The sequence below is a fragment of the Lycorma delicatula genome, chromosome 6, assembly GCF_047948215.1.
Source record: "Lycorma delicatula isolate Av1 chromosome 6, ASM4794821v1, whole genome shotgun sequence".
NCBI lineage: Eukaryota > Metazoa > Arthropoda > Insecta > Hemiptera > Fulgoridae > Lycorma > Lycorma delicatula.
Window position 1 is genome coordinate 81,313,661 of NC_134460.1, and position 51,110 is coordinate 81,364,770.

Here is a 51,110-nt window from a genome sequence, read left to right on the forward strand (position 1 = left end):
ATCACAAGGCTGTACATTAAAATAATTTTAATAGGTTTTATTGCAAATGTTGATGAAGAAAAGAATTTTATGATTTGGAGTTTTTCATAAATTACAATACATAAAAAGATTAAAACATAATAATTTAATTTTAACACGTTTCTTTTTTAAAAATCATATAAATACTAAGAATTATGGCACGTAACAAATGCAAATGATGTTTTTTTGTTGTTTTGCATTTTAAGCAACATTAGAAAATTATTATTTAACATTATTAAATTATTATTTATCAGATCACTGATAAATATGAACATCTTAAATTGAAATTGCATTCAATATTGATTCACTTTTAATTCATGGAATTTATTTAATTAAATATGGCTTTGGTTATTGGTGGTTCATCCAACATTTCCATCCCTTATTTTCCAGGAATCCTCATGTGAGTGTTATTTTATTTATACTGTGCAATCAAAACATATTTTGTATGGGACTACGTTACTGTAAATTACTAAGCTTAAATAGCAGAACAATTTAGAGTTATATTGACCTGGTTCTAAAAATAATGATTCATTGCTAGTTGTATTTGTTAAAACTATAAATTTCTTAATGATGAAATTTCATGACTGAACAATTATATATATTCATACTTTAAATGGTGTATAATATTTTTCATTTAAGATATTTTACTTACTCTGGAGAAGAATTATGTTGATATCTGAAATCTTGAAAATTATAGGGGCCAGATGTCTGGCCATTATATGTTAATAATGATTCCAGAAATGCTGGATTTAGTAGTCTTAACAAACTGTAACATGAATTAAAATTACATAAGCAATTTAATTTTTTACATTGAAATTGAAGAAAACTGAACTTATAAACAATCTATTTGTACTGGAATTTAAGATTTAGTGTAAAAGCATTTGTGAATTGCCACAATCAATGTTAAATGTACGTTTTAATGTAATATTTTTATTCATTTTGTTTCTCCCGTGATAATAATTATTAATTTTTTACATAAAGCTATAGAATCATGCTTTTTATACAAAATTTACTTTCTGTCTTTCCAGATGTAAGATTTGTAAAATGATTATTTTCTACTTCCACAAAAATTTAGTGTTAAATGACTAGAAGTTAATGCAATATTTATATGTAAAAACAATTTAAACTTATATACATTACTGGTAAACATAGATTACCTCTAATTCTGTAATACTACTGTCTAGGCAATTCTACTGAAGATGTTACTAATTACGTCTGAAAATCCTTTTGAAGATTTAGTGTTCAGAACATGATTTTTTTAAAAATATTTAATAACTCTAGGTACTATTTCAATGATGTTCTGTTATGAACCAGCTTTTATCAATGTCTATTGTTTTACGTTGTTTGCCATTCTTCTATTTCTTTTGAAACACACATATTTAAGTTAATATCATATCAATATTTTTTAATTAGGTATGCAGTACACCAGTTAGTATTTCAAATAGATAATTATATTAAGTAGGCTTTTTTATAATTTAATTAAAACTTTAAATATTGTGAATATCACAATGCTAGGAAGATGTGTTTTGTTTTTGGTTTACATTATTTACTTATATATTAGTATCATGCTGCAGTAACTATGGGTATCGCAAAAGACTGGCATAGAATCTACAATATAGCAGTAAAAATAATTACTTACAAATTTATTTGTGAAGGTTGAAGTGGATAGGATCTCACTATTGTTACAGCCAGTGTAGAGAGTAGAACTAGCAAGCATTTTGTATGCAGCATAATTCTACAGTAATTAATAACTTAGTAATTGTTATTGACTTACATGAGTTTAAGGTATTACATGTGCAACTGTATTTATATATGCTGGCCAATATCCTTTGTTTAGGTATCACGTATCATAATTTTTAATTTATTATCTTATTTTAATAAATTATCTTTATGTTGCTTTGAGTTTAATGCAAAATAGTTATAAATATTCATGCCTACTGTCAACTTTTATCTTAAATAATTAATAAACTGACTTGCATTTACTTTTAATTAAATATATTATTTAATCAGTATGATTAAATAATTTATTCAGTATGACATGATTTAATTACTGAAATTAAAATCCCTTAGTTCATTATTAAAAAATATCAAAGGTAATGCTTTGATTAGGAAACATCATTTATATTTTATTTCATTAATATTACATTTTTTAAGCATGCAATATTATTTTTTTTTTTATTTAGTCATTTGATCGGTATTGATGCAGCTCTTCAAGATTCCCTATCTAGTGCTAGTCGTTTCATTTCGGTATACCCCCTACATCCTACATCCCTAACAATTTGTTTTACATATTCCAAATGTTGTCTGCCTACACAATTTTTTCCTTCTACCTGTCCCTGCAATATTAAAGCGACTATTCCAGGATGCCTTAAAATGTGACCTATAATTCTGTCTCTTCTTTTAGCTATATTTTTCCAAATGCTTCTTTCTTCATCTATTTACCGCAACACCTCTTCATTTGTCACTTTATCCACCCATCTGATTTTTTAACATTTTCCTATATTATCATTTCAAAAGCTTCTCATATTTCTTCTCAGATACTCCGATCGTCCAAGTTTCACTCTCATATAAAGCGACTCCGAATATATACTTTCAAAATCTTTTACTGACATTTAAATTAATTTTTGATGTAAACAAATTATATTTCTGACTGAAGGCTCGTTTCGCCTGTGCTATTCAGCATTTTATATCGCCCCTGCTTTGTCGATCTTTAGTAATTGTACTTCCCAAATAACAAAATTCTTCTACCTCTGGAATCTTTTCTCCTCCTATTTTCACATTCAGTGGTCCATCTTTGTTATTTCTACTACATTTCATTACTTTTGTTTTGTTTTTGTTTATTTTCATGCTGTAGTTCTTGCGTAGGACTTCATCCATGTCATTCATTGTTTCTTCTAAATCCTTTTTACTCTGAGCTAGAATTACTATATCAGCAAATCATAGCATCTTTATCTTTTCACCTTGTACTATTACTCCGAATTTAAATTGCTCTTTAACATCATTAACTGCTAGTTCTATGTAATGATTAAAAAGTAACTTGGATAGGGATCATCCTTGTCAGACTCCCTTTCTCATTACGATTTCTTTCTTATATTCTTCAATTATTACTGTTGCTGTTTGATTCCTGTAAATGTTAGCAATTGTTCTTCTATCTCTGTATTTGAACCCTAATTCTTTTAAAAATGCTGAACATTTTATTCCAGTCTACGTTATTGAATGCCTTTTGTAGGTCTATAAACGCCAAGTATGTTGGTTTGTTTTTCTTTAATCTTCCTTCTACTATTAATCAGTGGCCTAAAAATGCTTCTCTAGTCACTATACTTTTCCTGAAACCAAATTGGTCTTCTCCTAACACTTCTTCCACTCTCCTCTCAATTCTTTTGTGTAGAATTCTACTTAAGAGTTTTTAATGCATGACTAGTTAAACTAATTGTTCTGTATTCTTCACATTTATCGCCTCCTACTTTCTTTGGTATCATGACTATAACACCTTTTTGAAGTCTGACGGAACTTCCCCTTTTTCATAAATAATACACACCAGTTTGTATAACCTATCAATCGCTTCTTCACCTGTACTGCACAGTAATTTTACTGGTATTTCGTCTATTCCAGGAGCCTTTCTGCCATTCAAATCTTTTAGTGCTCTCTTAAATTCTGATCTCAGTATTGTTTCTCCTGTTTCATCCTCTTCAACTTCCTCTAAAACACCATTTTCTAATTCATTTCCTCCGTATAACTCTTCAATGTATTCCATCCACCTATCGACTGTACCTGTCGTATTATAAATCGGTATGACATTTTTGTTTAACACATTATTGGATTTTAATTTATGTACCCCAAAATTTTTCTTTAACTTTCCTGTATGCTCCGTCTATTTTACCTATGTTCATTTCTCTTTCTACTTCTGAACACTTTTCTTTAATCCACTCTTCTTTCGCTAGTTTTCACTTTCTGTTTATAGTATTTCTTAATTGTAGATAGTTCCTTTTACTTTCTTCATCACTAGCATTCTTATATTTTCTACATTCATCCATCAGCTGCAATATATCGTCTGAAACAAAAGGTTTTATACCAGTTTTCTTTATTCCGCCTAAGTTCGCTTCTGCTGATTTAAGAATTACCTTTTTAACATTCTTCCATTCTTCTTCTTCGTCGGTGGTGCAATGATTACCTTTGAGATCCCTCTTGCGATGAGGGAAGAAGTGGAAGTCGCATGAAGCAGAATTCGGCAAGTATGGCAGATGTGAAATAGGCTCAAATTTCAGCGTGTGGAGAGCCATCAGAAAGTTTGTGCGGTACCCATCATACACAGATTTTACAGTAACCCAATTATTCGATAATATGGCCTGCTCATTCTTTAGATACATCTAACTGAAAAGCAATGCATTGCTGGGCGATTCACTCGTTACTTTGAAGCAAATCGTCTACCTCCTTTCCATGTTTCTTGTCAGTCACAGAAACTGATCGTCTGCTGTGAGGTGCTTCCTCAATTGTCACTTTACTTGCTTCATATTCGTGAAATTTCAATGCCTACCTATTCACAGTACTCCTGTCAACAGTTTCACTAGTGTAAACCGCTTTTAAATGATGAAAAGTATTCGTAGGATTCACATTTCCTGTTGTTAAAAATTTGATCATTGCGCGTTATTTTAACCTTGTTGACATAATGGTCATACTCAACTCCATTTTAACTGCTACTGAAAAAAGACCGGTAAATGGATTTCAATGCATTGTTGCAGGTTTGTAGAGTGGGATTTTTAGCTATCATGTACTGCCATGCCCAAGTCGATAGTACCTTTTGTCTCTGTGTAGCACACTGGTGTGCAAAATTTCCCAGCTGAGCCTCGTACATGTTACACAGTAGGTGATTAACACAGTAGACTGTCTTTTTAAATGGTGATCACTTTTCTAAAAATTCTTCAATATTCTTCTGAAAAAAAGATAATTTCCCTCTAGAAATATTTTTAAAATGTTTTTTAAGAACCTAAGAAATCTATGACCATCTTTTTTTTATAGAAACATTTTTAGTAAACGTATAATATTGTGAGTAATGAATGAGTGCTTTGTAGATATATGCTTGTATATATTTTTGAATACATTATTGCAGTACTGCTATGAATATGGGTAGACTAAACCTGTAATTTATAGCTATAAAAAATGAAGTTAGATTTTGCAGTGTTCATTGTGTACCATAATATCTGTTCATATAGAGTTACCAGTGCATGCTGAGCTCAATCTCTTAGTGAAAGTAATGGAAAAAGTTCATGTATACGTGGGTCTAGAAATGCTTTGATAGTGAGTTAGGCTAGTGAAAGATATTGCCATAATTCTTGGGCAGAGTGAAATAAAACCATACTGAAATTCTAGCAACACAATTTAAGAGGTAAACTTGATAGTATCTTATGTTTTTTGACCTGCCAGATTGAATAAAACAGGTTCCAGAACTATATCGCCATTAGTATTCATAATATCTGATGTAAAACAGAAAAATGTTTTGTTTAAAATCACATTTTTTTATATTTGTAATGCAGAAACTTTGTGTTAAGTGACTATTAAGTTAGCAAAACTTTGCTAAATTACTAATAATTGCATAAAATCTATTATTCAAATTGTAAAGAATTTAATTTTGAGAAAATTGATGTAAAATAGCCCAATAAAAAACAATTTGAAGACAAGAAATTTGATTTTATTATTAACATTTACTGTATGAAAATAATGGGATTAAATTTACAAAGCATGTTTACTTTTCTACAAATTGCAATGGTACAAAAATATAATAAAGAAAATAATAAAATAAAAAACTATAGTACTATGTTATTCTGTTTCATGTGCGTAATCAGTAAGAACAAGATCCTTCTGTTCATTTGCATTATTGCAACTGGTTGAATATGAACGCAGTTGTACAGTTTAGTTTTATCTACAGACGAGGCTGAATTTACTGGGATGGCATCAATAACCTTCGCACCAAATACACATGAGCAGAAGTCAATTCATATATGACAGCAGAATGTAATTAACAACACCGATTAATTTAGTAACTATATTAGTTAATGAAGTTAAGTACTATACATAGAACAGTATATTTATATACAAAGGCTAATATCATTGTACGTTTAAGCACCCGTCTTTTGTAATTTTTATAGTGTTCGATGCGGGTTTGGTGGTCGTAACCACACTTTAACATCTGTGGTGACTTACTAAGCGTTCCTGGATACTCTGTTTTCAGATGCTCCAGATTGTAAAGCAGAAGTCGGCGTTAGGATGGGTGAGACACCATCCCCTGGCATGCGGGCTATGGGAACCCGTAGATATAGACCGAGTGGTTTCTTGAGTTGCATTGAGAAAAGCACCGGGTATTGACCAACTAGACCCGAATTGGTTTTCGCCAATGACTGTCTCCTGTTAGTTCGTGGTAATTCACGACTGCAACTAGAAGACCGAGCGCAGGCGGCTTTATCAACCACATAGGGCTGGATGGATATTCAAAATTTAAGGATTTCAGTGCCGAAGACGAAGTTTATGTTTCTCAACGGTGCAGACAAATTATCATACAGTCATAACCCCTCTATTAAGTAATCCGCACTCCGCATTAGATTCTGGCAGTCTCTGACCGTCAATCGAAGACTCATTTGTGTGTGTTAATACAATTCTATTATTGTTCAGTCAAAATTTACACTTCATACAGTTAACATGTCCAGTAAGTAAATTACACATATTCTTTAACAACGTAACATAGACATTAAATTAAATCTGAAATATGTTAATATATATTGACCATTATAACTTACAAAAATATACTCCTTAAATATAACTGAACAGTGCATTTTATTTACCATGAAATATGAATTGGTAAAATTAATACACAATAAATACACCCAACAACCAAGGTATGGCACCAAGGCGGTTCTAATTTGACAATATGTAAGAAAGAGATACTTTCACAGCTGTACAGTACAACAAAGATTAAATAATGTACATTAGATAATAATATCAAAGCTGTATTACAATGAAAAAACTATTTACAGTATATAATAAAATATAATATGTTAGAAAGTAATATTAATATAAGAATTAAAATTAAGATATTACTTCGTTAAATCTCTTTTCTGAATAAGAGATCTCCAGGGCTAAACCTACATATTTTAGATGTATCTTTCATTGCCTATTCGGTGCAATTTTACGACCAAAATAACATAATTGTAACTTTTCTTGTACTTCTTTCTATCATATTTCATTAAATTTATATTATCTTTGTTTATTTTCAATTTAAATTTCTCTCTAAGCAATGAATCCGTATGTATGATTTACTAGTTTCAGTTCATTCACAATTTCAATTAAATTATCTTTGTCTAAGAATTAATACATTTTTTATTGAAATATACCAGTTGCCAAAATCTTTCAGCAGTTCTTTTATTTTTTCTTCCATTTATAATAAATTAAAATAGTTAATGGAAAAAATGAGGATACATCCTCATCTCATATGTTTGACAGGTTAATGTCCACCATCCAATAAGTAAAACTTCTTGTAGGGGTTATCATAATTAAAATTGAAATCTGTAAATATTCATCTTAAGTTGAAAACTGGGTGAGACACATGTAAGGTTTCTCTTGAAAATACTTGTGACATTATTCTGATTAACCATATTCGTGACAGTTACAAGAAGTAAATCATAGTTAGAAGTGTCAGAGCACCTTGTCATATATACTAACCCTTATGACCCTTATAACCTGTATTTGACCCTTCGTTGTTCAAATGTATAAATACTTATTTAGTATGCATTAAATATATAAATGTGGGTTCATCCTTCCTGCATCTTGTTAGTTCAATCTTTGAAAATATTAATCTCTGGGGTTACTCCTAGGCAACCATGTCAGCAGTTAATAGAACTGAATAATAATGTCACATCCAATCATTTATTGAGCTACTTATATGTCTGAACTTTGGTTGATGGTTGAATGTTTTTCATGATATCCGGGAATCGTCAGTATCTGCCTGACTTCTCTTTCACCAACAAAGCCAAAAAATTGAACCTCTAGAAAGAGTTTCTTTGAGAAAGTTAAAACAGATCATGGCTCTAAACTAACTAAAATATTTATTTCTACTCTTACCAGTGATCTTATTAGAACATTTGCAAGCTTTTCTCTTAAACATTCTAGAAAATAGGTTTCAAATCCCATGTATTTAAATGACGTTTTCATTAAATTTATATTATCGTTGTTTATTTTCAATTTACATTTCTGTATCGGCAATGAGTTTTACACATAATTAATTTCTTATGCCAATTAAAAGTCGGTTATACCTAATAACATCATTACATAATTTTTTACTGTTCTAATAGTAATTTTGTCTTTTTTTAAAATCTTTTTTTTATTGTAATGTGTATAGATCAAACACCATACTTAATTAAAGATGTTTGCTGCAGCAGATGATTGCTTATTTATCAATAAATGTGATCAATAACTCGATCATATAGTTCAATTCCTATTGATTTAAAAAATTTTTCTTCTTTAGAGTTTTCAATATATGTTATTTAACTTTTCTTTGCAAGTTGGTGTTAAGAAACAAAGGAACCATGTTGGAGATCTATAAGAATCATATAATTAAAAATTTATTGTCTTTTGATAATAAATCATGGTTGCATATTACTTTGTGTTTAGAAAATAATAAGTAAATATATTCATTTATATTTTGTTTGGGTCTACTGAATTATAATTTAAAAATTGTGAAATATATTTAATCTAAGTATTATGCTCACTCAACATTGTTTTATTGACACTAATGATCTAGAAAATTATGTAGTTTATAAAATATTAAACTTTTTTCAGGTGATATAGTTTTTCTCAGTATAAAAAAAGTTATTTTAAACTTTATATTTAATGCCAATGACTATAATGGTCATTAGCCAGTAATAAATGTTAAGGGAAAGCACCCATCATTAATTAACAAAGAGTTCTGTGAAAATTGGTATCTGTTAAATGTTTCTTGTGAAATTTTTATTTTTTTCTAACAGAAGGGCCTTGAGAGTTCAATTTAAAAAAAAAACAAAAAAAAAAAAACAGATTAGAGAAGAAATAAGAGCTATTGGTCTGTTATTATTTTGTAAAAGTGGTTATTTGGTTGTATTTTATTTAAATTTTTTTTTCTCATTGCAGTTAATTTCTCATATATTATTTGTTACTGTTTTATTTATTCAAAGTAATTTACAGTTTCTATATTTGAATATTGATTACATATGTAAAATATAAAGGTATAAGGAAAAAAGTACTCAAAAACGTGTTATATTCAACTTTATTGTTTATTTTATGGTATTTGAATTTTAAATTATTATTGAGTTATCTCAGTGACATGTCTAAATCAGTAGACACTACTATTTTTTATTGATGATTATCTAAAAAAAAGTAAAAAAAAAACAAATAAGTGAAACATATTAGGCAAATACTTCAAAAATTAAGTAAAAATTTTAAAAAGTTTTCATTTGAATTACATATTGTTAAGGTAGAAACAATTATTGTGAATGAATAAGCGTTAACAGATAAAATTATTTAAACCTTAAATAATCTTGTGTCTATTTTTATTTCTGCATAATCATGTGTAAACTGTAATAGCTAGTTCTTTTTAATAATTCATTCTAGTTGTCTTTAAAAGCAACTACCGTTTTTATCCTTGTGCTAATTAACTGTTGAATGTTTATAATTTTAGGTGAGGGTTCAATTTGTTTTTGAGTTGACAGGTTTGTTTTTTTTTTACTTGAACTGGTCAGTCTTTTTAATGATGACTACGATGAAAAATTGTATATAGTTTTAACCTTACAATACATAAATGCAGTGAAAAACACATCATTAAAAAACCTTCAGAAGAAAATGCACCAAAACCAGATTCGTATCGATAGCCACAGTCAGTAGGCAAAGCTGTAAAAAAGGTGATATGGTCATTACTACACAGTCCTGGGAAAAAGTTAGCAGTAATAAGAAAGCTTTTATGTGATACACCTGAAGTCAAAAAAGATCGTATGAGGAGAAAAGTGCTCAACAAAGACAGACTTACCTGAATGAAACAACTCAACAAACAGTAATTCAGTTTTATTGTTGTAATGATTTGAGCGAAAACTGTATTCTAATGAAAGCTCATATGATGGAGAGTCTAATGCACTTGACACATACAAATTAGAACTCAATGAGTTTGGTCTGGTTGAATCTGCGGGTAAGAGGTCAAAAAATATACTTTGTTGGCCAAATTGAGGGTAAAGAAACTAATGATTATCAAATAAATTTCTTACACAAGAAAAGAGATTCTTGAATTTTCTTCTTTCTACAACAGGACAGCAGTCTTGTGTCTGCAAGTTATATTGTTATGAAGCTACCTGAGTTATCATTAGCAGGTGGCACATTAAGGGCTGCTTCCACCATAAACATTCTGTATGGATTTGTCACAGTATAGTGTGGATTGATGTTTCTGTAATTTTTTTACTAGATCTATGTTATATTTCCTAAAAATAAGTATAATTACACCTAATTAGTGGTTTTTATTGATTTAATGAAACATATTAATAAATAACTCAGCAACTCCTGAAAATAACAAACATTGTTGTTAAAAATTGGACAGTGTCACACCCGGACAGAAAAGAACCTCTTTTATTTACAAAAAGCGACATTAGTTATTATTCTTGCCATCGAACATAATCACTATAGAATGATTTTTCACATTATTACCAGTTATCAGATTAAAGTCTATCAAATTAAATAAGGACAATTTAAAAGGAATAATTTTAAAAAAATAAGTGACTGCTATATTTATACTATTGACATGTGATGCTCTTCAAAGTTGTGAATATTGCTAAGTAATGTTATTTAATTCTAAAGAGAACAAATCCTTGTGAAAATGTCACACCAGTGACAGTGGATTCACCCTAATTTGGTTAAGTTCCCTAATATGCTGTTTTTCTATATTTATGCAAAACTTAGCCTTCTTATAACTATTATTATTTTTTTAAACCATTTTGATACGTTCTTAAAAATCTATTATTTTTTTCTGTTTAACTATTAATTTTATTTTGTAATAGACAACAAAGTTTTCTGATTTTTTGTGTTTGTATTTTTGTCTTTTCTCTAATAATCTAATTAATGATTTCTACATTACAAACCATTCTTAAGTCCATATTCAGTTTTGTTTTTTAAATCTTTTGTTTTCTATCATTATTATCAATCTTTTTATTTCCATTTTTAACCTATTCTTATCTTCTAAGAATATAATTTTAATAATTATTTTGTTAATAATTCTGTTAATTTTAGTAATAATTTAACTTACTTTATTTTATAACATACTCTGTAGAACCTCATGCATTAGCCATCATCTGATCCACTACCAACGCCACCCGCCTCCGCCACCACTACCACCACCACCACTACCACTACCACTACCACCACCACCACTACCACTACCACTACCACCACCACTTCCACCACCACTTCCACCGCCCCTACCACCACCACTGCTACCACCTTTTTCTCCACCTCTTCCATTTAAATAATTCCAAGAATTACTATTACCACCTGGGGCACCAGGAGTAACCTGGCCAAAACTGTTACCAGGAGCACCTGGGCCAAAACTGTTACCAGGAGCACCCGGGCCAAAACTGTTACCAGGAGCACCCTGGCCAAAACTCTTACCAGGAGTATCCTGGCCAAAACTGTTACCAGGAGCACCTGGGCCAAAACTGTTACCAGGAGCACCCGGGCCAAAACTGTTACCAGGAGCACCCTGGCCAAAACTCTTACCAGAAATATCCTGGCCAAAACTGTTACCAGGAGCACCCTGGCCAAAATTGTTACCAGGAGCACTACCATCACTGCCACCACCGCCACTACCACTGCCACCACCACTTCCACCACCACTGCCATGACCATTTTCTCCACCTCTTCCAGTACTATATCCATTTAAGTAATTCCAAGAATTACTATTACCACCTGGGGCACCAGGAGCACCCGGGCCAAAACTGTTACCAGGAGCACCCTGGCCATAATTGTTACCAGGAGCACCTCCGTTTAAATTTGTTGCTCCTAAACCACCAGTACCGCCTCCTGGATGTCTGCCATTACCACCATTACCGCCATTATTACTAATTGTGTTAGTTCTGATAGGGTTGGTATAATACATCCGTCTGGAAAAAATTAATTCATTACCATTTATTTATTTATTTTATTAAAGCATTTTTAAAATTACAAAAGTAATATTGCACATTGTAAAATAATATACATTACACTAAAATACCAAAGCATCTTTACATTTATAAAATTTTATAAAACAAAGAAGATTACAGTTTCAAGTAGAAACTTATTTTCCAGTATTCTATTTATTTATGCTGTTACGTACAAAAGAATAGTTTTAATTTTAATATAATTAGATAATTTATTATAGTATTTAAGTCCTATCTAAATATTTTTTTAGCTATGATAATAATATAATGAATATCATGTCCCTGATGTGTGTGAAGTGAATGGTTTCTCGTAATTATATTGAGAGAAAAATATTTTTTCTCTTTGTAAGAATTTTACTGGTAGTTGTTACCAAGTATCGGCAATATATGAATGTGTATATTACTGTCTGGCTATGGTGTGTTTAATTTGGTAGCAGTAATTTGATTTAGAAGAAAGTATTGTTTATCATTTCGTTTAACAAGTTTGGCTTCTAACAACTCGCATCAAAATTAAAAAGAATCATATAACTCTGTATGATTTATGTACTTGTATGGTTACTGTCATTTTAGCTGGGTTTTACAACCTGATTAGTGTTATTTATCAAGAATATTTTTTGGCATAGAAACTCATCAATTAATTATGTTTTAAGTAGGATTTCCCTATAAATTGTTCATTTAGATCTTTAATCATATGAATTGCTGACGATTACTTAGCTGTGCAATATTGCTACCTAATTATTACAATTAGAATTTAGTTTACTTATCTATTTCATGTCATTAAGCAGAAATGTAACCAAGTTATAACATTTCATGTTGCTAAAAGTCATAAAATAGTTATAATTTTGCAAACTAGTAGGACTATTATAAGTGATGGCATTTAATTTCCTAATGGTGCTTATTGGAAACAACTTACTTTTAATAACAATAAATAATCTTTGCCCTCTATAAACAATCAGAAATTCTAGTCCTTATACATGCAGCATTCTCTATGGTCTATTATATATTCAATATTGATTGTTACTTCTAGTATAACAGTCCAATTAGATGAGAATTTATTTCAATGAAGTGTACATTATGAGTAAAAACAGATTATTAAATTTTAAATATTAAATTATTAAATATTTGATAAGATTATTAAATTTAGACAGAATATTAAATTCTTAGTAATTTACATAACTCTATATTTTAATTTATAATTAAGAAGAATAATGTGAATTACAGCTATTTTTAACTTGACTATGTACTTATACTTGAATAATTTATTATTTGAAGAGTAAATATTGCTGCTGTAAAATATTTTATGATGAATGATTCAAATTTATGATTAATCTTAAATGTTTATTAAATGAAAATATGTAGATGTGCAGTAGTTCTAACTGCGAATTTGTGTTGGCAGTGCTGTTAGTTCAGTAGAGGTGATAGTATATCATGACTGAACATTATTGGTGGCAGGCCAGATGCCAGTCTAGCAATTCAACTTTACTCTGCATATCAATCGAGCTTTCTGAACTTTTGTGAGTAGTACTTAGATTTGAGAAAAAAAATTCTTTTACGTGATAATTTATTCCTATCTTAAAAATCTTTTGTCTATTTATTTCTATAAATTATAATTTTGTTATTGTTACTAATAACGATATCATATTTTAGTATGATATTACTAATATTAAATATTCAATAAAATAACTATTTCAGACATTTTATGACCATAAGAAGGAACATAATTACTGTATTATCAATCGTTATGTTTGTGCAATGACTGCACAAACATAACATAACTAAAATTCAGCAACATGCTGTCTGCAGTCGTTGCTGTTATGTTTAGACATAAGTTTGGCAAACAATTGCAGTCCATACCTCTATCAAATGATACTGTGGCTCGTCAAATCGGCGATATAACTCAAGATGTACAGTATCAGCTTTTCAGGAGGTTGCATAACAAATTGTTTTCAATTCAGCATGATGAGTACCTCATTCAATTACAACAAACAGATGGCAATAAAGATACTCATTTCATTGCCTATGTCTGATCTTATGATGGTATGTCAGCAGTAGAAGAACTACTTTTCTGCAAATCAATAAAACTCAAACTAACAGCACTCACATTATGTGCTATCTTCAATGAATTATAAATGAAGCAAACATAGAGTGGAAAAATTACGTCAGAATATGCTCCGGTGGTGCTCTTTGGATGATTCCAAAGTAAACAAGCACTTGTGAAACAAAAATCTCCACAGTGAGTCAGTACATGTTGCATGATTCACAGAGAAGCTCTGGCTTACAGAGAAATGAGTGCTAGTCTGAATATTGTGCGGTTGTAACTGTAGTAAATTATATAAAAATTAGACCCTTAAAATCAACAATCTTTTCTGCACTTCGTAAAGACATGGGTGCAGTATATTCAGCGTTACTATTTTGTTGCTATGCAAGATGCCTATCATTTGAGAAATTTTTGCAACGTGTTTATGAATTAATTAATTATAAATTAATGAAAGTGCTATTTTTCTAGAAGAGGAAAACCGACCAGAAATCAAGACGTTCGAGATGGTTTACTTGTGATGGAATTGAGCTACTTGGTGAAGTAGCTCAATTCTAAATTCGAGAAATAAAATACCTTTAATCTTCAACTCCAAGGAGCAAATACACATATGTTGGATACAAGTGATAAAATTAATGCATTTTGTAGAAAATTCGAATTGTGGAGGAGAACGTTAAAGCAAAAAACCTAGAAATATTTGCAAATGTGGATGAATGTATTAAAATGTACAAGGCTGAAAAACAACATGTGAAAGTTGTTTTTGTAATTATTGAAAATCATTTAGCCATGCTGGCAAAGAACTTTAAAAAGTATTTTCTTACTGATGACAACTTGGTGGCAAGTTGAGTGGGTTAGGGATCCATTTCAAAATATTCCTGAAGGGCTCTATACTGCCAGAGAAGAAATCTTCACAGACTTCACTGCAAGTGGCAAAATCAAAAGACAATTTAGTAATCAGTTTTTGAATTTTGGGCAGTGATGGATGATAAGTTTTCTGCAATGAAAACAAGAGCATTTCATGACTACTGCCATTTTCAACATTCTACCTTTGCGAAACCGGATTTTCTGCGGTGGTTGCCTTGAAGACAAAATATAGATCTCGGCTAAATATTGAAAAAGAACTAACTGTCTATTTTTAATATTAAACCTTTCTTTGAAAATTTTGAAGAGAGGCATAAGGGAGTCACTAATTACTATTAAACTTGTTTTTAATTTAGTATTGATAAATCAATTATTAAATACGTTGTGCAGTACTGATGCAACCCTATTTAAAAGTGTATTATATCAGTAAAAATGTGTATTTTATTATTTATTATGTCAGATTATATTTTGTTTTGGTTTCCTTTCAGTAAATTAATAAATTTTTTAAATTATATTTTCTTTTTGATATGCTTGCACTCCCATTCAGTGTTATTACATCTGTATCACAAGGCTGTACATTAAAATAATTTTAATAGGTTTTATTGCAAATGTTGATGAAGAAAAGAATTTTATGATTTGGAGTTTTTCATAAATTACAATACATAAAAAGATTAAAACATAATAATTTAATTTTAACACGTTTCTTTTTTAAAAATCATATAAATACTAAGAATTATGGCACGTAACAAATGCAAATGATGTTTTTTTGTTGTTTTGCATTTTAAGCAACATTAGAAAATTATTATTTAACATTATTAAATTATTATTTATCAGATCACTGATAAATATGAACATCTTAAATTGAAATTGCATTCAATATTGATTCACTTTTAATTCATGGAATTTATTTAATTAAATATGGCTTTGGTTATTGGTGGTTCATCCAACATTTCCATCCCTTATTTTCCAGGAATCCTCATGTGAGTGTTATTTTATTTATACTGTGCAATCAAAACATATTTTGTATGGGACTACGTTACTGTAAATTACTAAGCTTAAATAGCAGAACAATTTAGAGTTATATTGACCTGGTTCTAAAAATAATGATTCATTGCTAGTTGTATTTGTTAAAACTATAAATTTCTTAATGATGAAATTTCATGACTGAACAATTATATATATTCATACTTTAAATGGTGTATAATATTTTTCATTTAAGATATTTTACTTACTCTGGAGAAGAATTATGTTGATATCTGAAATCTTGAAAATTATAGGGGCCAGATGTCTGGCCATTATATGTTAATAATGATTCCAGAAATGCTGGATTTAGTAGTCTTAACAAACTGTAACATGAATTAAAATTACATAAGCAATTTAATTTTTTACATTGAAATTGAAGAAAACTGAACTTATAAACAATCTATTTGTACTGGAATTTAAGATTTAGTGTAAAAGCATTTGTGAATTGCCACAATCAATGTTAAATGTACGTTTTAATGTAATATTTTTATTCATTTTGTTTCTCCCGTGATAATAATTATTAATTTTTTACATAAAGCTATAGAATCATGCTTTTTATACAAAATTTACTTTCTGTCTTTCCAGATGTAAGATTTGTAAAATGATTATTTTCTACTTCCACAAAAATTTAGTGTTAAATGACTAGAAGTTAATGCAATATTTATATGTAAAAACAATTTAAACTTATATACATTACTGGTAAACATAGATTACCTCTAATTCTGTAATACTACTGTCTAGGCAATTCTACTGAAGATGTTACTAATTACGTCTGAAAATCCTTTTGAAGATTTAGTGTTCAGAACATGATTTTTTTAAAAATATTTAATAACTCTAGGTACTATTTCAATGATGTTCTGTTATGAACCAGCTTTTATCAATGTCTATTGTTTTACGTTGTTTGCCATTCTTCTATTTCTTTTGAAACACACATATTTAAGTTAATATCATATCAATATTTTTTAATTAGGTATGCAGTACACCAGTTAGTATTTCAAATAGATAATTATATTAAGTAGGCTTTTTTATAATTTAATTAAAACTTTAAATATTGTGAATATCACAATGCTAGGAAGATGTGTTTTGTTTTTGGTTTACATTATTTACTTATATATTAGTATCATGCTGCAGTAACTATGGGTATCGCAAAAGACTGGCATAGAATCTACAATATAGCAGTAAAAATAATTACTTACAAATTTATTTGTGAAGGTTGAAGTGGATAGGATCTCACTATTGTTACAGCCAGTGTAGAGAGTAGAACTAGCAAGCATTTTGTATGCAGCATAATTCTACAGTAATTAATAACTTAGTAATTGTTATTGACTTACATGAGTTTAAGGTATTACATGTGCAACTGTATTTATATATGCTGGCCAATATCCTTTGTTTAGGTATCACGTATCATAATTTTTAATTTATTATCTTATTTTAATAAATTATCTTTATGTTGCTTTGAGTTTAATGCAAAATAGTTATAAATATTCATGCCTACTGTCAACTTTTATCTTAAATAATTAATAAACTGACTTGCATTTACTTTTAATTAAATATATTATTTAATCAGTATGATTAAATAATTTATTCAGTATGACATGATTTAATTACTGAAATTAAAATCCCTTAGTTCATTATTAAAAAGTATCAAAGGTAATGCTTTGATTAGATGCGGTATTGATGCAGCCCTTCAAGATTCCCTATCTAGTGCTAGTCGTTTCATTTCAGTATACCCCCTACATCCTACATCCCTAACAATTTGTTTTACATATTCCAAATGTTGTCTGCCTACACAATTTTTTCCTTCTACCTGTCCCTGCAATATTAAAGCGACTATTCCAGGATGCCTTAAAATGTGACCTATAATTCTGTCTCTTCTTTTAGCTATATTTTTCCAAATGCTTCTTTCTTCATCTATTTACCGCCGCAACACCTCTTCATTTGTCACTTTATCCACCCATCTGATTTTTTAACATTTTCCTATATTATCATTTCAAAAGGTTCTCATATTTCTTCTCAGATACTCCGATCGTCCAAGTTTCACTCTCATATAAAGCGACACTCCAAACATATACTTTCAAAAATCTTTTCCTGACATTTAAATTAATTTTTGATGTAAACAAATTATATTTCTGACTGAAGGCTCGTTTCACTTGTGCTATTCGGCATTTTATATCGCTCCTGCTTTGTCGATCTTTAGTAATTGTACTTCCCAAATAACAAAATTCTTCTACCTCCGGAATCTTTTCTTCTCACATTTTCACATTCAGTGGTCCATCATTGTTATTTATACTACATTTCATTACTTTTGTTTTGTTTTTGTTTATTTTCATGCGGTAGTTCTTGCGTAGGACTTCATCCATGTCATTCATTGTTTCTTCTAAATCCTTTTTACTCTGAGCTAGAATTACTATATCATCAGCAAATCATAGCATCTTTATCTTTTCACCTTGTACTATTACTCCGAATTTAAATTGTTCTTTAACATCATTAACTACTAGTTCTATGTAATGATTAAAAGTAACTTGGATAGGGAACATCCTTGTCGCACTCCCTTTCTCATTACGACTTCTTTCTTATATTCTTCAATTATTACTGTTGCTGTTTGATTCCTGTAAATGTTAGCAATTGTTCTTCTATCTCTGTATTTGAACCCTAATTCTTTTAAAAATGCTGAACATTTTGTTCCAGTCTACGTTATCGAATGCCTTTTCTAGGTCTATAAACGCCAAGTATGTTGGTTTGTTTTTCTTTAATCTTCCTTCTACTATTAATCTGAGGCCTAAAATTGCTTCCCTTGTCCCTATACTTTTCCTGAAACCAAATTGTCTTCTCATAACACTTCCTCCACTTTCCTCTCAATTCTTCTGTGTAGAATTCTAGTTAAGAGTTTTGATGCATGACTAGTTAATCTAATTGTTCTGTATTCTTCACATTTATCGCCTCCTGCTTTCTTTGGTATAAATAATACACACCAGTTTGTATAACGTATCAATCGGTTTCTCACCTGTACTACCGAAGCCGAGAGTTCCAGCGTTCAAGTCCTAGTAAAGCCAGTTATTTTTACACGGATTTGAATACTTGATCATGGATACCGGTGTTCTTTGGTGGTTGGGATTCAATTAACCACACATCTCAGGAATGGTCGAACTGAAAATGTACAAGACTACACTCATTTACACTCATACATATCAACAACTGTAAGGTTCTGTCCGCGAATGGCAACTTTGAACACAACATGATGTACCTACGAAACCTGCCGTATAAGACACTATCAAGCGACTTCCTGCACAGAATAGCAGACATACAGGTATGCCTTACACAAAACTTTTTCCAGCTGTGAAAGCCTGGCAGAGATCACTCCTAATTACATATGGGTGCTGCAGAATAAACAACATCGAGGCTCCATCTCTCTACAACCTCACCTAACTCAACCTGGGCTACATAAGCACCTTGGGCATTTAGTTGACCGAACCTAACCATCTAAGGAATTACAGTACAGCCCAACGGCCTTTATGTAACAACCACACGCCCTACTAACAACTGGGTGCTCATGATTCTTGTGCAATCTCTTAGCACAGGATGGAGCCTCAGACTTATGCGAACAATCGTCACACTTGTGGCCCTCCTCGCCACAGTGAGCACACATCGAGGCCAACTTACAAAATTGAGCACTGTGACCATATCTGCAGCGTTTGAAACATCTTTGTACTCCACGTATTTTACTCGGCAGGACTTGATATCGATAAACAGTCTACCTGCGGACATAAATTTTTGAAAGAGACCAGAACATACCTCAAAGACTGCGTGATATTTTTGGGTATCACGCCTACCGGTTTTAAAGACCAACCTGCATTCCCGGAAGGCGGCTTCATCCAAATCAGGGTTCTGCTCCCTAACGAGGGACAAGACATCTTTATCGGTAAGGTTACGGTCAATATTGTAAACTACAATACGGGGCTTACGCGTCCTCTTCGGGTTTATTTTTTTTCTACATTCATTCGCTTAACCGCCGTGTAATTTCTAAGTACTCGAATCTCTAGGAATCTGTTAGTTTACATTCGACCAGATCAAAAATAACACTGAAAAAGACTTTATACAACGCAAATCTCTGCTTGTGTAAAGAGACCGCAGATTCTTCGCAACCACCGTAAGGTATTACTTCAGAGGATGAAGTAATATGTAACATGTATGATTGTAAATGAAGTGTATTCTTGTACAGTCTCCTGTCGACCATGCCGGAGATGTGTGGTTAATTGAAATCCAACCATCAAAGAACACCGGTGTCCACCATCTAGTATTCAAATCCAAATCATTATAAAAGTTACTGCCTTTACTAGGATTTGAACTTAGAACTCTCGACTTCGAAATCAGCTGATTTGTGAAGACGAGTTCATTATTACAATAACCAGGTGGGTTACCGTTTGCAAACTGTGTTGTTCTTTTACGTGTTGGTCGGAAAGTTAAGATTATTTTTCGGAAACTTTCTACTTCGTATTGAATAGATGTGGTCTCTTCATAATCCAAAGATATTGTCGAACCCCCATATACCGAACTTCCATATATCGAACTCTCTTTCAGGAACTTTGAATTTTCATTAGCAAAATGGTGTCTGTATATCGAATAAAATTTCTACATATCGAACAAAAAGTTTCACATAGAAAGTTATGTATTCCGGTGGAAATAAAAATCGCTCATTGATTTTGCTCATAAGAAGGAATATAAATTAAATAAGAAAAAACTGTTTCAGCGATTCTTACTGCAATAGAAATTCACGAAATTCAGGAAGGTTATTTACGACTAAATACTTGTCGGTGAGGTCCTATTTTATTCTTAGATTCTGTTCTTGGAATCCCTGTATTAACATGGAGCGAATCTTTTACTTTAAACTCAATTTAGCTTTTTAGATTGCTTGTTATGAATGTGGTTTAGGTAGAATTATAACAATACAAATAGAAGGCATTAATATAACGATTCAGGATTATGATTTATTAATTTTTTGTCTGCCAGACATCATCTAACACAAAATTTTCTTCTGCTACTACATTCTTAATTTATAGAAAAAAATTGTTGGTATTCTTATCAGGTTTCTTTTGATATTAAATAGTAGATGATTTGTAATATCATCATGAATAACATTTATCAATGGAAATGTGGTTTTCACTTGCCATATGTACATTTGTCATGTTTTTCTGGATGAAGCTATGTCGTTGGTAATTGTTTGGAATTTTTTTTATTAACGATAGTAAAATCCTTTCGCTATCTTTGCAAAGATACGCCTCTAAAATTCATCACCTACCTCTCATAACAGTACTCCGACTATACGTAAAAATAAATAATACTAACAACTCTGTCCGTAAAAGTAAAATAAATTCTATTAATCTTAATGAATATATTTGCAGTCAAGCTGATTCTGATCTTAAAATATTACAGAAATTCCTAAAAAAATTCCCAAAAATCATTAATTACATTAATTATTATTAGTTATGTTATGTACATAGAGGAGCGCATTCATTAATCCATTTTCTTCTGGTTGTGTTGAAAACTTTCTGTATTAATCGTATGGAAATCTTTTTTAAATAACTGGGAGAGTTCCTTTTTTTAACATACGGTAGTTATGGATTACCTTATCTATCTATTATCTTATCTTGGATGTTATTTATGTACTATGTACTGATCAGAATATGATGTTTATTTGCTGGTTTTCCATTCCAGCAATCGTTTTATGTTTTAATTATAACTGCTCTCGTAATTGCAATATGACTTCACCAGCTTCCAAACTTAAAGATATTTTTTACAACTGTTTTGTTGAAATTTTGAATAGTTAGTTTTGGATAGTTAGGTTAGGTTATAAATATATATCCGTTAGCCAATCTCCACGGTGGAGTGGTAGCGTCTGGGCCTTTCATCCGGAGGTCCTTGGTTCGAATTTCGATCAGGCGTAGGATTTTTTTATACGCTACAAAATTTTAATTTCATGTTCCCATGCACATGCTTCGAAGCTTATATGATGAATCAATCAGTCATTTATGAAAAAAACAGTTGTAGGAGGTTATCAATTAATTATAATTGGAGGCAATAGGATGTAAAGTATGGTTTAACAATATGATTTGGAGATATTTGAAAATATATAAAGATACATTACTCTTTTTTACAATACTTAGAATGTAAGAATTAAATCAATTTTTGTGTACTATTTTACAAATTATTATTATAAATATATCTATATGTTTATGTAAATAAGTATATATTAAGTGCATAAAAATTACACTTTATGTTAGTTGTGTTATTATTATTAGATCATGGTATTTTACCCGCTAATTATACCCTTATTCACAGCCGGTCGGAATGAGGCAAGGTATGGGGTCGAAACTATTGCATAGGTGAGAAAATTTACGTATCATACAGGTTCAAAATTTCCAGACGCATGCGGCAACCGCATCATGGCACTCATGGAGCTCCAGGGTTATCATATCAAGGTAGTATACTTTCTCATCAATGCGCACGGGCACAAAATCACAGTTTTCTGCATTGGCAGGAAGAGACGAGGTTGAACGCCAATAGTCTTAGGCGTCATGTGAAGCGAGTGCGGAATTTCTCTTAGTGCGCTGATGACGGTGAGTGCTATTATAACTTGTTCCTGGGTCCAGAACTCCCTGACCTGATCCGCCAAATCCCTGTTCTCTGACAGTTTCTTGGCATGCTTCTTCTGGATGTTAGTAGCCAGTGGTATCGTCACTTCGATGATTCAGTTGTTTTCCTGTTTTTTTGGCCACAACGATATCTGGAAGATTGTGAGCCACTGGCATATCTGTGAGAACCGTACGATCGCAATAGATCTTGTAGCGGTCATTCTCCAACACGGACAGAAGAGCATAACTGTAATAAGAGTCGGACACATCAGGAAGTTCCTTGTCGAAGGCCAGCTTTTGGTGGAGATGCGAGCCACGTTATTGTGTTATTGTGTACTCCATATCGGGGCTAGGATCTGGCAGCCGCTAATCACATTTTCCAAGGACTCGCTCGTACTCCCACACAATCGGCAGTTGTCCACAAGCACAACAAGGGACCTTGACTACGTACGTACATTCATTGAACGTGCTGATTACCGAATCCTGAATTGCGAACGGAAAACCGTCAGTCTCGGCGAACAATTTGGCTTCCTTCAGTATGCATAGGAGGCAACATAGTCTCTTCATACAGTATGGAGGCAAAACTACCGTGAAGCTCACTCGCCCGCCATGCATATATCTTCTGCCTTTCACTTGGGATATCGTTTAGTGGGGTATAGTCAGTGTCGCTACGGCGAAGTGGGGTTAGACCTTCATCCCCCCTCACCATCACTCGATGAAACATGCTGGATTGACTTCACTCTTGAAATAGACCCTGAGGTTATCATGAACAGTAGTAGTGTGCAGTTGTTTCTCATGAACTTCAAGGAAATCCGCGACACCTCTTCGTTCCTTGCCGCGGGACGTGTGGAAGCGAGCCGTGAAATCGCGCGGGTTATAAGCTCAGTGCCTGGTGAGCTCACTCCTAAGAAGTTGATTTAGCTCCTCAAGCACCATCCTTGATCATCTCAGAACCCTTTAACTGTAGGCAACCTGCTGTTGCCTACAGCGTAGGGGTTGATGTCCTTCACTTTATTTTCCTTACTTAACTAAGACTTCATGATAGCATGCACATGAGCCTTAAGGCCAGATGTATGGCTTTGGCTAATGCCCACATTTTGAAGGGGGCCAAGATATAGATAGGTTTCCCAACACTGCATAACTGTCATAACTGCAGGGGATCCAGGAACAGTTCACTACAGTCATCTATCTGTGACCAAACCCCTTTCTCATGTCATTAACCTTACATTTTTCTAAGCCAAACTTCATGCGTAGGTCAACACTGAATTTCTCAACCAGCTTAACCTTTTCCCATCACAATGCTCCACGCTTCTTAGCGCTCCGCAAAAATATGTTGGTATCTGATTGCCTCCCTTCATAGTCTTATGCTACCCTCTTGTGAAAAAAATTTCAAAAAATTACAGTATATTAACGAGATTTAACAGATTCTGACAAAAAAAAAACCTTACGATTGGATATTTTTTATGCCTGTAACAACAACAAAATTGAAACCGTACAAAAATTACGATAATTTAATTGCAGAATTTTTTTTGCGCATTTCTACCGCGTTTTTTATTAGCGAAATTTATTTATTTATTTGTGTTTATGAAACATAGTTTGCTGATTTAAAAAAAAAATACTTTCAAGCAAATCGGTTGAAAGTTGGGCAAAATATGATGAAAAACCCGTGCATAAATCACAGATTAATTAGCATATCAGTTTCGAGAAATTTTTATAGTTATTTATTTTTTCTTAGCGTTACATATAATGTTAAATTTATTTTAAAAATTATAAGACTTCCTAAGAGCATTTATTATGTGAAAAAATTTTTTTTACAACAGAGTATTGCTGTTACACGCCGCGGGGGGTGGGGCAATAGTGTTCATGAAACGCATAATAATTACCCCAGTAATTACAAGCTATTCGGTACAAACAACAGGTATTTTTTATGTTACTATGTATATAAAATCGTAATAATCGTAATCTTATTTATATATTATATATATATATATATATATTATAATATATAAATAAGAAATTACGAGCGCGCACTAGTTTTTACACCAACACATAAAAAAATCGCTATGTGGGAGATTCCCCAAAAAAACAAAAGAATGAAATAGATGACAAATAATAAATAACCTATACAAATAAAATGAAGTAATAAATTTATAAATAAAAAGCACTTACCCCTAGTTGGTGATATTTTGGCGTGTGTGATACACGAGAAAGCATCCGTCTATACAGAGTGGTACCTCACAAGCCACACACCTCCAGACTGATCTTACGCGAATGCCGTTTGCCGAGCACACAACGCATTGTCTAAAACTGTTTGTTCCCTCACGTTTAGGAAAATGTCTTGCTTCACAACTTTCAAGACGTAACAATTCACGATTTCTTACATAAGATCCTCGTGCAGAAAATCCCGTAGGAGATGATGAAACAAGCCCTTTCAAAACCTCATTTCGAAACCATCTGAAGGGTTGGTTCTTCTCCATCTTATTGACTGACTTGTAAGCCGTATAAGCATTGACAAGGAGCATATAAAAAATGTGGAAAAAAGTTTTTTCGTCCATTTTGTCATGCGCCTATGTAAGTAATAGCTTGAATACAGACGATCAGATAAATCAACAGCCCCCATGTAATTATTGTAGTCTACAATCATTACAGGTCTCACGACATTTTCTGTACCGCGAATTGTTACACTGTATTTACCCTCTTCAGCAGGCCCATGAATAGAAGACAGAAGTGTTACCATTCGCTTGTAATTGAATAGAATACAAGATATTCCATCCAGTGTCGTACGACAGGCTAACCAGTGTCTGGTCAAACCTAATTGTTTACGTCTGTTTCGTGTGAATTCAGCTGGCATTCCAGCACGATTGGATCGAGCTGTTCCACAAGCTAGAATTCCCACATCTTTCAGTCGTCGATATAATTGCAGAGATGAAAAAAAATTGTCCATATACATATGATATCCACAATTTTCATAACCTGCAATTAGATTGATAACTGTACGTTCAGTAATCGTTTCGTTTACATTTAGTTCCTCTCGTTGTCTCCCGAGATATACACTCATATCGAATGTGTGCCCAGAATTATCGCAAAGTCTGTAAACCTTTATCCCAAAAGCGCTTTCGTTTACTAGGTATATACTGCCGAAACAAGACTCTACCCTTGTAGGCGCATAAAACCTCATCAACTACGATTTGTTGTCGTGGATTACAGAGTTCACGAGATTTCTGACGTGCAATTTCAAATATTTCGCGTTTTCTCCAGAGACGGTCATAGTTACCAGTTTGCATTTCTGATTCTATTGGTGGAGCCTGGTTAGTGAAGTGTAAATACTTCAAAATATGAAGAAAGACAGTTCTCGGTAATGCATTTCCAAATCAAGCGATATGGGAAACCTCGTCAGTTGACCAGTATTCTTGTAAAGTGTGTCTTACAGTATGACCCATTTCCAGGATGATTGCAAAGAAACGTTTCATCTTTTTTTTTCTCTCTCAGCTCCCCTGGGCCGGACCGACTTGTTGGTATTACGCCGCCCAGGGGAGTGTCTTTAAACTCAAATAGGCCTCCCCACCTACCGGCTATATACCGGCAAGGCAGGTCGGCCTATCGGTTAGCTCTTTTTGAGAGTTCTTTATCAATATTGTCCCCTTGGGGACCCAAAAGGGCAATACTAATACACCACGCCAGACCCAGTTCGCCGCGACGCGGTACCGGGTCCTTTCTGTATTCAGTGTGCTGTTGCCTGACTGTTACCCGTGGAGTCCTTGGTGGCTCATCAGTGCCAACACACCGCAGCATGCTGGACCTCACCAGCAAGGCTGTCCACCCAGTCCTATTCTAGCCAACACCTTGTCTTCTCTCATCGGAGTATTTCTGTAGAACAACTTGTCTAACAAAACTAGCAAAATTATTCCAGTTTGACTCGCTTCTTAGCATGTAGTCTATTGTTGTCTCTGGAGTTATACCTGTGAGTGCCTTACTATGTCTAAGTGTGTCCCACCTATTGCACTCAAAAAAGGTGTGTTCAGCATCTTTGCTTTTTGCTTGCAGTAGTTGCAAATTGGCTCTTCTCTGTTGCCTATTTTGTGCAGGTAGTTATTGAAGGAACCATGTCCTGTAAAAAACTGCGATAGGTGATGATCAACCTCACCAAATCTTCTCGACAACCATGGCTTGATGTTGGGGATGAGGGTTCTCGTCCATCGACCCACAGCTTCCTGCGACCATCTTTCCTGCCAGATATTATAAACGGCATCCCTGACCTCTTGTTCTGGCTTGCCTTGTGCCCTCTGCACCCTCTTTTTTGCGATTAGGTCAATAGAAGGTGTACCCGATAACACGCACAGGGCGGCATAGGACACTGTCCTGTATGCGGACACAACACCTAGGAGCACACACCTGTGCGTCCTCGCCAGTCTCTCTTTGTTGCGCCTGATGGCGATAGAGCGCCACCAGGCCGGAACGGCATACATAAGCGAAGACTCGACGGTGGTCGCCAGTAAACGGCGCTTTGAGGCCCGAGGGGCATTCTGCGATGACATAATGATGTTTAGACTTTTTATCATCCTTTCTGTCTTGTTGCATACATTGACTATGTGATCGGTGTATCTACCGTTTTTCTGGAGGATAACTCCTAAGTACTTGATGTTATTCGCTTCTTCTATAGAATGACCGTTGATGGAAATATTGAACGGTTCTAGCACTCTTCTACTCGTAAAGGCAATACACCGGCATTTTTCCGTAGACAGTTGCAGACCCCTGGACCTCAACCACTCCTGTATAGTGTCGATGGCCGCATACACCCTCTCCCGCACCTCCAAGACCGTCCTTCCCTCTACGAGAACTGCAAGGTCATCTGCATAAGCCAGCACCTGGACGCCGACAGGAAACTCCTTCTGAAGGAGTTCATCTATAATCACCAGCCACAACAACGGCCCCAGAATAGAGCCCTGCGGAACTCCACCGTGCATTTGAAAATGTACTGTTTCTTCCTGTGCTTCCACCAGACATTCTCTGTTGGACAAGTAACATTCAATTTGCCTACGCAGGTACGGGCTGAGGCCCCTAGCCGCAATTGCGTCATTAATATGACCCCAACCAATAGCCCCGAACGCGTTTTTATGTCTAGTGATAGCATCAGTGGAATTCTCCTGGTTCGCCAAGTGCCTCTCTTCACCTCGTCGACTCATCCCGAAATTCGGCAGATAGCCTGCACGGTGGATCGCCCCCGCATAAACCCGTACTGGTTAGGACTGATTCCGGCTCCCTCTTCTAGTTCTTTGATGATGTGGCGAGCCAGCATCTTTTCTACTAGCTTCCCCATCATGTTAAGGGCTCAGGGGTCTATAGGTTATATCTTCCTCCGAAGAGGTGCCTTTAGGTAGGAATACCACTCTGGCCTCCTTCCAGCAGTCAGGGAAGTCTCCGTTCTCCATGCCATGGCTGGCAATCTCGAGAATCTCCCAGGGAGCCTTCTGAACCAGCCCCTTGATCACTGCCGCGGGAATCTTGTCCGGGCCAGGGCTCTTTTTGGTTGCCAAACTCCTCGCCGCAAGTTGTAGCTCTTCCATGGTGAATCTTCTATTGTCGCAAGGTGTGGTTCTCACGATATCAGGCACTGTATGCGGGAACAACCTGGCTACCTCCCTTGCAACACTGGTCTTATTGAGGATAGGCATACGTCTCCCGAACTTTTTGGTCACAATACGATATGCCTGGCTCCAGGGATTGCTGTCAAGCTCTTCGCAGAGCCTGATCCAGCAATCCTTTTTACGTCTCTTAATAGCCTTATTGAGCGTTCTTCTTGCCTCGAGGTATCTATTGGCTATTTCCTGGTACCCTTCTCTGTTATTTCTAAGAATACGTTGTTTCCTTCTCCTAAGGGACTGGAGCTCTTGTCTCATTGCTTCAATTTCAGCAGTCCACCAATATACGGAGCGCCTCCTTGTATTGTTAGCTGCCATTCTGTCCATTTCCTGCTTTATTATATTAGATAAAGCCTCAGGTGATTGTTGATGTCTATCAGACAGTCTACTTGCAGTCCTGTTGACGATTTGCTCTATTTGTACTGATGAGAATCTCGGTGGGGGGGAGTGCACTTCACGCCTGAAATCTACGTCTTTCAGATCCAAGATAGAGGCGCGGTGATCGCTCGCTATATCTTCTGAGAGAACCATCCACTGGTACTGATTCCTCCTCCACCTACAGTCCAGGATTGTGAGGTCAAGCACCGACCGATGACCTCTCGCTACGTACGTGGGCGTATCGTCATTAATGCAGATGCAGCCGGCAGTTCCCAGGAGATCGGCAAGGATCTGTCCCCTCCTGTTGGTGTGTCGACTGCCAGCCGCCACCATTTTGCTGTTAAAATCACCCAACATTACGATCCTCTTGGTTGAATTGGTAATCACACCTTGTAAAGTGTCGATGAAGTTAGTAAAGTCCGCGATCGCAATGTTGGGCGAAATGTACACACCCACGAATAGAGTTGTTTTGGTCTCAACAGACACCACGCCACTACCTCTAAACTTGAAATTCCATTGTATACTATGACTTACGTCCATAATGGCAACATCTCCCGACATATCAACAGTCCATCCAAGTTTGGCAGCTTCATATTTATTGGGTTCGGTGACCACAAGGAGGTCTACGTTCTTGTCTGCAACAACACGACTAATTAAGTCGTGAGCGAGAATACTCCTATTGGCATTCGCTAACATAGTCCTAATCATGCAATTTTTTCTTACATTGCCATGCTCCAGTCCTGTGTTCACCGCTCTTACAATCGAGGCATTGCTTAGGTTCAAGACAATCCGCTATCTTGTGACCTCTGCTACCGCAGTTGAAGCACAAATCGAGCCTATCTGGGCCCTTACATTTGTGCCTTCTGTGGCCCGTGCCCCAACAACGGTAGCACCTGTCTTCATCTTCCCGGATGTACGCCCGGCAACTAATCCATCCGATTCTTATTCTTTCCTCGACCAGTTTGCATGCCGCTCTATAAGAGGTCATGACCGTAATATTTTGTGTCTCGCCAAAACCTTTCCTCATGGATGTTATCTTGACTTCCTCGCTAGAACCCACGCGTTTTATAATGGCAGCCATAACCTCTTGCTCTGTTGTGTCATGCTCAGCAATGACAATAGTCTGGGGAGCTACCTGTTCGATTCAATCTTCGAACTATATCCCAACCTCTTAGGGAATGACAACCGCCTTGTGACGCTTCCGGTCACTAAACTACCTGCCCCGTTCCTAGCATATGCGTTTTAACGGGAGTCGTCTTTCGCTCTTTAATTTTTTAAATCTCACAGATATAAGCCAGGCCTCGTTGGGATGTCACCGATGGAAATGCTTCGGTAAACATTTACATCGGTCTTTCTTAAATTCAGTTATTGCCTTCGCTGTAGGCTTTGTCCGGACATCTTGAATGTCCTACATCGTTGCCCTCTGAACTAGCTAACCCAGTTAACGGAAGCACGTAAGTAGTAGGGAAATGGGCATACGGCGCCGTAGAGGAGAAATGTCGGTTTAAGCACAAAATCAAGGTCACCAGACAGCGTGGCGCCAAAAAAGTAATTAAAATTTATTTTAATTAATTAATTAATTAAATATTAAATTGTTTTTTCCAGCCAATATTTAAACGTAAAATTATTCGTTTAAAATAATTCTGTTTTACTTTATATTCTAGTTCATAAAATTAAAATAATGTAATTGTTTTCTAAAATTATTCACTTACAATAATTTTGTTTTACTTTATATTCTAGTTCATAAAATTAAAATAACGTAATTGTTTTCTTTAATTATTTTTTCAGCCAATATTTAAATGTAATTGTTTTCTAAAATTATTCACTTAAAAATAATTCTGTTTTAGTTCATAAAATTAAAATAATGTATTTGTTTTCTTTAATTATTTTTCCAGCCAATATTTTAATGTAAATTAATTCTGTTTTAGTTCATTAAATTAAAATAATAGTAATGTAATTGTTTTCTTTTTTTCAGTGTCGAGATTGAAAAACTGGCTTTTTTGCATTGGATTATATTTATATTTTCGTCACCTTTATAGAAAAGTAAGTTTTTTCTTAGAAGTTATATTATATTATTATATATTTTTGGTTAATTTTGTTTGAGTACAATGAAAATATTTATTCGCAGATGTCTCAAGAAATGTTTCCAAACAATATATATCAGTTCGGTAATAGGTGAGGTGTGACGTGTGTGAACCCTTGTGCGAGGCTAGATGAGACGAGGTGAGCACCTCGTGCGAGGCTATAACAGCGAGCTGCTGTCAACCCATGCAAGGTCTCCGTGACGCGAGTGGTAGCGTCTCAACCTTTCAACTTTTCATCCGGAGGTCTCGGGTTCGAATTCCGGAAAATAATAAAACCTTTTAAAATATAAATATACAAATTTAATAAAAACTGGTCGACGTAACAAAGTTTTTAACAATCTTAACACAACGAAGTGCTATACACAACTTTTACTTCAATAATGTAAACTTGTTATCTCTGTAGACGTTTTCCGTTAAAACCACTTGTATATTATATTTTATTAAAATTACCATATGCGTCTCTGTTAAACTCGTTATCAATTTCTTCAGTTTTAATTACAACAGTAGTTCTGTTATCGTATATTTAATTTATGCAGTTATTAAAACGCAATAACAAGGAAAATAATATTTTTTTAAAAATAATAATTTTTATCACTGCTGTTCTAAACTTGTTAACCAATTAAATTCTTAATAAAAAAGATTTATCTTTTCGAAATACAACTATAAAATCAAATTAAACGATGTAAGTATAAAAGATTTATATTTTATTTTCTAGTTGAAACAGTGCACTACAATTTCAAAAGCGGATTCGACTGCAGACAAAGAGATTATACTGTACTTTGTGGAAGGTAATATATTTGAAAGTTTTGACCCGAATATTGGTGAATTATATGTTTATATTGAATAAATATGGAATATATATTTGAACCAAAGAAGAAGAAGCATCATATTAAATAATAAGGTAAGTGTTTTGATTCATAATAAGATAAGTTTATGTAGAAAGCCTGTAAGCATTAATCATGTTCTCATCTAACTTTTAGTTCAAACACTATTTAAAACCTTCCTTAGATGTTTACGAGCCAAAAATGCCACGCTCATATCATTTATATCGTATCGATTAAAATTCTATATATCGTCCTAACCTAAAGTATTCGATATATGAGCATAACGTATTTTAGTCGATGTTAATTTATGCGTACAATTTGTCACATCTAATACTGTGTTTATATCGTATCATCCTAACTTAAATTAGTCGGTGTTAATATTAGGTGCGTAAAGTAATCTATCATATAGGTAAGAAAGCAGGGTTGCAATGCTTTCAACTACTTTTCAACAACCTCTACATGCAATTCTGGAGGTAGCATATTCCAGGGCTTCTTAAACTGTGGGTCGCGACCCCCAGGGGGGTCGCGAGACTACTGAAAGGAGGTCGCAAAGATCTGATACTTTTCAATCATTATAAATAAAATTTTAAAATTAGTATACACACTACGTACAAATATAAATACAAATAAAAATCATACAAAATACTATTGTAGTTTTATTATAACTATTTTTTGAAAAAAGTGGCAATGCAAAACTGTTATGTAGGGCCTATAAATGAAAATATGGAAGTAGCATTTAAAATAATAAATACAACGCGCTCCTCGATTTTCAACTGAACGTTCGACATTGATGTCTGGCCGCCGGCGTCAGTGTTTGCAAGATAATTTAGTGATTATAAGTACCCAGACGCCGCGTCGCCTTACAGCTTACACATACAATACGGAAGCATAATCAAGCTAGGCTAGGCGAATCGGCATATTATTTTTATAAAAGAATAATAAAAAAAATTAAATGAAAGCTTCTTTTTCGGCGTCTTTGTGATACGGTGCCTTTGTGCGCTGCACACTTTGAACACGCCATGCGTCGGGGTTGATCTGATCGTAATTTGTTGTCATTGCACTGGTAAAGATTCGAGTGTAGTTATTTTTCTGTTTGTACTTCAGTTTGGACTCAGCTTTGTCTTCGTAGTGACATGTATGTATTTACTGTGTAATTTTCAGTTGGTGTTTTTAATTATTACGTTAAAGTTCAACTACATTTTGTTTAATTATTTATTATTATTTAACCATCATGGATAAATGGCTAATTAAAATTCCAACTAATAAGTCTGCCACGCCGTCACAACTAAGTTGCAGTGCTTCAAATCCGACTTCTAGCAAAACAAAAAAAAGAAAATATGACGAATCATATTTGCAGTATGGCTTCACATGCTCTTCTCACAACAATGAAGAACAACCAGTGTGCTTAATTTGCAAAGAAGTTTTGGCTGCAGAAAGCATGAAACCGTCAAAACTGCAACGACATTTGAATACTAAACATGCAACGTTATCAAAAAAGCCAATAGAATATTTTGAGCGTCTTTTGCAAACATCAAATAAAGAAAAGAACACTTTGGAGAAGTATGTTACTTTGAATGATAAATATCTATTGGCATCGTATGAAGTTTCGTATTTGATAGCAAAAACGAAAAAGCCTTTTACTATTGGAGAGCAACTTTTACTACCTGCAGCTATAAGAATGTCTGAAATTGTTCATGGAAAACAGTATGCTGCTGAAATTAGTAAAATTCCATTATCAAATGACACTGTGTCCAAAAGAATTTCAGACATTAGCAATGATCAATTTCAACAGCTTCTTATGAGGCTTAAAGACAGCTCAAAGTTTGCAATACAACTGGACGAGTCGACAGACATTTCAAAAATGGCACAGTTGTTACTTTTTGTAAGATATATTTATGAGGGAAGCATTCATGAAGATATACTGTTTTGTCGTCCTCTGGAAGGTCATACTCGTGGAAAAGATATATATAAAAAAGTAAATGGGTTTTTTGAAAAAGAAGGATTAAATTGGAAAAATTGTGTTGGTGTGTGCACGGACGGTGCTGCAGCAATGACCGGACAAGATCTTGGTTTTACAGCATTTGTTAAAGCTGGAAATGATCATATTACATTTACACATTGTATGATTCACCGAGAGGCACTTGTTGTTAAAAAAATTGCACCAGAATTAAACACTGTGTTTTTTGATGCAGTCAAAATCATTAACTTTATTAAAAGTCGAGCACTTAATAGTCGATTGTTTAAAAATTTGTGCATTGATATGGATTCGGATTATACAAGTTTATTGTTACATGCTGAAGTTAGGTGGCTATCAAAAGGTCGAAGTTTGAAACGATTATTAACTTTAAAAGATGAAGTTCTTATATTTCTAACAGAGCAAAATTCTAATTTGGCCGATTATTTTCAAGATAATTTATGGCTTCTCAAGCTATGCTATTTGGCAGATATTTTTGATAAAATCAATGATATGAATTTATCAATGCAGGGAGTCTGCGTTAATATGTTTATGTTAAAAAATAAACTTGAGGCCTTTGTTAAAAAAATTCTTATATGGAAGAACAGAGTGGAAAGTGGATCGCTCGAAATGTTTCCATTTACTGGCGAGTATATAATTAGTAACAATATTTCAAAAAAAGATACTCCTATAACAAAAATTATAGTTAATCATTTGAAGGATATGGAAGTTTACATGCATAGGTATTTTCCCAATGATATCGATACACAACCATGGATTTGCAATCCATTTTCAATTGAAATGGAAGAAATTAATTTTTTAAACTTAAAAGCACAAGAAGAATTTGCCGAATTAACAAGTGATACTACCTTGCGACTTAGATTTTCTCAAGTGCCTGTGCATGAATTTTGGATAGAAATCAAATCAGAATATCCCCTACTATCGGAAATGGCAATGAACAAATTACTGCCATTTTGTACAACATATTTATGTGAATCAGCCTTTTCCACATTAACTTACATAAAATCAAAATACCGTTCAACTTTAATAAACGTTGAAAATTTATTACGATCTGCACTAACTCAAATTGAGCCTAGATTTAATTATTTGTGTAAAAATAAACAATCACATCCGTCACATTAATATTGTTTGATGTTAATAATATGTTTTTATTAAAAAAATTGTTACAAAAGTTTATTTTTTCTATTGAATAAATATATATATAGTTTTATGTCATTCTATTTATTGTGTTTCATTACGACCGATATCCCGTCAACGTTTCCAATTATATATATGTGAAATGAATGGGTACGTATTCTTTAATCCTTATTTTATTTACATTGTAAAATAGTGCAATATTACATCTACATCTACGGTTAATATATATTTCATTATATGGAGGAGGGGGTCGTTTAAAATTTCCTAAGCTTGAAGGGGGTCGCTATATAAAAAAGTTTAAGAAGCCCTGGCATATTCCGACAGGTCTGCCACACCGCACCTGGGCGCATGCATAAAGGCTTCGGTTTCGTTTTTTAACTTCCCGACAGCACAAAGTTGAAAATATTCTTGAAATAATCTATCAACATCTTCTATCGCTTTTGCATCATACAGGCTCATATTAATCACTTAAGAAACCCATAATCTAATAAAAATTTATTGGAAATGAATTCGTTTGCTGCGGTGACAGCTGTCGCCGCGCAGAAACTTACTAACAGTAAGATCATCGATTGACGTTACGTTTGTAGACTGATCACTTCAACACAATCGAGTCATTTATATATATTTACTCAGGAGTTTTATTTCTTAATGTAAGGAAGAGGAATTTAATCCAGAAATGAAAAAAACTATTTTTTCTTTTTTCGAAACAATTTATTGACTTTAAAACTGAATACAGAAGGAATGATGTTACGGTTTACATACATATATTTTATCATACAAAAACAATTGCGTATTACAAATAGATCGGCGTTAAGGTTAATATACATATGGTAAAGAAAAGCGAAATGTTTAATTTCGCTCCAGTCCTTGTAGTCTTCTGGAAACGGTATTTGAATCTTGATTTCTGGATCTTGTTGCAAGTAGACTGGCAGATCTGCATGCACCTTTGCAGGAACGTATCGACCGTAATGATTGATGATGAATTGATTGGGGAGGTAGCGAAGAATCTCCCGTCAGGGACTGTTTAAGTAGCACTCCTGTGCTTTTTCATAGCATTTCCTACCTCTTCCAGCGCGTTGTAGAATTTTCTGTACTCATTTCGCCACATATGAAGCCATATAGCTTTTTTTCATAGCGCAGCTGTGATTTTCATATAGGTAAGAAAGCAGGGTTACTACGTTGAAAAGTAGTTGAAAGTAGGTAGTTGAAAGCAACGCTACCCTGCTTTCTTACCTATATGAAAGCAACGCTACCCTGATTTCTTTCCTATATGAAAGCAACGCTACCCTACTTTGTTACCTATATGAGAAAAATACCACATATTTGCCGGAAGGGTCGTCCCATCAAATCCTAAAAGAGTACGGATAGAATAGGGTTCTTTGTAAAAAATTAAAAAAAGCCTGAAAAAGCATCCACGCTAAGGTGCAGGCTTTCTAAAAAAAACCTGAAAAAGCATGCATGCTAGCGTGCGGGCTTTTCTAAAAGCCTGAAAAAGCGTACGCGCTAGCGTGCATGCATTTTAAGGCTTTTTTGAGGCTTTTTTCATGCTTTTAGAAAAGCTTGCGCGTTAGCCTACACGCTTTTTCAGGTTTTTTATCAATTACTAAAAAACCATTTTTTGACCGGTTCCAAGCCTCGTTACATACTCTGTGCATGCTAGCGGGCTCTTCATGTGCTACCTTCCGTGAAGGCTTCCAACGTTTCCTGGTGTATCCAGGGACGGTGTTCCTGTTGGACCCCACAGCCAACCATCAGAAAGAAGCTAACCTTCCAACTCCACTTCCAGGCCATGTTTTTTAATATGTATACCATGTTAGCCACGAATTACTCCATCGCATCCTACGATGTGGTCGTCTCGGTCCTATCGTTAAATACTTGATTCAATTCTAGCGGGATACTGACATGACCCCACGGCAGAGTATTTAGGCCGTCTGTAGCAACACGTTTATCGTCAAAATTACTTAGGGCTAATTTGTTCTGTTGGATCGTTTCGATTATGTGTTTTTTATCTAAACATCTTCATGGTCCTGTACATAACAGTATTACTGTCAAGCAGACACTTTTTATAATCTTCAAATTCAATTTCGTTTTTAACTACATTCTTTTTTATTCCTTTAGCTTTTTTGATAATTTTTCCAGGAGCAGTTTTGAACGTATATAGTTTTGCTCTCTAGCCGATGAACTCTCGGATTGGTATTCCGCTGCACTCATCCTTGAATTTCCCTATCACTTTCTTATTCTTTACCGAGTGACAGGGATGAGCTACCGGGTAGTAGGACGTGTCGAAGTAATCAGCGAACGTGCTTTCTTGTAGGTCTTGGTAAAAGTCGTGCGATTTCACTTCATAAAAAAACTGTCGGTATCCATGTATAGTAGAGATATTTTCGATCCGTACTTTTTTTTCATGACATCATAGTGAAAGTCATACATAAGAGTCTTGCTTAACTCGATCAAGGACAGACCCACGTATATAGGTTTGTCGAAATATGTCTTTTCCTTAGTGCACTGAACACGATTCAGCGTGTTGAGTTCAATGTAGCCCTTCAACTACGCGGACTGTGCGAACTGTAACATTTTGTGAACTTTGGTAACCCGAAGTCCGTTTCTAATCGCCTGTTTTAGGGTGGAGAAGTGACAGACATATTTTGACTTGTTCCGTAACGATGGGACGAGTTTGGGGTAATTAGAGATCGGAGGGGTTTCGTTCGTAAGCAGAAAGGGAAAGTCGCTGTGCGCATTGTGGAGGTGTGAGGGATATTCGATATCTACTTCAAGTATATATCCAATTGGACCATCGTCCGCTATGGACAGTAAATCTTTTTTTCTTCAGTTGCTACTCACCGTATATCCTTGTATGGAAGACATTGGCTCAAGGCCCAGCCGTATAAGTTGTTGGCGTCAAGGTACATGAGGTATTTGGGCGGTTGATGGGGATTATATCCATCTGGGATGTAGGGGTTATTTGCTTCCCCATATTTTTTAACACAAACCGAAATACCGCCGTGGATACCTTTTTCAAAGAACATGTAGATGTCGTAGTCTGTGATCAGTTCAAGTTGAATATTCGTTTTGAACAACATTGCATCGAACGAGAAACCGGGTAGGGTGAAGTAATGCGCATAGTCTAGACTATATTCTCTAAGGCATAGGGATCTGAAATTTTTGAAAACGTCCGACAGGAGCAGCACGTCGCATTTAAGGTGAAGGTCGCTATATTGATCTAGTGTGTTTAGTTTGCATGAAATATGGTGTGTCGTTTGCAGTGAAATATCACATTGGCGGGCGTGTCCATTGCACGTCATATTGCACGTGCTGTCTAGTGTTCGATGCGGGTTTATTGGTCGTGACCACACTTGTGGTCAACATCTGTGGCGACTTACTAAGCGTTCCTGAATACTCTGTTTCCAGATGCTCCGGAGTGTGAAGCAGAAGTCGGCGTTAGGATGGGTGAGACACCATTCCCTGGCATGCGGGCTGTGGAACCGTAGATATAGACCGAGTGGTTTCTCGAATGGCATTGAGAAAGGCACCGGGGATTGACCAATTTGACCCGGATATTTTCTATCTGCTGCCTCTCATAAGAGAGCCGCTTGGCAGACTGTTCTCGAGGTGCCTAAACTGGGGTTGTTTTCCGACTTGTTAAATGTGGTATTCGGGAGGGTGCTGTTAAAATCAGGAAAGGATCCGAGTGAGGTCAGCAGTTATTGACCCAACTGCTTCTTGCCGGTAATCGACAAGTTGCTCGAAAGGGTGCTTGTGGAACGACTCTTCAAAAGCATCGATATGAACTTATTTCTAATTCGAGGTCAGTATGGCTTTATGAAAGGGGTTGTCAAGAGCATCATAAATGTTCTTGCCAATGTGGAAAGCACCGACTGCACCCACAATATGTTTTGACAATTTTTAGTGACACAGAAGTAGCATTTCCTTCCTTGTGTTAGATTTCTGTCCTCTATGAGTTGGAACGCCGCAATGTTCCCGTAGCCCTGCAGGCCGTAGTACAAGACTATTTGTCGGATCTTACGGCTCTGTTTAAGGATATGCACCTAGTTGTGGAAAAATCAGTCAACAGGGGAAGCCCGCATGCCTCTGTTCGATCCCTTGCTCTGGTACCTGGTATTCGACGGATCTTTGGAACTAACATTCTCAGAAGGGGTCACTGCCTTGGCTTTCGCCAATGACTGTCTCCTGTTAGTCCGTTGTAATTCACGTCTGCAACTAGAAGACCGAGCACAGGCGGCTTTGTCAACCACAGAGGGCTGGATGGATATTCAAAATTTAAGGATTTCTGTGCCGAAGACGAAGTTTATGTTTCTTAAGGGTGCAGAGAAATTATCATACAGTCGCAACCTATGTATTAAGTAATCCGCACTCCACGCTAGATTCTGGTAGTCTCTGACCGTCATTCGAAACTCATTTGTGTGTGTAACAATTCTATTACTGTTCAGTCAATATTTACACTTCATACAGTTAACATATCCATACAGAAAATTATACATATTCTTTAATAACATAACATAGACATTAAATTAAATCTGAAATATGTTAATATATATTGACCATATTAATATTTTCGTAAGTTATAACTTACAAAAATATACTCCTTAAATATAACTGAACAGTGCATTTTATTTACTATGAAATATGAACCAGTAAGATTAATATACAATAAACACACCCTACCAAGATATGGCACCAAGGCGTCTGGTGCAGCTGATGATTGCTTATTTATCAATTGATGTGATCAATAACTCAATCATATAGTTCAAGTCCTAGAGATTTAGCAAATTTTTCTTTTTTAAAGTGTTCAATATATGTTATTTAACTTTTCTTTGCAAGTTGATGTTAAGAAACAAAGGAACCATGTTGGAGATCAATAAGAAACATATAATTTAAAATTTATTGCCTTTTGATAATAAATCATTGTTGCATATTACTTTGTGCTTAGAAAATAGTAAGTAAATATATTCATTTATATTTTTTTGGGTCTACTGAATTATAATTTAAAAATTGTTAAATATATTTAATTTAAGTATTATATTCCCTCAACATTGTTGAGGGAATCATACTAGGGAACATTGTTTTAATCATACTAATGGTCTAGAAAATTATGTAGTTTATATAATATTAAACTTTTTTTCAGGTGATAAAAAACGTTTTTCTCAGTATAAAAAAAGTTCTTTTAAACTTTATATTTAATGCCAATGACTATAATGGTCATTATAGTCATAAGGGTCATTATAGTTAAGGACATCCATTGAGAAAACACCCATCTTAATTAACAAAGAGTTCTGTGGAAATTGGTATCTGTTAAATGTTTCTTATGAAATTTTTATTTTTTTCAAACAGAAGGGCCTTGAGAGTTCAATTTAAAAAATAATTAAAGGAGATTTTTGTATGTGGTTATATAGAAACATTAAATTAGAGAAGAAATAAGAACTATCGGTCTGCTATTATTTTGTAAAAGTGTTTATTTGGTTGTATTTTATTTAAATTTTTTTCTGATTATGGGCAAATTTTCATATATTATTTGTTACTGTTTTATTATTCAATGTGATTTACATTTTCTATATTTGAACATTGGTTAAATATGTACAATGTAAAGGTATAAGGAAAAAAGTACTCAAAAAAGTGTTATATTCAAGTTTATTGTTTATTTTATGGTATTTGAATTTTTCATTATAATTGAATTATCTCAGTGACATGTCTAAATCAGTCTACACTATTTTGTGTTGATGATTTTCTAAAAAAAAAACAAAAAACAAATCAGTGAAACATATTAGTCAAATAGTTCAAAACATAAGTAAAAATTTTAAAAAGTTTTCGGTTGAATTACATATTGTTAAGGTAAAAACAATTATTGTGAATGAGTAAGCGTTAACAGATAAAATTATTTAAACCTTAATTTTTCTTGTGCTCTATTTTTATTTTTGCATATTCATGTGTAAACTTTAATAGCTAGTTCTTTTTAATACTTCATTCTACTTGTCTTTAAAAGCAACTACCGTTTTTATCCTTGTGCTAATTAACTGTTGAATGTTTATAATTTTAGGTGAGGGTTCAATTTGTTTTTGAGTTGACAGGTTTGTTTTTTTTTTACTTGAACTGATCAGTCTTTTTAATGATGATTAAGATGAAACATTGTATACATTTCTAACCTTACAATACTGAAATTCAGTGAAAAACATATCATTAAAAAATTTTCAGAAGAAAAGGCTAGAAATGAAGCACAAAAACCAGATTCATATTGATAGCCACAGTCGGTAGGCAAGGCTGTAAAAAAGGTGATATGGTCATTACCACACAGTCCTGGGAAAAATTTAGCAGTAATAAGAAAGCTTTTATGTGATACACATGAAGTCAAAAAAGTTTTTTTTGAGGAGAAAAGTGTTCAACAAAGACAGACTTCCCTGAATGAAAAAACTCAACAAACAGTAATACAGTTTTATTGTTGTAATGAATTGAGCCACCAGGCTCCTGGCATCAAAGATGTCATATCAGTAAAGGATCCTAACACAGGCGAAGGTTCTTCCTTACAGAAGAGACATGATAATAGTCAAAGAAGCATTCTGCTTGTTTCAAATGGAGCTTCCAGAAATGAAAATAAAATGATCAAAGTTCCATGAAATTTGTCCAAAATATGTTCTTTTGTGTTCATAGATGACTCACAGTATGCATTTTTCAGCATCATTTTATTCAATCATTATCCCTATTCAACCATTACTTGGAAACAGTGAGGTGAATGTGAGAATCGTCCAAAACTCGTTGAATTTGAAGATTCTCTAGAGGATTCCATTCATGAATTGAATGTCCAATTGTCAAAATTTGAAGTTCATTCATATGTGAAAAAGATGCAAGCTAAATCATTTTAAGAGCACAAAACAAACACTGATGAGGACTATGTAACTATGCAAATCGACTTTGCTGAAAATTATGATGCGATCTATCAGGACGAGATAGAGAGTGCCCATTTGTCTCATGCACATGTAACATTACTTACATGTTGTGCCTGGATTAAAAATGAAACTTGCTCTCTTGTAATTGTCACTGATGATGTGACATATGCCAAATTTTCTGTCTGGGTGTTCCTGAGAGATATTATTACTCTGTTTAAGGAGTTCCAACACTTCTGAAAATTAACTGTGTTTTCAGATGGCTGTGCAGCTCAATTTAAAAATAAATTCACATTCTCTAATCTGTCTGTGCTTAATGCATTCCGATTTTGGTGTGGAAGGACAGTGGATATTCTGAAGGCAATAGATGGAATTGGTGGGTGCATAAAGAGATTGGTATGGAATGAAGTAAGGACAAGGAAATTTATGAATAATGCTGAAGATTTTTTTGAATGTGCTAAATCTGTTGAAAGAGTTCAAGTTGTTTTTGCGTCATCAGAGAAAGTAACCGAAAGTAGTGAAATGCCGGAAAAGAAGTGGGAAAATGTAAGGCCAATCCCAACTTTGCAGTCAAAGCATATGTTTAAAGTGAACGTCTCTGACAGTTTACTTTCTGGGTGAACTAGTAGCTCAAAACTTGAGAGAAACCAAGTTTTCAAATGCAAGATGGACATGTACACAGATTCAGATACTAAATCTGTAACCAAACTGAATTCTAATGAAAGCTCGGATCATGGAGAGTCTAATGCACTTGACACATACAAATTAGAACTCAATGACTTTGTTCTGGTTGAATCTGCAGGTAAGAGGTCAAAAAATATACTTTTTTGGCCAAATTGAGAGAAAATGATTATCAAATAAATTTTTTACACACGAAAAGAGGTTCTTGGATTTTCTTCTTTCCACAACAGGACAGCAGTCTTGTGTCTACAAGTTATATTTTTATGAAGCTATCTGAGTTATCATTAGCAGGTGGCACATTAAGGGCTGCTTCCACCATAACATTCTGTATGGATTTGTCATAGTATAGTGTGGATTGATGTTTCTGTAATTTTTATACTAGATTTATGTTAATTTCACAAAAATAAGTATAATTACACTTAATTAGTGGTTTTTATTGATCTAATGAAACATATTAATAAATAACTCAGCAACTCCTGAAAATAAGAAACACTGATGTTAAAAATTGGACAGTGTCACACCCGGAAAGAAAAGAACATGTTTTATTCAAAAAAAGCGACAGTTAGTTAGTATTCTTGCCATGGAACATAATCTCTATAGAATGATTTTTCACGTTATTACCAGTTATCAGATTAAAGTTTATCAAATTAAATAAGGACAATTTAAAAGGAATTATTTAAAAAAATAAGTGAGTATATACTGCTAGTTATATTTATATTATTGACATCTGATGTTCTTCAAACTTGTGAATATTGTTAAGTAATGTTATTTAATTCTAAAGAGAGCAAATCCTCATGAAAATGTCACCCTGTGACAGTGGATTCACCCTAATATTATTTTGTTTAAGTTTCCTAATTTGTTGTTTTTCTATATTTATGCAAAACTTAGCCTTCTTATAACTACTATTACTTTTTATACCATTTTGATACGTTCTTAAAAATCTTTTTTTTTTCTGCTTAACCATTAATTTTATTTTGTAATAGACAACAAAGTTTTATAATTTTTTTTGTGTTTGTATTTTGTCCTTTCACTAACCATCTAATTAATGATTTCTACATTATACATATTTCTAAAGTGTATATTAAGTTGTGCTTTTTAAATATTTTGTGTTCTTTCATTATTTTATCAATCTTTCTTTTTCCATTTTTAACCTATTCCTATCTTCTAAGAATATAATGAATATATAATGTTAATTTTAGTAATTATTTGACTTACTTAATTTTATAACTTACTCTGTAGAACCTCATGCATTAGCCATCATCTGATCCACTACCAACGCCTCCCGCCACCACCTCCGCCACCACCACCACCGCCGCCGCCGCCGCCGCCGCCGCCGCCACCACTACCACCACCACCACCACTTCCACCACCACCACCACTTCCACCACCACTGATACCACCACTACCACTACCACTCCAACCACCACTCCCACCACCACTGCCACCACCTTTATCTCCACCACTTCCTGTACTATATCCATTTAAGTAATTCCAAGAATTACTAAAACCACCTGGGGCACCAGGAGCACCCTGGCCAGAACTCTTACCAGGAGCACCCTGGCCATAACTGTAACCAGGAGCACCCTGACCAACACTGTTACCAGGAGCACCTCCGTTTAAACTTGTTGCTCCTAAACCACCAGTACCACCTTTTGGACCACCACCATTACCGCCATTAATGTCATCGCCATCACTTCCATTACCACCATTATTACTAAATGTGTTGGTATTATACGTTCCTCTGGAAAAAAATTAATTCATTACCATTTATTTATTTATTTTATTAGAGCATTTTAAAAATTACAAAAGTAATATTGCACATTTTAAAATAATATACATTACACTAAAATACCAAAGCATCTTTACATTTATAAAATTTTATAAAACAAAGAAGATTTCAGTTTCAAGTAGAAACGTATTTTTCAGTATTCTATTTATTTATGCTGTTACGTACAATAGGATAATTATAATTTTAATATAATTAGATAATTTATTATAGTATTTAAGCCCTATCTATAATCTTTTTTTTTAGCTATGCTAATAATATAATGAATATCATGTCCCTGATGTGTGTGAGGTGAATGGTTTCTCCTAATTATATTAACAGAAAAATATTTTTTTTCTTTGTAAGAATTTTACTGGTGGTTGTTACCAAGTATCGGCAATATATGAATGTGTATATATATTACTGTCTGCCTATGGTGTGTTTAAGTTGGTAGCAGTAATTTGCTTTAGAAGAAAGTATTGTTTATCATTTTGTTTAACAAGTTTTGCTTCTAACAACTCAAATTAATTTAAAAAGAATCATATAACTCTTTATGATTTATGTACTTGTATGATTACTGTCATTTTTGCTTGGTTTACAATGTGATTAGTATTATGTCATCAAGAATATTTTTTGGCTCAGAAACTCATCATCAGTTAATTATGTATTAAGTAGGATTTCCATATAAATTGTTCATTTAGATCTTTAATCATATTAATTGCTGACTGTTACTTAGCTGTGCAATATTACCTGATTATTACAATTAGAGTTTAGATAAATATAAATGGCTTTAAATTAGCATAAAATTACTGGAATATTTAAATTGATCAGAAATGGACTGTAAGTTAAGAATAAGTTTAGTTATTAACATGATCAAGAAAAATCAAACCTAGGATATTACTGAATGTCATTTAAATAAGTTGGTCAAAATAACAAATAAGAAAGGATGTAGGAGAAATACATGAAATGATGTGTAATAAGATCCTTGCCATGAAAAAGATCTTAAGTGAATTTGGAGTCATTTAGTGTGACAACATGAACAGAAAGAATGAGTGACATTTCATCAGGATTGATTGAAAACAAAGGGTAGAAATGTAAAGGAAGTACAAGATGTATTAAGTTTAGTATGAAACCACATTAATGAAGATCAGTCTTTCATGAAATGAGTTACTTATGCTCAAACATCTGTAAAAGAGTAGTTGTTACTGTAATAATAATTTACTTGCAGCAACATTTGGTGTAGCACTAAGCAACATATTGTGTGTAACCCTTTCCTATAAATCTGTACTGTAAAGCTGTTGAGTGTAATTAGGCATGTAAGCAGATGGGTTGAACCATAAAAAAAAATATTTTTTTTCGTTTGGAGAAAGAGAATAGATTGGGGTGGTAGGCTAGGTTCAAATTACTTTTCATTGTTTATGGATGAGAAAAAAATGTGAAGAGATAAATATTTTAATAACATATGTCTGTCCATTTCTTCAGAGCATTATTTTATCAGATAAGAAAACAAAGCAAGCCTGACAACAAAGATGAGATCTGCCAATATTAAATTTCTTGTAACACCTGGAAAAAGTTGTGATTATAATGTTAGTAAACTAATAGAATAGTCTGGCAAAAGAAAAAATTTTTTTGTGAGTGTAGAATCCTTTTTTTTTAGAGAAGAGAAGTGTGAGTGATGAGAGTTCTGTTCAATCTTCAGTTAGTATATAGGATAGGTTTAGGAAATCTAGTGAGCTGATCTCAGTTTACCTATCTATTTCATGTCATCAATCAGAAATGTAGACCTTTCCTATAAATCTGTACTGTAAAGCTGTTGAGTGTAATTGTGGGTTGAACCATAAGAAAAATAATTGTCTTCGTTTGAAGAAAAATAATATATTGGGGTATTAGGCTAGGTTCAAATTACTTTTCAAGTAATTTGAATGAAATGAAATGTGAAGAGAAAATATTTTAATAACATATGTCTCTCTCCATTTCTTGAGAGTAATATTTTATCAGATAAGAAAACAAAGCTAGCCTGGCTGAACAAAGTTCAGTTAGTATATAGGATGGGTTTCGGAAATCTAGTGGGCTCATCTCAATTTACCTATCTATTTCATACCATTAAGCAGCAATATAACCTAGTTATAACATTTCATGTTGTTAAAAGTCTTAAAATGGTTATAATTGTGCAAACTAGTAGGACTAGTATAAGTGATGGCATTAAATTTTCTAATGGTGATTATTGGAAACAACTTACTTTAACAATAAGTAATCTCAGCCCTCTATTTACAATCAGAAATTCTAGTCCTTGTATATGTAGCATTCTCTATAGTCTATTATATATTCAATATTGATTATTACTTCTACTATAACAGTCCAATTAGATGAGAATTTATTTCAATTAAGTGTACATCATGAGTAAAAACAGATTATTCAATTAGAAATATTAAATTATAGAAAATTAAATATTAGATAAGATTATTAAATTTACATAGAATATTAAATTGTTAGTAATTCACATAACTGTAGTTTAATTTATAATTAATAAGAATAAAGTGAATTACAGCTAGTTTTAACTTGACTATGTAGTTATATTTGAATAATTTATTATTTGAAGAGAAAATATTGCTGTAAAATATTTTATGATAAATGATTCAAATTTATTATTACTCTTAAACATTTATTAAATGAAAATATGTAGATGTGCAGTAGTTCTAACTGGGAATTTGTGTTGGCAGTGCTGTTAGTTCAGTAGAGGAGATAGTATATCATGACAGAACATTATAGGTGGCAAACCAGATGCCGGTCTAGCAATTCAACTTTACCCTGCATATCAATCGAGCTTTCTGAACTTTGGTGAGTAGTACTTAGATTTGAGAAAAAAAATTTCTTTTATGTGATAATTTATTTCTGTCTTAAAAAATTTTTGTCTATTTATTTCTATAAATGGTAATTTTGTTATTGTTACTAATAACAATATCGGATTTTAGTATGATATTACTAATATTAAATATTCAATAAAATAACTATTTCAGACATTTTATGACCATAAAAAGGAACATAATTACTGTATTATCAATAGATCTATGGCTTAAGGCAGTATTTCTCAACTTTAAAGTGTTTGCGCCCCATTTTTCAATCATAATTTTCATCGTTTCCCCCCCCTAATACAATAACAATATAAACAATAATAATGTATTTTAAGTATCTTGATGCTAAATCTACATTTCAACTTTAATTACAAACCTTACAAATTACCAAGAATTAGTAAATTTATTGATATTTGGCAACATCGATCCACTGCATTGACAAAACCAGGATCGATGTCTTTATATCGCTCTGTCCTTTGTCCACTGTATTGGATATTCTAATGGCTTTATGGCAAGTACCAATTTGTCTCAAACATTCTGGTACATCTGCGAAACATTTGTAAATGTTGCACCTCATTCAATTCCAATTAGTATCTTCAACTCCAAGGAGCAAATACACATATGTTGGATAGAAGTGATAAAGTTAATCCTTTTTGTGGAAAATTGGAATTGTGGAGCAGAAATTTAAAGCAAAAAACCTAGAAATGTTTGCAATGTGGATGAATGTATTAAAACTTACAAGGCTGAAGAACAACATGTGAAAGTTGTTTTTGTAATTATTGAAAATCATTTAGCCATGTTGGCAAAGAAATTTAAAAAGTATTTTCTTGCTGATGACAACTTTTTTGAATTTTCTGCAATGAAAACAAGAGCATTTCATGACTACTGCCATTTTCAACATTCTATCTTTGTGAAACCGGATTTTTTGTGATGGCTGCCTTGAAGACAAAATATAGATCTCGGCTAAATATTGATAAAGAAATAAGTGTCTGTTTTTAATATTAAACCTTTATTTGAAAATTTTGCAAGAGAGGCTCAAGGGAGTCACTAATTACTATTAAACTTGTTTTTAATTTTAATTGATAAGTTAATTATTAATACATTGTGCAGTACTGATGCAACCCTATTTAAAAGTGTATTATATCAGTAAAAATGTGTATTTTATTATTTATAATGTTCGATTATATTTTGTTTTGGTTTTCTTTCAGTAAATTAATAAATTTTTTAAATTATATTTTCTTTTTGATATGCTTGCACCCCCATTTAGTGTTATTACATCTGTATCACAAAGCTATACACGAAAATAATTTTAATAGGTTTTATTCCATATGTTGTTGAACAGATGAATTTTATGATTTGGAGTTTTTCATAAATTGCAATACATAAGAAGATCAAAACATAATAATTTAATTTTAACACGTTTCTTTATTAAAATCATATAAATACTACAAATTATGGCATGTAACATAATATTAATGATTACAAATAATGGTTTTTTGTTGTTATGCATTTTAAGCAACATTAACCTTAGTAAATGACTATTAGAAAATTAATGTCAGATCACTGATAAATATACACAAATTGAAATTGCATTCAATATTGATTCACTTTTAATCCATGGAATTTATTTAATTAAATATGGCTTTCGTTATTGGCGGTTCATCTATAATATTCATTCCTTATTTTCCAGGAATCCTCACGTGAGTGTTATTTTACTTATACTGTGCAATCAAATCATATTTTGTATGGGACTACATTACTGTAAGGACTGAATTACTAAGCTTAAATAGCAGAACAATTTAGAGAGTTGTATTGACCTGGTTCTAAAAAGGATTCACTGTGCTGGGTATATGAAATTCCATATGATTCTGTGGTATCTTTATGATTCATTGCTAGTCATATTTGTTAAAATTTAAAAATTCTTAATGATGAAATTTCATTACTGAACAATTGTATAGATTCATTCTTTAAATGGTCTATAATATTTTTCATTTAAGATATTTTACTTACTCTGGAGAAGAATTATGTTGATACCTGAAATCTTGAAAATTAGAGGGGCCAGATGTCATGCCATTATATCTTTTTAATAATGATTCCAGAACTGCTGGAGGTAGGTGTTTAAACAATCTGTAACATGAATTAAAATTACATACGCAATTTAATTTTTTCCATTGAAATTGACAAAAACTGAACTTATCAACTCTCTGTACTGGAATTGAAGATTTAGTGTAAACAACATTTGTGAATTGCCACAACTAATGTTTAATGTACGTTTTAAAGTAATATTTTTATTCATTTTGTTTCTCCAATGATAATACTTATTAATTTTTACATAAAGCTATAGAATCATGCTTTTTATACAAAGTTTACTTTCTCTCTTTCCAGATGTAAGATTTGTAAAATTATTATTTTCTACTTTCACAAAAATCTAGTATTAAATGACTAGAAGTTAATGCAATATTTATATGTAAAAACAATTTAAACTTAGATATACATTACTGGTAAACATAGATTACTTCTAATTCTGTAATACTACTGACTAGCAACTCTACTGAAGATGTTACTAATTATGTCTGAAAATCCTTTTGAAGATTTAGTGTTCAGAACGTGAATTTTTAAAAATATTTTATAACTATAGGTACTATTTCAATGATGTTCTGCTATGAACCAGCTTTTATCAATATCTACTGTTTTTTGTTGTTGCCATTCTTTCATTTCTTTTAAAACACACATATTTAAGTTAATATCATATCAATTTTTTGTGAACATTGTGAATATCACAATGCTAGGAAAATGTGTTATGTTTTTGGTTATGTATTAGTATATATAACCATATATATTAGTATATACTAATATATAACCTTATATATTAGTATCTATTATAGATATTAATCTACTAATAGATTATATATAGTCTACTAATATGTAAGGTAGTATATTAGTATCATGCTGCAGTAACTACGGATATTGCAAAAGGCTGGCATAGAGTCTACAATATAGCAGTGAAAATTATACTTACAAATTTATTTGTGAAGATTCAAGTTGATTCGATCTCACTATTGTTATAGCCAGTGTAGAGAGTAGAATTAGCAAGCATTTTTTATGCAGCATAATTCTACAGTAATTAATAACTTAGTAATTGTTATTAACTTACATGAGATAAACAACTGCATTTATATACAGTTGGTATACTGTATTTATATACAGTGTGCAACTGTATTTATATAGTTGTTCAATATCCTTTGTTTAGGTATCACGTATCATAAATTTTAATTTATTATCTTATTTTAATAAATTATCTGTATGTTGCTTTGAGTTTAATGCAGAATAGTTATAAATATTCTTGCCTACTTCCAACTTTTCTAATTATTTCATCTTAAATAATTATTAAACTGACACATTTACTTTTAATAAAAGATATTATTTAATCACTATGATTAAATAATTTATTCAGTATGACATGATTTAATTATTGAAATTAGAATCCCTTTGTTCATTATTAAACAATATCAAAGGTATTGCTTTTATTAGGAAACATCTTGTACATTTATTTCATTAGTATTACATTTTTTAAGCACGTTATCATTTTTTTTTGTGTTTAGTCATTTGACTGGTTTGATATAGCTCTTCAAGATTCCCTATCTAGTGCTAATTGTTTTACCCCCTACATCCTACATCCTTAACAATTTGTTTTACATATTCCAAACGTTGACGGCCTACACAATTTTTCCTTCTACCTTTCCCTCCAATATTAAAGCTACTATTCCTGGATGCCTTAATATGTGGCCTATAAGTCTGTCTCTTCTTTTACCTATATTTTTCCAAATGCTTCTTTCTTCATCTATTTGCCGCAACATATCTTCATTTGTCATTTTATCCACCCATCTGATTTTTAACATCCTCCTATAGCACCACATTTCAAAAGCTTCTAATCTTTTCTTCTCAGATACTCCAATCATCCAAGTTTCACTTCCATATAAAGCGACACTCCAAACATATACTTTCAAAAATCTTTTCCTGACATTTAAATTAATTTTTGATGTAAACAAATTATATTTCTGACTGAAGGCTCGTTTGGCCTTTGCTATTCGGCATTTTATATCGCTTCTTCTTCGTCCATCT

At 33.1% G+C, this 51,110-nt stretch overlaps 1 protein-coding gene across 4 annotated transcripts; it reads right to left on the minus strand.

Moving 5' to 3' along the window:
* Nucleotides 1-9,292: 9,292 nt before the first annotated feature.
* Nucleotides 9,293-50,187, minus strand: LOC142325968 (uncharacterized). Of its 4 annotated transcripts, none has more exons than XM_075367958.1 (4): nucleotides 50,008-50,187; nucleotides 48,999-49,115; nucleotides 11,324-12,176; nucleotides 9,293-9,407 (listed from the first exon to the last, which is right to left on the minus strand). In XM_075367958.1, the coding sequence occupies exons 1-3, from the start codon at nucleotides 50,097-50,099 to the stop codon at nucleotides 11,378-11,380; spliced, it is 1,008 nt and encodes a 335-aa protein (XP_075224073.1). In that variant the 5' UTR covers nucleotides 50,100-50,187; the 3' UTR covers nucleotides 9,293-9,407; nucleotides 11,324-11,377. The 4 variants fall into 4 exon arrangements, with proteins under 4 accessions (XP_075224073.1, XP_075224075.1, XP_075224076.1 ...); XM_075367960.1 differs by lacking the exons at nucleotides 48,999-49,115; nucleotides 50,008-50,187 and adding exons at nucleotides 16,341-16,454; nucleotides 17,328-17,486; XM_075367959.1 differs by lacking the exon at nucleotides 9,293-9,407 and adding an exon at nucleotides 9,755-9,927.
* Between the last annotated feature and the right edge of the window lie 923 nt (nucleotides 50,188-51,110).

What these genes read in the sequence shown, in the direction of transcription:
- LOC142325968 (XM_075367958.1), bottom strand. Translation starts at nt 50,099, where the DNA reads ATGCTGCATAAAAAATGCTTGCTAATTCTACTCTCTACACTGGCTATA. An exon ending in GAATCTTCACAAATAAATTT is followed by an intron (nt 49,116 to 50,007) that starts GTAAGTATAATT and finishes TTCATGTTACAG; the next exon opens with ATTGTTTAAACACCTACCTC. An exon ending in CAACATAATTCTTCTCCAGA is followed by an intron (nt 12,177 to 48,998) that starts GTAAGTAAAATA and finishes AATTTTTTCCAG; the next exon opens with ACGGATGTATTATACCAACC.